Genomic DNA, 72089 nt, shown 5'->3' on the forward strand with positions numbered 1-72089 from the left:
AAAAAAATAAATACTGACATCTTGATCAAACTGCTGAATAAACACTACTGAAAATATTTGCACTTACTATGAGAATTTAACTGTTCCTACAGCTAAGAGAAATAGTATTTAAGACCAACCTATTGTGACTGACTCAAATTTTACATTTTCATGAGTTCAGGTTTTCCTCAGGTGCATATATACATATAAATAAACAACTGCCCCTTTAACAAAGGCTGTCATCTGACTGAACATCATTATTACTAGCAATGTTCCCGTTCCAGAGGATCCATTTAATCCCCCAGTGCACAGCATTCATGAATGTATTTTTTTCCTCCCTACCCCTCTATACCTTTATGGAATTCCCACAGGAGACATTCCAGCCCTATTGTGCTGCTGCACTCCAGCTGCAAAAGGGCCGGGAGTGGGGCCAGCCTACGTGAATGCTCCAGGGGTCACAGGGTCAGGAGGAACTGGCTGCTTCTGCTCCTTGCCTCTCCTCTGAGAAACTGCTCCACACCTCATCACTGAGAAATACACCTCCCACGGCTGCTCTTGCCTCATGTAACCAAAACACACCAGGACAGAGCGCGAGGTTCTGGGAGGCTGAGGTCACATTCCAATCAAACAGATGTTGAAAAGGAAAGAAAGTACCTTTAGCGAGACCTTGGAAGAGTAAAAACATTTTTATTCCTATTGTTCATATAGATGTGCTCTACTAGGCAGGGAAGAAAAGCCAGGACAGAAAAGCTCTCTGTGCTCAGACATTAAGTATTTTCTCTGTGTTAATGCTTTTCTGTTTGTTTGCTTCTAATTGTTTGGAAATAATGACCCCAGAAACGGTGTTCTTTGACTTGATCATACCTGACTCACAACAACAGTGAAAGTAAATGGATGTTTACTCAAATTCTCCTGTGTCTTCATTCCAGTCCTCTGCCTTCATTATGTATTTTCTGAGAGGTAAGTCATTAGTGTTTAAACTGGTGGCTTCTCCCTTGGGAAGTAGAACCCCATGGATCCCCATGTTTATTCCTGCCATTTCATAAAAGCAGTACCAATTAAGCTCAGCAGTAATCTGAGCAGGTTTATATCCAGAAATCAAGTACATGTGGGTCTATTTATTTTTTCTCATCAGTGAAGGATAATGAATCTGTACTAGATGAAGGAATGTGGCGCCTTTCATCTTGGAGGAATATTTGGATTATTTCCAGGGGCTCATTCTGTAGGACTTTGCCTAAAGCATTGAGATGGATGCATTTTAATCATACAGCCATATCCAAAAGACATTTTTCCCTATGTATTGGATCATGTATGATCCTCTCCATGAGTTCACTGGTTTTCAATTCTAGAAAGCTTTCTATATATATATGTATTGGAAATTTTCTTCTAGCTTGTTTAGATCTTCACCAGTACTTAGCATTCAATATATAATCTATTTTTTCTTGGACTTACATCCAGGAAGGACAAGATAACATTCACAGAAGTTTGTTAGTACTATTTCGTTTTTTCCCCAGTTTGATTTTCATTTTGGCAACAGTTTGTTTTATTGAAGACTAAAGTTGCCATGTTTGGGTCTTAATACAGCATGACATGAATCCTGCATATATTTGCAGCCACAGACAGAGAGAGTTCCTTGCTGAGAAAGCAGGGCTCTCTGCTAGGCTAAATGTTCACAAATGGTCAAAACAGAGTAGAAATTCTCCTGCTCACACATTTAAAAAGGAAAGGGGTTGGATAAAATAATGTAACTGCATTTATGAGTGCAAGGCAGGTTTTAAATTGTACAACAAAAGACAGACCCTTCCCTTCAAATTGTGCTTATTTCGGAGACTGCCACAGGAAAAAATGCATGAAGTAACAATACTACTGCAGTAATGAGATTAATGCATTAGTTTGTTAATGATGCAACTCATGAGCACAGCAATGGGACCAAAGCCTTGCTGTGGCTCAATGGGCAAATGCTTTTACAAGGCTGGTCACCCCTCAGCCTAACTGCAGAATAATTCTGCTAATCCTGAGCTACCTGGTTCCAGTCACCGTCCGGGTTTGCTCTCACAACCACTGCAGAAACCTCTGCCTTGAGTGCAGCCTGCACCATCTCTCAGATGGCTGTCCCCAGTTTCCAGCCAGAAGTTACCAAAGCCCAAAGTGCCAGTGCCAGTTCTTGTGGATTTTGGCACAAATACCCTTTTGACATTAACTGGAGCTGAAGCTGATTCACCCCACAGCCGATTTTTCAATGTGATAGGGAGAGGAGTCCCTGTGACATGAACTACTCCTCTTCAGACAGTGGCACAGTAACTTGCAGTTGAGAAACAGTGACAAAGTCCACTGTGAAGTGGCACTTTCAAACTGTCAGAGCTGTTTTCACCCACATGTGATCACACTGTTGGTGACAGAATAACGTCCCTAGCTGGACCATTAGACTGCCTCTAGTACGGTCATGTCAAATTTTAATGCCTAAATGACAGATCAAAAAGGAATTTGAGATTGTTTCTACTGGTTTGAAGGTATTGTTTTGAAAATATATTATAAAAATAGCATCCAAATGCAGATCCAGGTACATAATCTGAAAATAAAGTCCATTTAAATAAATTATGAAAAACAAGGCCTTCTTTCTACACTACCATGGTCAAAGTATATTGGCAACTGCTTGTTGACAGCAGATGATTTAAGCTTACTCAAATCAGGTCTCTATACAGTACTTTCAGAATGGCATAATTACACTTTTCCTCCTAGCTTTTAAAGCTATCTTCTGAAGATATATATTTTCAGCTGTAGAAAGCTTAGTTTAAATATTCCCTATAATTTTGAAATAATTCAGTGGAAAATAACAGCATAGAAAATATATAATTTTGAGCAGTTTAATTTTTTGCCACTTAAAAAGAGGGTTATGCAAGCTGCTATACTAAAAAATATAATTAGAAAAGCAGACATATCCTATCCTTCTCCCTGTATTTCAGGCAAGCTGGCAACTACTCAAGAGTGATCAGAGACTGGCCTATTTCTCAAGGACCTCAAGAGATTATAAGACTTTAAATCATAATCTTAGGAAAATGCCTGAAGCAATTTTCAAAATTATCTTTTACTATGGGGGAGATTGGGGGTGGGAAGAAAGGAAAAAAGAAAGCTTTCTGCTCTCCAAACTGGCAGAGAGATTATAAACAATGGTTTGAGGAAAGCTTGAGACACCCTACACTGACATGGACTGAGGCAAGTCTGAACATCTGCCAGAATAAACAGATTTTATCTGGAATAAAATATCTAAAACAATGTTTTTCATGAGCAAAAGTACAGCAGTTCAAGTGGTCATTAGTCCCAACCAGTCTTGGTCATTATGAACAGGTTGGAAATGAGGTGTTGAGCTTCCCAAATTCCACATGACTGTAGGAACACTGGAGAAAGCCAAGTGAAGGCTGGAGAGAGGAGCTCTCAGTGCTCTTCACATCACAATGAAAATGTTCTCTCAGGGGCAGAGGCTGGGGCAGGGCAGGATGGGAACACTGACAGCAGGAAACTCCACAGATTAGGGACTGGCCCTACATTTAAACATTATCTTTAAGGTTCTGCCCCCTTTAATTCAGCCCCTACACCCAATAAGAACCAAACTTTCTCTACAACTTTGCAGCAAAAAGGATTTTCTATCTGTCATGCAGTGCATGCCAAAAAGCATCCATTAACATTTTTTGCAGAGCCTACACCACTGAAGTATTTAGGAACCAAGCAGTTTATGAAATCAGGGTCTTAATTCCTCCGTGTTATGTTCTCTCTAAATAAAACAAAACAAAAAAAAGACTTGAAACCATTTATCCTCACAATAGCTTTGTGAGGTTTAATACTTTGAAGACCCTTTTAAGTCCTCAAATAAACCTCTAACATGTGGTCTTAAAATGTTGTTCTTTAATTTCTTTCTGGGTTTGTTGTTACTAATTCCTTTAGCACAGAAATTCTCAGCATGAGACACCCACATAATCCGTGGAATGTTAAAACAATTTCTTTTAACAGCTAGAAAGATCTAGTTTGGCCTTTCATGTAAATGTCTAATACTAAGTAGTTTTAATTAGATCAGGATTGATAAGCATGAATATTCATCACAGGCTTTCTGAATGCTAAAGTCATAATGTATGTACTTTTTCCAGTGGATATAAATGTACAGACTCTCCTAGTCTGGCTTTCACTATGTGTAGCAGTCAAGTATTGTAGAGTAGACAAACACAATTTTGGTATCTCAATGTCAGCATATATTTGCATGATAGGAAGACACAAGTAAACAGAAGGGGAGGACTAAATGCCTCTGTGGTGTTACATTTCAATGAGATTTAGTGATGGTAGATTTCAGATTGTCCATTGGGTTAAAAGTACAAAAAACCCCAAGGGACCTTTACATTATTTCAAAATTACTTAGTCTGTTCAAATCATCTGCATCCTCTCAGCAAACTTCAGATTTCTGGGGGGTGGGGAAATGATATTGAAGGGAGAATGTATCTATTGCATAGTAAACACTTTAATGTCTGTGTGCAAGCAGGGAGAGGAGGATGAATTTTCTTCTCATTAACCCAACTCACAAACACCTTCTTTTACAAATTCAGTCCAAATTAGAGTCATCAAAGGAACTGAGATATCCTTCAAAATAATTGGTTATATTCCTCTATAGCTGCCCAATTATATGCCATTTTAGTTTCTGAACATTTTTAAGAGAGTCTGATGCTGCAGCAATCAGTTTAAGATTATTTTTTTCCAGGGCAAACTTATGTAATTTGTTGAGATGACAAAAATAAAATATTCAACACATTTCCCTTCTTGTGTAATTTTTGATATTTAAAGTTTTTCAGAAACAGTAATAATGAAAGAAACTTGCAGAGGAGTTTGTTTTAGGCCTTACATTGTTGAAACAGAGGAAGTTTATTATTTTTGTTTCTGACTGTTATTGTCCAAGCTGATAAACCACGTGAGTGATGTTTTTCCTTGGTAAGTCTTATTTATTTTATGTTCACATATCATGTATTAGTATCAATATAGTTTAGGCAGTAACAATCAGAATTTAAGATAATAAATATTTTGCCAAGCAGTTTAAGATGAAGGTCTGAGGAGGTTAAAAATCCAGCAAAAAACACAAACAAAACCCTTTGCAAAGGTTCTGCCTTCCCCACCCTCACTTCACAGAGCATCACTAGGTCTGACTGAGGTTAATGGTTTCAATACTATTTTCCATAACACCCACATCTGCTTTTTGCTATTCCTGTGACATTAAACATTACATCTTCCTATACATCTGTGCACACAGTCCAGTCAAACCAGGCTGCTCAGTCCTCCAAAGGGAAATGATGTGGCTCTCACAGAATAATGTGCAGCCTCGTTCAAATACCTGAGCAAACTGCTCATGACTAACAGCCCTGTAGATCTTAATAAGCCTTTGAGGAACTATCTCAGGTTTATTTTATGCCCCCACTTCTGATAGTTCTGACCATGAGCAAAATATCAAGCCAGAAAAACAGACACATGAAGCATTTTTCTAGGTCAGTCTCACACATATAACTCCACAGCTCAGTCACAGACAAATATTTGCTTTCATTCTGCCATCAAGAAGGGATTGAACATATTCCTTAGCCAAAATATTATTATATATAAATCAATATTTTATGTAATCAGAAATCTCTTCTTATGAAAACAATGCTTTGTGTTTTGGGGCACTAAAGCACAGCAATACTAGAAAACTCATCAGAGAGGTGCTCATTTTAACCAACTCCAGTTTCCTTGCCAGACAGAATTCTGTTTAACTATATGAAAACTAGTTACTGTATCTGGCAAAGTGAGGTGTAATACAACAGATTTTTATAATAAGTGTACATTAAAATGAAGAAATAGTAGAAATCTATAAAAAATCTATAGTCTCCAAATATATAGGTTTTTTTCAATGACTTATTCAATAGTTGAACTTTTTGGTTTGTTCTTCTGTAAGCCAAAATTCATCACTGATTTTTCAGACACACTCCAAGAGAAACGTGTTTACCTTTCTTTTTCAAATATATTGCATGTTTGCTACCATGGCTGTCTCACTGTCCTTTACAAATTTACACAATGGAAGCTGGATGCAACTGTGCTACACCACCACTAGCACTGCAGAAAGCATCAAAGCAAATTGTTTCCAACCATGTTTTACTCCCCCAGTTGCTGAGAGTTTTGATCCACACATCTCCTTGGCCTTAGGCAAGATCCAAAGCAGCCTCATCAGTGTGCCTTGAACTCTCACAAGACTTCTCTTCAGCAAGGTAGAAGGTTTTGCTCTACCAGCTGCCCATGACAGAGAAGTTCTCCTCACCCACTGCAGCTGATCCACTGCAAACTGACTGGAAATGAGGGACCTCTGAACGAGTTCCAGTGAGATGGAAGAGCTGACCCACAGTAACAGTGGATTTATTGGATCCCAGAGGATTCATTCAAGCATCAGAAGACTCAGCTATTTTGGATTATGAAGTTTGGCAGGACTTGAAAGGTTTTTCCTCTGTGTGTTTCTGTGCAGCTGCAGTATCACAATGTGTATTAATGCTCTTCAATATTAACTCTTTATTATTATTTGAGAAGAAGGGACTGAGAGAGGATCTTATCAAGGCACATGCACATTTCCAAGGGGTGTAAAAGAGCCTGGTTCCAGAGTCTCTTCAGTGGTGCCCAGTGACACAATGAGGAGCAACAGCCATGAACTAAAACAGAATAAATTCCACTTCAACACAAGGAAGAACTTTACATTGAGAGTGGAGAGCCCTGGTGCAGCTGGCCAGGGAAGGCATGGAGTCTCCCTCTCTGGAGACATCCCAAACCCACCTGGACACGTTCCTGTGTCACCTGCTCTGGGTGACCCTGTCTGGGCAGGACTGGATGGATCTCCAGAGGTCCCTTCAACCCTAACAATTCTGTCACTCTGTAAACTCTGATACTGTGCCTTGATTTTAAAATGTAGAGGCAGCATCTGAATACAAACAAGCAGGAAAACCAAAAGAGGAGCAAAATTCATGTACTCTCTGTTAAAAAGTGTGAAAGAAAGGTAAAGTATCCCGAAGTTTGTTCAAATCTTGACATATATTGCTTAGAAGAAAGAAAAGTACACGACAAGAGAATTCTATGTGAATTAAAATTACTGAGCTAAAGTATCAATAAGTGGCCAGCTCAGGTCCTGGCTAAACCTAACATGCCAGAGTAAATCACAGAATTCCCTGTTCTTTAATCTCTGCTCTCAGACAATTAGACAAAGTACCCCTGGGAGACTGTGGCCCACTACAGAAGAAGTTGACATGAACTTACTATTATTTATAACTCAGGTAGGCAATATACTTTGAGATTTTTTTTGCTGACACATGAAGCATGACTAGAGTGGGCTTAAGGAAATAACTCCTGCCCTCAGCATTTAATTCATCTAGATTCTGTATGCAGCACAGACTATAGAGAAAGCACAGACAAACATGTTTTCTAAAGTATGATTTAGCCTCCTTTCAAATATAAAGAAAAAAAAAGATATATGGGGGAGGGAAGCAGCAGTCAGGTACAGTGCTTTTTCAATCAAAACAACACTGAAAATGATACATGTAAGAGAACACGTAAAACTTTTCATTACTTCATTTTCTATAAGTCAGGAGAAAGCCAAACACCAGTTATTGTGATTTGAAATTTATGATCCTGCAGTTATATGGAAGTATTGGTTAAATTGAATAGTTACCACAAAATAAATGGTAACTCCAAGGGTTGAATTGGCTCACTTAGGATGGACACTGCCAGAAATGCTTGCACTTGTGCTGGGCCCTTGTGCAACAGTGGTTTAATCAATAATCAAATTATTGACTTCAATGTGAAAAGGCAGTTCCCCTTCTATCTGATGAACTCTTGTGACTGAACCCCAAAGTCACTCAGTGAGACAGTTTCTAAGGAAAAGGCAGAAATTCATGTTATGCCCTTCCTCAGTAAAGATGCGCTGTGGTGCAGGGAGCACACGTGGCTTAAGGGATGCCTTTGCTCCTGTCTGATTTTCAGACAATGGCAGAATCTCCTCAAAATAAAGACCTGCTGATTAACAAAATTTTAAACCTTGGAAGCTAATAAACACCATTAAAACCAGACCACTTCTCTCCTCAGCTGGACCTGCAGTCAGTAATACCATACAGAGAACAGGATTTGAGAGTTCAGCTCTCAAAGTACAAACTTTGTAAATGATTTGACATGCCCTCCAAAATATGAACTGTGACAGTGGCAATCATTGCCTTGCACACCTATTGTATATCCCAAGTGTTTTTCTGAAGGCATAAATTCCCAGAAGTTCTTGTCCTTGAAAATCTGCTTATTAAATTTAGAGGAAAAGAAAAAAATTGAAAGCAACTGATAGTGAAATATTTTGTAAAGATTTTTCCAATTTTGCCATGTTGCAAGAAATGAAACACAGGTGAAGAGTTTGACTTAAAGAATGTACGTACTAATTTGTCTATGAAAATGAAGGCAGATTGAGCAGTATTTTTCCTTGAAATGACACAAATATATACTCTATTGTCATACATAGTCAATATCATTTGTGAAAGAGATTGGTAACACACCAAACAGAAATAGACCACAGTCTTAAAGTCAAATCATATGACAAATAAAATGCTTACATAATAAACTGAATGTACCCTAGATCTTATTAAAGAACAATTACATTTTAGTTAAGTAAAAAAATAATCAGTATTAGTTTTCATTTTTTTTTCTGGCTTTCCATATTTTTTGTAATAGAAGTGAGCTGCAGAAAGAGGAAGCCTTGAAAGACAGGAGCATGATGTCATTTTGGCAGTATTCTTAAAAATATTTTATCCTTTTCATTTTAAAGTACAATCTACAAAATTGCTTAGAGTGAAGAACAGAAAAAAAAAAGAGATTGTTCTTCATCAGGCTTGGTTCTTTTTAGTGCTCTAAAAGCTTTCATTGCATCTCTTTTCTGATCTTAGTTAGCATTAAAAACTACACAATAGAGAGTAACAAAAAGGATCAGCTCACCCACTCAAAGGGGATATACAGAAAAAAGCAGCAGCAATGTACATGTCCTTGAAGCCATGAGAATTTCTACTACACCCTCCAAAAACTGAGCAAACACTGATATGTGCAAGGTGAGGTGCCAGTGAGGTAATCACACAGTAAACCAAAGTTAAGACTTGTGATGTAGATGCTCTAAATCTCATCATTTTAATTTCAGGTGCATTCAGGAGTATGGTTTTTTAATTTACAGTTATTGAAATTCCATGACTGGTGTTGCACAAATGTAGATCTCAAAAGAGGGAAAAAGCAACACTACGTTCATTTTGAAAACATGAATTCAGATAATTTCCCCAAAGGCCTTGAATCATCACTAGTTCTAATGTTGTCGTTTGGGGTACACCTGTTGATTTTAACACAACAGATTCCTTTTGCCTGGAAAACCACTTTTGTCCTCACTTTTGAGTACTACTAAGAGGAAAGTCACATGTTAATCATTCAGTCCCTTCTTTTTAATTAATAATGTACACTTGATTTCTCCACTGGAATCAGTTAAGTTGAAACTTATTCCCCTCCTTGTCCTATCAAGATTCTATTCTTAGTATGTGCTGCCAGACCAGCCCCTCTCCCAGACATTTGGGAAGTGGAATAGATATTTATGTGTGGGATATGTTGGTGTCATTGATATTCTTATTTTGCCATTCAATTTGCCATTTTTTGCTGGAATTAAATTATGCCAACCACCCTCTCAGTAACTCTTATCAGCATCACTTATGGTACCTTCTCTAAGCAGTAAATTTCCAATTCATTTTTTCCTGTTATTGCCTAAAGTCTTTCCCCCACTACCTTTAGAGCAGATGGACTGCTGAGAACACCACCCAACTCTGGAACAGCTGTCTGTGGGGGTGGCAGAATGAACCCTGATCCCCTCCTGCAGAGGAAATCGGTGGTGCCTGCTTTCTCTCTTTAGTATCAGAGAACTGGTAATCAAATATTGATACCTGGTACAAAGTAGGAGAAAGGATTTTCTGAGTTTTCCCTCTTTCACAGCAGGAGCCCTGCACTAGGGAAAGCATGCCCAGCTCAAATCATCACTGCTAGAGGTTAGAGTGAATTTATTTTAAAAGTTGTTCCTACAGCCTACTGATAACTGTATATTTCATCCCATTTTCTCTGACCATTCTTAGCAGACTGACAAAATTTAAGGATATGAGGAAAAAGCCTCAGAAGTCAGATCAGCTTGAAGCAGAAAAGTAATTCCAGAACTCACACCAAAATTTTATTAGTAACCATATATTTTGTTGGAGTGGATTGCAGGGTTAATTAATAATGCTGTATAGCTAATAATTAACCTCTTTTAGGTTTGGCATTGCATCACTCAAACAAAGACATTGCTTTAGGGACCAAAAATGTAGGTCAGAGAAGTACTCTAAGGACATTCTTTAAGGAATTCTTGTAGGCTTTCCATTCTCTGAAGTGAACAGATCTATCACCTACACGATTCCCCCTCCCATCCCCTTTTACCTCTAGTGGGTATCTTCAAAAAGATAGGAAATCATTTGCTCCTTGTCTTTTTGGCCTTGAATCTTTTTCCACTGAAGCCATAGGCAAAATTCCTGCTGAAGAGAATAACAACGAGTGAGTTTTACATCTCCATTATTAGACTGTCACATTTAACATCACCTTTCCTGGCTCTCATCTGCCACTGATTATCTGGGCCAAAAAGTGCTCTTTTTCATAAAGGTGCTGCTTGCATGGGTCTATCTTTAGTGAAACAGATAATGCAGTAAACTACATGCAAGCCTCAGAAATATATTGTGTAAATAGATCTCCACTACATACAAGCTGAACTGGGAACTTTTGTTACATTTCACCACTGTGTCACTATCCTTCAGGACTGTTAATGTTCAAGCTAAGAATCAGGTAATAATCCTGAAGAAATCATTCCATTATAAGTTAATGGTTGGATTTTCAGTTAATGGACCAAGCTGAAGACAAGGGCAGTTAACACTATAACAAACTATAGCAATATAACCAATTTCAAGGGGATTATTGCTACCATAAACTGTATTAAATGGTTTATAAAAGGAATGGCATGGACTTTCTTCTTTTTTTTTTTTTTTGAGTTATGTCAAGAAGAATAAATGAGAGACTGCTTTGTTAGCTAAGTTGTTTCCAACCAATTTACAAAGCATTTTGGACAGTGGGAATGCTGCTGATAATGTCACAGAATGAATATTCTAAATGCACTAGAGGTTGTTCTTCACTCTAATAAGTGGGGGAAATCATGATCTCATTTTTGTGATGAGATTTCAGTGAAGCTGGTCTATAACTCAGCATAGAAAAGCACCAGATTCAGTCTATGTTCGGTTCCAGTGTCAGACCCCATTGCTTCACCATTTGAAAATTTCATCATCTGTCAGCCAATTACCTTACAAGGCCAAGAGAGAAGGAAAATGAATATATTGAGAGCTCTGTTTTACATTAAGTTCTACAAGTAAACACAATAAGTAACTGCCAGGGAAGATTCAAGTTTTATGTATATTTGTATTTTTACCCTTTGACCATACAGTGGAAATAGATTTTAGTGGGGTTTTTTTCAGGTATGATGCATTTTTTCTTCATGTATAAATTTCTGCTCTGGAGAATTAACACAAGATATAAGTCATTTATTCAGATAAAAGTGCTGGGAATTTCACTAATTCTTCTTCTAATTTCAGTGACCAGATGTATTCTCAACTCTCATTTCACCCAAACATATGAACAGCAAAGCTTACATGCAAGAGGATGGGGGGAAAGGGAAGAGATCCCTATGGGATGGTCAAGCAAAACAAAACAAAAGGATAAAGGGGAGGGAAATAGTATAGCCCTCTGCCCGTACCTCCTCCCCTGATGCCTGAGGCCTTGCTAGAATGTGATACAGCAGTACACACATGCAGAGCACTTAACTTCAGACTTCCACCCTTACATCACCACAGGTGTTGGGGAATTTTTCACAGGAATAACAAAATGTTCCTATCCTTTCTTTGACCTCAGCCCCTCCTCAACACCAGAAGCAATCAGAGTTGATGTACAGTCTGTGCCACTTCCCAAGTTTCCTGAAGTGCACTTTCTCCCTTCAATAGCTGGAATTTGCCATGGGCCTGCCTCTCTTTATTTCTCTAGTCCACCACAGATCATCCTCATTTAGATTACCATAATTTAAATATTATAAATTGCACATAATGATTTAAGTTAATATAGATTTAAACCTCTTTCCAATAAATAAATCAGAGGCAGCATCCAAAACACAAAAACACTTTATCATTAAGAGGCTAGAAATGAGAGAGTGGAATGATAATGTCTCAACTTATTTAGATAACTTACACATAAAAAACCTTGGAAAACTAAAGGTCCTGTGACCATAGACACTTTAATTGGAGTGCAGTTAATCATGTTCTTTTATATTATCAGCAGCCCAAATATTTTCTTGGAGTGTCTGTTTGAGTAGTTGCAATAGGGAATAGCAGCAAATGTCAGGCTGTTGCAAAAGGGCAGTGCCTGCAGTGGGCTGTACAAACACGAGCACAGCCTGACAGATGCACAATGGCTTTGGCTCCTCTCAGAGCTGATAAGGCTCCACTGGAATATTGCCTGCCAAAGGAGATGTGGCCCAACAGCAGAGTCCAGACCACAGAAATTAGAGTTTTCACTCACCCAGAAGATGCAACCAGCGAGGAAAAATAATCAGACTTATTTGACCTTTAACTTTCCTTAGGCTACATACTTCAAGTTCTACTCAAAATTTCTATCACTGTACCAAATCTATTTAATGGAAGTTCAACTCAAGAACAGGTTGGAATAATAAGCCAATTATACCAGACTCTCTGAGGCATAGGTGGAATTTATCACTGCAAAGGAGAATAAATACCCCAATGTTTCTGGGCCTCATCAAAAATTGTACAAAATGCTTTTAATGTGAAGGAAAAGCACTTCAGCAGGGAGTGATTAGAATGGAAACTCTATGAGCTTAAGGACCCTCTGTAACTTTCACTGTGATCTCTCACATGACCTTAGGCAGTTTTGAGGAGATGTTTAATCAACCAGCCTCAAAAAATCCCCCAGACTTATCCATAAGAGATACAATTTAAGATAGAGCTTACATAAACCAACACTGTCCATTGGAAATAAATTCTTATTTTAAGTAACAGCATCTTCTAATAGAGCAAATAACTGATCACTCAGGTATTGCTTCATCAACCAGCTTTCTCCACACCTACTTTACTTGACATAAGCCTGTTATCAAAAAAACACTGATTTATGAATTTGCCACTGCCACAGCAGGAGAGAAACATTTTTTCCTTCTTTTCACAGGCTAAATAAAGATATATGGACGGAAGACCATGTGCCTTGGTTTCCATGTTTTCATGTTCAGTAATAGATCAGGATAAATAGGGAGGAAAAATGAAAAAATGGTCACAGTATTGCATCTCATAAGTTCTTAATTTGTCAGATGGTAGTTTCTCATCTTCATAGGGAAGGTAAACATTACTAAAGAACTGATTTTAAATTAGGATGACAATTATCTACATATGCCACAGAAACTAAACATCAGTATTAAAGATTTTAGTCCTTCTATTGTCTTCCTCACACACAGATATATATTGAAATGGACTTTCTGCTAGTGTTATTTCATTTAAAAAGTCTTCAGAATAGGTTTCTTCCATCCTATTCCTCAAGCAGCTGGTCCATGTCCTTAGTAGGTTTCACATATTAACGTTCTGGTATCCATCTCAGATTTCCTTTTATCTTCAATTTCTGTCCCTTTGGCATTAAGATTTATACCTTCTAAATAGTTGTATAAAATTCATGTTCTCTCATATCTACAGTAGAAGTAACAGTTTTGAAGAGATTAGCTTAATCTGTTCTAGTTTTTTATCATCTTCATTAAGAGTTACAGTTAGTTTATTAAAAGCGAGGTCCCATGATGTCTCAATTTATGCTGGGATAAGCCGGGCATGAGGCAATCATTCCTCTTTCTCAGGGTTTGAGAAGGATAACGAGTGGTATTGACTGTACCAGCATTCCTCTCCTCAAAAACACGGGGAGCCACAGGGATGCTGTGCTTGTCCACATCCAGTGCGCTCAGCTGCAGGCTCTGGCACACTGCAGGATGAGATAGAAGGAATTGCTGCTCACATTGTGATGGTATTTCCTGCTGACAAAAGGTCTAGCACATATCACACACATTCACTAGCAGCCCTCATTTCAGCCTTGTTAGTAGTCAGCTTCCTTCTTCCCACAGAATAGCCATGCAAAAGATAATTTCCCCTCAAACAGAGGTCATCCTCCTCTTTCTCACAGATCCCATTTTGCTCTTTTGTGCTAGTGTTCATAATTTCACTGTATGAGTTTGCTCTGTCCAAAGGGCTATTTGCAATTTCTTCAATTGGAAGTGTCATTACTATGCTGGTTACTTCTTTTTAATCACTAAAATGGATTTAACCCCATTACCAGCAGTACCCCTTTGAAATACCTCATCCCCAGTGGAGGTGGCTTTCAATTATGGACTGTGAACAGGCACATCAAATTCCCTCTTTGTGTACCAGGATAGATCATTCACAATCAGAAAGCTCCTTTGACTTTCCAAGTATTGATTAGGGGAGATTTGGACTGGTTTGATGCAGCATTACATCCCATATATCTAACAGGCTCACAGGAATGCATCCATATTTCACTGCAATCTGATTACAGCAGACAACTGGCTTTTGAGTCTCCTGGCTATTATTTCAAGGCAACAAGCAGTGAGGACCATATGGCACCATTGCTACAGGACTAAGAGATTTAAGTCTTCTAAGGAACCAGCCGACCTCTGACTTGCAAATAGTAATTTTCTGATTTTTAAAATCTCAGCAGCCTATACTGCATAAAAGCTGTCAGTTAGCTTAACAACCTGTACACATAGAGCATAATGTCTTCCAATAACGCTGCCTGCCAGGACTCACCATCTGCACTTCCTCTGCTGGGAACAGCCAAACTGTTACACACAGTTGGGCTAACACAGGGAGAACATGCAAGATTCTTCAGCACAAATGTTGGGGAGCACAGGAAGGCTTCACCTTCCTTCATGGGGATGAGGGGCTGGAGAGCAGCTCCATGGAAAGGCGCCTGGTGTCCTGATGCATGGCAAGCTGAATGCCAGCCAGCAGTGCCCTGGCAGCCAGGAGGGATGTCCCTGTCCTGGGGGCATCAGGTACAGCATGGCCAGGTCAGGGAGGGGATTGTCCTGCTCTGCTCTGGGGCACTCAAATCGAGTGCTAGGGGCAGTTCTGGGTGCCAAAATAAAAGGAAGATATAAAGCTGTTAGAAGTTCTGTGAAGGTGCTGAAAGGCCTTGGGAGGAAGCCATTTAAGGAATGGTTGAGATCACTGAGTTTGTTCAGCCTGGAGAAGAGGACAATGAGAGAAAACCTCACCACAGTCTGCAGCTTACGCACGAAGGGAAGTGGAGGGGTGGTGCATATAGGTAAACCTTTACAAAAGAAAGGCCTTGTGAAGCATGGTTTAGGCCCTGCTACTCTGGCTAAGGTAGCCTGATAAGCCTCTCCATGAGAATGGAATCCCGTAACAGTGAGAATCAGTTAGCACAACAATCTATTCTTGTAAAATGGCAGTTTGCACCTGTGAAGATGAGGACTGCACCCCTGAGAATCCCTGAAGAAAATATGCAAACATCTGTGTAAAGAGAGAGCCTTTACACATACACACACACACCTTCTAAACAATGAGTTGAGTGGCAAGAAGGCTGCAGACCAATTGGATGACTGAGAACTCTATAAAAATGAGCTGTCACATTAAATTGGGGCTTTTGCCACTGAAGCTTTGAAAGTGTCGTGACCATCTTTTCCTGATTCTCATAGCAACAGAGGGGCAGGCTCTAATCTCTGCCCTCGGTGCCCAGTGACAGGACCTGAAGGAACAGCATGAGGCTGTGTCAGGGTCAGGTTGCAAATTGGGAAAAGGTGTCTCACCCAGGGGGTGGCTGGGCACTGAACAGGGCAGTGGTCACAACACTGACAGAGCTCAAGCAGCCTTTGGACAATCTCTCAGCCCCTGGTGTGACTCTTGGGGCTGCCCTGCGCTGGGCCACGAGTTGGACTTCAGCGATCCTTGTGGGCTCCTTCCAGCTCAGGATATTCTTTTGTATTTTGTAAGTGAATATAGATTCCAATTTTTATACTGTTTCCATCTTTAGGAGTGAAAAGCTCTTCAAGGCTGTGACAGGTGGCAATATCTTCATATGACATGTTCTGGGGGAGTGAAAAACAAGACTACCCTGTCCATCAGCCATGGAAAACTCAGGCCCTGATTTAGACAGTGGGGCAAGCATATGGAAATTTAAGTCTTCCTTTGACTAATGTAGGGTCAGCTCCTCAGCTGGTATAAACTGATTGGGTAGTGACAAAATACACAGCTGAGGATCTGCCCACATTCTGTTTTCTCTGCTTCTGTACATGAAACTGTCAATGCTCCCTGTGCATATGTTCCTCTACAGCAGCTATGCAACAGTAGCTAATAACAACATTGCTTGCCCAAAGCTGTCATTGGTCCTGCTCTGCTGTGAGTGGATCCCCAAATTCTTGCCATGCTGCCTGTCCTGCAGGCTGTTCCCTGAGCTGTGCAGCTGAGGGGGTCTCAGCTATGTCCCACTGAATACTAAGCACTCATAATGCTCTGCTTCAGTCTCTTGGACCGCTTTAACTCCCCCCCACAATCTTTGGTGCAAACAGATATCTCTTCTACCTTCTGCTGTCTCCAGGGAAGGATCCTATTGCACAGATTTTAGCTCAAGCTTTCTTCCTTGGATAAGCTAATGCTTTACATTGCCTCCCTGCTGCCCACTGAGTGAGTTATACAATTCCTACACACAGCACACAGCTCTTTCTGGCTCTCAGCATTCTGAGAATTTTCTAACACCAGCCAACAAAAGCATTATTACAAGACTTCAGATTGAACCCTAGAAGGAACAGAGCTGAAAAAAAAAATAATCCCTTGCTTCCTAAGCCTCACTATGGCTGTCCTAAAGAAGCATGGCAATCAAAAGGAGACAAGAATGATGGCTGAACTCACTCATGAATGTGCTATCCTCAGTCAACAACATCAGCTACTTTTTCTGGTGTGCATGGCTGCTTAGATAAAGGAACACGTAGGAACTTGCATCCTGCATTGCCACTGCTTTCTACTTCTCTGGAGAAGATAGTTTCCTCTAGGTGTGTTAAAACATCATCTCTGTGTCTGTGATAACATGTGCACAAAGTTTCTCTGATGCTATCTGTTTGTGAAGGAAGCTTGGAGGAAGAGAAAAAGCATAAAGGGATGGCTCCAAAGATGTTAGACTCATTTGAGAAATAATACTGGATACAGAGATATTAAGTAGAAGTATTGCAGAAGAATATTTTAATGCCTTTCCTGTACCTGCAGTGCTATATTTGCTCAGTGGATCAGGGCTCTGATCACTTACAGCAGTTACCTGTGCACCATGTTACAGTATTCAGCTAAATTAAGCTTCACTACAGCATTTAGGGGTTTTTGCAGCCCTGGGTTTCATCCGATTTTACACTTGGGTTGAATGAGGCACAAGTAGGTCATGCAACTTTTCTAAAGTCACAGACTAAATATATTATTTATTTATAAAATCAGAATTCCAGGACACTAGTACTTCCAGTTCTCTTGCATGAAAAGCTAAGACTTACTCAAAATATTTCAAAAAATAATGAGATAAAAAAAACAACAAACAAACAACCAACATCTCTGTGTTAGTGAATAAGTGTTTCTGTATAAAAACAGCTTTGCTAGAAAACACTATTGTTACCATACCTATTTGTTGCCTTTCCTACTTCATAAGTCCATGAGTAACACACACATAAGAAACATATGCAACAGAAGCTAGCAGCAGTTCAAAACTTGTATTTTAAGTTTTATTTGTGGTCAGTTATGTGGATTTCACACCCTCTGATCATTCACGTAATGGTTCCCAGAGCTGCATTCCGTGTAAGGAGCCACTCATTCCCCCTGCAAGATTCTTTCCCTGAAAGAGGGAATCTTTCAGAACCCTAAATTTCTGTATTCACAGAGCATGTCTGAAGTACTCCAAGTTACAACACAACCAAATTCAGATTTCTCTATCATATAAAGAAGACATTTTATTGTATTTCCTCATGTGAAGCTGCTTCTACAAACCAATGCACGCCTCTTATTACCCAGCCAACAGGTAGCAACATATGCTAAAATACTGTTTGCACCTGAATAGTGAAATTCCTAATCACATGTGGACAAATATATTATTTTCATGCATGTGTTTGGAATGATATCTTTGTGAAAGAAAAATCAGAAAGATTAAGAGGTTCTGAGGTAAACTTAAAATTTGAGAAAGTTAACATAAGCATTCAAATTGTAAGAGACATTCCCAAACATTCAGGCTTGGAGAACCAGAGTGGAATTAATTTACATGAAATAAATTATTCTAGAAAAAGCAAAATATTCTGGAGTACATCAGAGGGAACTCACAGAGGATTCAAAGAGATAATCAAGGAGACCAAAGAGGAAAGCAGTTCCTCTATTGTTTAATTCCATAATCTAGTTTAATCCTACTGAGTGATACTTACTCCGAGCAAACTGTAATCAAATCAGGTCTCCATCACCTACTTGCTAGACTATAAATGTTAAGATGAACCACTCTTACAATAATTTCAATATTTCCAGCCCTTAAAAACAGACACTGCTGGCTGACAGCATGAGCCACCACTTGCCTTGTTCCCCAGTTTATTCACACAGGCTCCCCCATCTGTGCTCACAGGCTGATTCCAACCTTTGAAGTGACTCTTTGTGAAAGCACTTTAAAGGAGAAAGTTCTGAAGGGTACCATAAATATGGAGATGAGATGGGAAGAATTGTCATGCATCAGAACAGGTTCATTTCCGGCCATTTTTCAAGGAATAGGATTCCTAAAGATAGGGACAGTATGAAGTCTGTATGAATGCTTAGATCCTTACTTGATTAAAAATAAAGAAGAAACTAAAATCTTACATGCAAACATGACCTGTCAAAAAGAATGCCAAACATGAAGATGGACAATTCACAGAATACTCATAAACCTCTCACCTTCTCCGGCATCTCTATAACTTTTACACTATTTAAAGAAAGATTTTAATTCCACACGTTAAATATAACAGAGTGTTAGGGAGAATAAGACAGCTGAGCTGATGTCCCTGCCCTATGAAAGTTTTGTACTCTTCTCATTTAAGTTCTTGCCCAGGACCACCCTACATGGAACTGCAGGGTCTTTCTGTCCCAGGGTGCCTTTTCCTTGTCATGGTTTGCCAGGGCTTCTTAGCTGACTTGGCTGCTGCCCTCAGCTCACTTTGGCTGATTCCACCTTTGCTGATTCCCTGTTTGCCAATTGCAGGGTTACTCTGAAACTTGCTAACTGGCACACACTGCCTCAGTCACTGCCCAGAAGCTCTAATTAGCAGCCACAACATCCACAGCAAAGAGAGAGGAAGTATCTTCTGCTGCTTGTTTAGATATCTTGTTTCATATACAGGATTTGTCTTCAGAAAAACTTGTGATGCCTGACCTTGATACATATGGAAAATTCTGCCTGGGCATTCTGCCAGACATTTTGTTTGATATCTATATTTTCTCCCCCTTGGCCATCTTCTTGTTGTATTTTTTTTTTTCCCTTCTGGCTCCTTGCCTTTTTTCATAACTTCTTTAGGGCTCATTATCTTTACCCAAACACATTGGTATTACATATCTTTCCAGTAATGGAAATTTAAATGCTGGTCCTAAGAATATTCTGTGAAAAGCAGAAAAACATTTCAGAGCCATCTAACTGGGGAATTTAAATTTCACTGACTTTCAGTCAGACACCTATGGCAGAGTTGTAGTCTCACAGAGACTGTGACAATAAGTCTTACACTTACAGTTCTGAAAGTACATATACCCACATTTAGTATAATATCAAGTTTGGCTCTTTAGGTGTATTTTTTCAATGTTTTAACAAAAATTCCTGCAGTGTGTAAAAAGAAAGAAATGCTCTCCCTGACCCTTTACCATTTTCCCTTGAGAATTAGGTTTAACCTTAGGAACCTTGCATAGTTTTAAAATATGTTCCTTTTTTTTTATCAACTTACTGCTTTTATCCCCATTTAAACATTGTGATCACATCTTTCTTAGATTGGTTGGTCCTGCCTTATCCTTAATTTTATGAGTTCTACTAATATCAATAACCTGTGGCACTGGTAGTTTTCTGTATAAATGACCAAAGAGACACATGAAGTACAAGGAAAAGAAAATCACAAATTAAAAAAGCAGGACCTTGAACTGTGAGGGACTCGGAAATATCTGTCATCATCTTGCAAACATTTTTGTGTTGATATGCTGAAGGTACTGTTTTATGCATCCCTAAGTCTGCCAAAAGGCAGACAGCATCCAAAGGAAGGCTGGAGGGAAAAAGGAGAGGGGGGCAGACAGACAGATTCTTAACCAGATTTGAAAGTTTGGCAGGAAAAAGTTTTTGTCATTCCTGTTCTGCAATTTACTTTGTGTAGGCAATTATATTAACAGAAATGCAAGGCACCTACTGAAGATCTTGTGGATAAGCCAAAAAACGTTTAATTACTTTTCAAAGAAAATACTTTGCATCAAGCTCTAGCCCAAAAACTTTCTCAATCCCATCCACAGGGAAATCAATGTCACCCAAGGTGATCTTGAACTCTGAGGGCAGGCACACACCCACACTGGGTGCTCAGAGGTCATCAGGGGAAACCCAAACTTCCCAAGCTTTCCACATGGTTGTTGGATTTCAAACAAGGTGGAGTGAAGATTTACTCTTGAAAAAAGGAGGAAGTCTGCCTGAAGCTAAAACAAATTAATATTGTTGACCTTGGCCCTGACTCTGCTCCTGTCTAAGTTAACAGAAATACTCCTGTTAATTCCACTGAGAGCTGGATCAAGCCTCCTGCTGATGTAAAATTGAAAGCTTTAGTTTGAGAACTTTCAGGCAATGCAGGAAGCTGTACTGAGGTACAACCTGATGTTCTAATATTGAAGATTTATTATCTCACCCAGGTTGGGTGTTTCTTTATTGATAAGTAAACTTGCATATTCATCCCAAAAAGACACTGAAATCTAGGGTTAGCCAGAAACTTCATCCAATGTCTCTGAGAAACCTTTTATGTTCTAGTGAAGTTTAAAGGTGTGGACTCTACTGCCATATTTCTGCTGAGTTGATTTGAACCACAGAAAGTTTTCTTGAGTCACTGTGTATAGAAGAACAGTCAGAACTGTGGTCATCTAGCGTCACTATTTAAAGTGAATTTAATTTTTCAAAGTAGTATTTACAGCATTTACCTTGCAGATTTTCATGCTAATAAAAAAATAACACAATCCCTGCATGTTTAAAAATCTTGCTTATGGACTTCAAATTATTATATATAATATTTAATATCTACCCATGTTGCCTGCTAAAACCTGGGTGTTTTTCACCATGTTCAAGACTAATCCTGTAAAGGGCCTTCTGCTTAGTGTGCTTCTGTATGAGGGACAAGGAGTACTCTGAATTCTTTTTTAATCTGAAGAATGATAGGTGTAAAGTTGTCCTGTGCCTGTGATCTGAGTGGAGGAAATGACCTATTGTGTGTAAAAATAAATCATCTCCCTTAGAAAGGCAGAACTGGTGCCAAACACTGAAGGTTCCTGAGGGAATAGATTCTTCAGCTTGTATATCTTGATTATCTCGTGACTATTGATTATCTAGTGACTCGAGGCACAAAGTACAGCTATGGTCAGGGAGTTTAGATAGAAAAAACCAAATTTCTTATTCAATTTTCAGCAGATTTGACTTCCTGTCTACAGAGTATGTGGCTTACAAATTTAATTAGATCACCTGAGTGGTTTACATTAACACAATTCCCTCCATGGTGGGGATATCATTTTAGGGATGTCATATTTCAAAGAAAGCAACTGTTTATTTAACTGCCATATTCAAAACAGGGAAGATCTATTTCCACAGAGAATTTTGTCTTAAGGACTAGTATTGATGTCAGTATTGGGAAATATGAATTGATGGAAAGCCATTAAAACACCCAACAGAGAAAGAGTCACTACAACTTGTGCAAGGAGGAACTCAATTCCAGTGACTCATTTCCCCCACAACACAAAAAATTGCAATTTTTTCCAAATCTGCATGGATGCAGTGACTTCAGTTTGTTTCTGTGAACACTTCAAAGCCTTCACAATAGGTAAGAAACAGGGACTAGAGTCATGAAACTTTTTTTCTTTCCAAAATAAAAAATAATTATGTGACATATATGAAAACATTTCATTATGCAAAAAATAAGAAGTTCTATATCTGATTAGTATTAGAAACTTATGACTGAAAAATGAGCATGTAACAGCTGAGAACACATCATCACTAAAAGCTACTTCTTGGAACCTAGAAAATGCAATGTTAAAGCCAAAAGTTCGATGTTAATTCTGCCACAACTGCATTGTACATTATAATATATCACATGGTATGAATTATTTTACATTTCATTATTTATTTAAATTATAAGAAAAATATGAACTAATATTTCTCAGAGTCTGACACATATACATGTGAGAGCAACATATTCTATATTTGGCTTAGAGTTTCAATCTCACTGAGATCTAATAAGGAAGTCCAGTTTGGAGCAAGTTGATTTAGTAACATTTGTCCTGTATACATTTGATATTAGCTGGTGGAAATTTAGTAGTGGCTCAACCTGACAGAGTTCAAACATTTTGGGCTGTTTTGAATGTCTGCACTCTGAGTAACACTTGAACAGAAAAATGCCAGGTGGTTCAAATGGGATAATGGTGGAGATGGAAGAAGTGAAGTGACTGGTACTTTGTTTTCTGTGTCCTTTGCCTCCTTCAGCCCATGCTAACTCCAGCACCCTCCACATCCCACAGCATTCCTGTGAGCAAGAGGAGCTCCTGGAGGCTGAAACTGCGCTATCAGCTGGGCCACACAGAGCATGGAAAGGCTGAGCCTTCCTGAGCATTTCCTCACATGCACTGCCTGAATCCTCCTCCTGCTCGCCAGGAACTGATTCCCATGAAATTACAGGAATTATAATATAGTATAATCCTTCTCCTCCTCCTCCTCACATTGGCTAAATGTGACTTTACAGATCAGAAACCCATACAAAAGACATGCGAACGGAACAGCTTACACTTGTTAATTTAGGAATCATTATGGTTGGAAAACCATCCTATAAATGATCTAATTAAAAAAGATGAAAGATACAATGTCTGGATTACATATAGATTGTCATGGTATTTTAGATGGGTAGTGTCATACACTACACATTTATGAGACAATTACATTTTCAGAAGTACTGTAGCAACCTGTTTCAGTAAAGTATTTCACCTACCAGAGAAGAAAAAAGCACATTGCTGTTTCCTAAGTCATCTGCTATTTTCCTAGCCCATATGAAAAACAAACAAGAAGTTTGAAACACTCATGGCTTCATTCAGCTTATATTTTTAAGAGGATTCTGAAGGTCAAGACTTAAACAGATGGAGTTGTAATTTCTATTTTGGTCTAGTTTTAATTTGGGTAATCCTTCCATTAAATATAGCTATTTATGACATTTGTTAAAAGCCTATGCTGCTAATTTAGCTTTAAAAAAATCTAATGGAGTTGTATTGGAACTTTTCCATAAAATTAATGTTCCAGACTTAATGGATGTCTAAGGTATCGTTATTAACGGGAATATTCCATAAACTAAAATCAGAGTCTTTGAATTGGTGATCTGATACAGTTAGATCAGAACTTATTGAAAGCTGGAGTGAGGCCAAAGTACCCAGGAATTCAATTTAAACACCTTATGGAGGTTAATGCTTTTATGGTATTTACTTTAATTAGTGTTTTATTAAATGCTCAATTTCACTCACATACTTGGGCAGGAGCAGTGGCCAGCCTGTGGGTAAAGCAGGAATGGCAGAGGTAAGATCACTTTCCTCTCTCTACATCTGTCAGAAATACCAGTCTTTTCCATGATTCCTAGGGTTATATTGCTGTTGGCTGTATTATCACATTGCTGAAAATGTCACAGAAATTCAAACTGAGTATCACAGGCTATGCCATGGCCAAGCAAAAATACATCACAAGCCACAAGTACCTTTACAAAGTTTTGCTTACAGATTCACCTCTATCAGTCCACGCTCCTTGATAGTGCAAATTTGGAGTATAATTATCTAAAATTCATGGGGTGTTTCCGTGCTTTGCCTTCCATTCCATGCTGAATTTAAAATACCCATTTTATCTGGTTAATCACATTATGTGTTTTTATCTGATGGGGAAGGAATGGATTGCCACTGAAGCTAACTCCTACCATAAAAGAGGTTATTCTTTTTCTTTGGGGCTGGTCCTAGGCCAAGAAAATCCTATTTTGTTCCTGTTGACTGCAATAGGCTTAGAAACAATTTCTCACTCCTTGTTTTGTCAACAGCAAAAGTACTGCAGTAAAAATTAAAATTTAAAAATGTACATAATTTATTTGTGTTGTCATTTAAAAAGCAATCAGGAAGAAAAATAAATTGCTGGTCTATGACAAATTCCACAACCATGGTACATGTCTGGTGACTATATTTACCGTACTCTCATGCTTGATCCCCAGGGAAAAACAAGCTCCATAAATATTTAACCTTCAAACTGATGTATCAACTTAACACAGCCACTGTATTTAATTTTTTAATGTGAAAAAGATACAAAATATTTCTGTTATTTCTTCCCCTCTGGAGTAGAATTTAATTAAAAATGCATCTACTTGTACCTAGTGACAGTAATGATTCCAATAAAAACCAAAGTCAAATTTTCTACACAGAGAGAACTCAATGGCTGAGTTCTCTCAAAAAAGGGCTCAAAAAAGAGGCATACCTTTGTATGGAAAGCAAATTCTGAGCTTTCAAATATCACCTAACACAGACAGGTGCCATTATATTCTATTCTGCAGAGCCTCTGAACTCAGTAAGCACTTCTGGCAAAACTTTGCACACAGGGAGGCAGAGGTTTTTGCTTGATTCCCTTTTTAGGTTCACTTTCTTGTGTCCAGCCTAGACCATCTGCACACACCAGCACAGGGTAGATGAGAGAAACATCATTTAAACCCTTGTTCTCAGCACTGGCTCAACAAACACATGCATGGGTCTCAGCACATGGACCTCAGCACATTTTCCATGCACTGGACACTTTTCCTGAGGGAAGCTTCTGAGTGACCTTCCAGTGTTCCTGCTATTCCACAGCAACAGCAAATGGTGAAAGAATGAAAAAGTATAAGCTCCCTGATATTTACAATGCAATTCTGAATCAGAAGAATAGGCACATAGGCAACAAAACTGAGTAGTTAATGAAATCAAGATAAAGTTCACACACTACCTGATCCCCTAGAAAATTATTCACATGCTAGACTCCACAGATATTAATTCCTGTCTTCACAAATAACTTTTCTAGTCATGATCAAAACACCCACTGTGCTGTCTGTACTCCTTTTATCCAAAGAATTAAGGCCATACCTTTTGGAGAGGAACTGGAATGGGTGCTTCATTCATGGTTATGAAGTGACTATTTACTGAGAAAATACTGTATAAATATTTATATGCCTGTCTGATTTTACCAAGAGATACCCACATACACTAGGACTGAAATGGAAGCAAAATTATAAAAAGGGATAAAAAAGGGATACAAAACTTAGAAAGGATACATCTACAAATTAAAAGCAAGAGAAAAGAAGGAAGCTTTTAAAAATAAAGAAGACATCAAGAAAACTGAACAGCACTTTTTACCTAAAAAACAAAATAATTAATAAATGGTATAATCAATAAGTAATAAGATCAGAAGAGTAAAATAGATTATTAGGAGGAGAAAATAATGAACAAAATAATTTCTATTGAGGAACTTTTACACAAAGTAGGACTTTTTTTCTTATCTGAAAGGCTGTAAAATTAATTCAATACTTAAAAAAATCCCCACCCAAAACTCAACCAATCAACCAAAGAAACCCTGATACAAACACTGAAATAAATCTCATGTTCAATTCCAGTCCACAAGAAGAACCTTCCAGTAACTGGGTTTTTTTTTTTTTTTTATTTTCCAAGATCTGAGCACAGTGAGTCAGAAATATTTCAAAGTCACTGAGAGAAGCTTCAGGCTCAGACCATTAGAGCAGGAATGCAATGATTTACATAATTCTGGGAGGAAAATGGCTAAGAAAATATGTTAACAATGAAAGGAACTAATCTGGATCAGATTTTTGGCTGCTGAAAATTAGCTTCTGGAAGCACATTGAAGTCTTATTTCTTGACTGGCTCTCTGGGGACCTCAGAAGGTAAACATGTTATCCTATGCTTCAGTTCAGAAAGGATGCAATAGTTCCCAGAAAATGTATTTGGAGGGGATGGAAACAGGAAAATGCATCAGGCATGCATTCACCCGAGTGTTTTGGGGTGTCCCTGCTGCCTTAGCCAGGGAGCTCCAGCTGTCCTTGATGAGGGACAGCAGAGCAGCAAGGCTGGCACAGCTCTGCCTCCTTTGTGCTGCCCATGGCCACAGCCCATTCCCAGCCATGCTGAGCCCCTGCAGGGGCCATAAATGGTGCGAGAAGAAGCAAGAATGGTTATGAGAAAAACTAGAAAACTCTGGGGTAAAAATCAGGCTCATCCAGCACCTGGCTCCTTGTAAAAGGTGTGCCACACCTACAGTGTAAGGTACCATTCCTTCAGCCTTTCCTATTGGTAATTTTTGATGCCTGAACAGCTCCCAGCCCAAGGATTTGACTGGAAGGATGTCAAGTACAATTTTGCTCTAAAGTCCATCAGGCTGCAAGGGGTACTAGATCTACAGCATGGTTTCAGCAGCAGGAGCTAATCCCACAATTTCTTAAGTGACCTGAAGGTCTGAGGATATTTTCTCCATTCGATATTTAAAAGTACTGTAACATTTGCATTTCAATCCTCATGTTCACCAGCCCTGTGCTCTTACAAGACAGAAAGATGCCTTACAGCCATGCACAGGATCTTCTGGCTATAAATAAACAGCAATGTGACAGCTCAGTGCCAGGATACAGAAATATTGCATTTATGAAGCAGGATACTGCACATAGCAGGCAATGGCCACATCAGGGCCTTTTATTACAATGAGAACTGTCCTTGCTTGAAATACCTCAGCTTTTATGGGACAGAGCAGCAGCTAAGTGCTTAGGCAAGGCTGTAATGTTTTCTTCTAGACACTGGCTGAGAGCCAAATGTTCTTATGGCAAAGAGCAGGAGTTTAGTGTGGTGTGCTTCTACCTATTGACCCAAAGACTGGCTGCTCCAGCCATAACTTGAACACAATTACATCCTTCCTGGTCTGTGAAAATTGGGAAGTATATAAAATTCTTACCAGGCTGAAAAAGTAAAGTGATATCCTTGGCAGGTTTCTTCAACCAGGATGAACAGACCAGTGCAGATGAGGTTGGTCCAGCTCAGGGGCTCACTGGAAGGGCTTGAAGCAAGCATGGATGTGAGCAGGTGTCCCAGATGGCATTGATACTGCTTGAGGCATGGCTGAGGAGGGCAATAGAGAAAATGGGAATGAGGCATCTCATACCTGTAAGGCCCTTCCTTCCAGGAAGGGCACAGGAATGTAACAGAGAGGCCAAGCAGGAATTGCACATAGCACAGCACACAGATGACACACAGTGAGGCAGAAAAGAGGATGAGTGTTAATGGCATGCCTGCTGTTCTGTAGCACTGTAGGGCTGCCAGCCCACACTCCAACTCTTGGCTTCTTGGGCAGATGATGTTTAAAACATTCGGCCCCCTAAAGCACACGAAGATTCATGACCTGCTGGTGGCCCTCTTGTAGGTTTTGTTATTAGCAATGGCCCTGGGCAGGGTGTATTAAAGCAACCCATGCAATCTGGATGCCAGGAAACAACGGAGACTGAAAAATCTTCCTCCAGTTAGACAAAATGTTTCTAATCCTATAATAGCTGGCATAAGGTGTTTGGCAGACATCCCAGAGTGAAGGACAGAGCTGATCAATATTAAACATCCACAAGAAAGTGAAGCAAGCCAGCAAGAACAGAAATAGGAGATAGATAGCCCCTATTTTGAGAGAAGAGGGAGTGCTCAAGCTAAGGGAAGCAGAGTTTCTATATAGACTAACTCAGTTAAATGCAATTTTTTCATTTGAATGGTAAGACATTCCAACATGATTAACTATAAGCACAGACTTCTACCTGTCTTAGGTCTCTCTGGAGTACAGCCTTTGCCAAAGCTCTTCAAATTCCACTGCTTAAATCTGGCATTCTTTGTAAGAAAACAGCCTTACAGATATTCTGTCAGTAAGGTTACTGTATAGATTTTCTTCTATATCCTTTGTGAAAAAGAGAAGGAAAAAAAAGAGGGAGGTAGAAACCTGCCCTATAGAACTTTAAAACTTGATAAGGGAAGGAAAATAAAATGAATCCATTAAAAAAATGCATCAAGTTAGCTTATACCAAAAATATGTAGCTTTCCAAATGCTACTTCAAGAATTCCATCCGGAATAGTATCATTTCTTAATTCATTCACACAAGGACACAATATGGCCCATGCCATTGTAAATCCCCAGGACTATGTATGACATCTGTCACAATTAAATTCATCTGTGCTTTGAATTTAATTCTCTATTCCTTAGAATTTTGAGCCTTTCAAGCAAGCCAATTTAGAACTGGTCTGTAGGTCTAATGCTAGAATTGCTTTGGCACGGAACTGTTTCAGACTATACACACGAGAGCTAAAAAGAGAGTGAATATAAATAAATATTATATCAGGTGCTACAAAGTTGGCTTGTGGATTCTTAATGTTCCACCTGATTTTCTACATTTCATTTTATATGCCCTTTACTTAGACTAGAATCTGAGGTTTTCTTACATGCTTCTAATCCCACTCTTTCTAGTGTTTTGGATGCCAGACTCACATATTTCAGATGTGTACCTTGCATGCAAAAGAAAGAATATTCAAATAACACTTCAGAATGTCAGCCAAGCATATTTCCCTTCAAACTCATCAGCTCATGCTGTTTCTTTTGTGCTCTTCCTGACTAAAATGTACTCTGAGTTTTTCAAAGAGTGGCTGGAAAACCTGGAGTCTCTCTTACCTTGTGAGGACAGGAATGAGAGGCAAACCTGCAGTCATGAATAAAAACCTGCCCCTGAATAAAAGAGGGGATTTCAACCCTGCAGCAGGAACGGGAGCAGTATTTCAAGTTGTTGTCATCTTATTGCAAAAGTTCCATACATTTCTTGGTGATTTCTCATGTCCATCTCCTTGTAGCACTGACTTCACAGCACAACCAACAAACTCCATCTCCCTTCACAACACAATCAACAAGCTCCAACTCCCTCCTCACCCAGCTCACCCACTCTTCTATAGCACTCATCATTATTGCCACAGCTGCGGCCTGTTAAGGGCAGGCCTGTTCCTAATCTTTGGTGATTAGTACAGCTGCAACTCCTCAGGGGTGAGACTGCCTTCTGCACTATCTTTATTCTCTTACATTCTACCCCTCCACATCAAGTGAAGTTTTTCTTGACCAACATGAAAAAACAGTGGATGGAGGTGATTCAGGAGTCTTGATGTGAGAAATGGGACAACACCTCTACACATTTGCTTTCACCAGCAAGAGATGAGAATTATCTGTTCAGCACATCAGAAAGCGCAATGGTATTGTGATGCTCATCTCCAGCTGTTGTTGCAAGGAACAATCTCACCATTTTCTCTCTATTAATGTTTTTTCTAAGCTTTTACATAATACCTTGTGCTTTCCTGCTCACACTTACCCAGTAAAGGGGACCAAATTAGAAGGCAGACAACAGACAACTTTGAATGTACCTGTTCTCTGTAAACATAATCCTGTTTCTGTTCACTCCACTTGAGCTAAAGCCCCCTCCAGGGCGTAATGACACTCTGTCCCTAATCATACAACTCCTGTGTTGAGGTAAGCTTCAGCAGAAGCTTAAAAACCCTTGGCCATCTACTTAGGTCACTTTAGAGGAGAGAAAGATTCTGTACTAACCAGCAACAAGTAAAAGACACATCTAGCTTTCCTCTGTGTTTCCTATCTACTTAATTTTATTATAGCAGGGAAAAAGTAGAAACCAATCAATAAGCCCTTTAATCACACTCCCTTCAAGGCAGGGAGACAAGTGAATGTAAATTAATAGATGTTGTACAATTCCAAAGAAAATTTAAAGAAACTAGGTTGAATCCTGATAAATTTTGTAGCTTTGTATCTTGGTGAATGATAGCTCTGAGAACAAAATTCCAGTAAGATTTGTCAGTTAGTCAAAATGGATGTTTGTAATTATGAAACAAAGTGAGTTTTAATTTGATTGTCTCAAAATAGAAAACAGAACATAAATACAAACTTTCATGGGAGATACTGGAGACAGAAAATAAATCATGGTTGTTTACAAAAACTCCAAAGAGAGCAGAGTATTTTAACATATGCTCATTTTCACGACTTAAGAGGCAAGAGATTTTTATTGGCATTACCTGTAAACATAATAGAGGGGATGTTGGACACTTTAATCAAAGACTATTCTAATCCCCACATTCTTGTTTTACCTGAACAGACAAAATTCATAGCCTGATATTATTGCATTCATAGTGCTAGTTGATGAAATAACTGTACAAATACCACATGGAATTTCAGAATTTAAAACAAAACAATTAACACTACCTAGAAACACCTTAAATAGCAGGAATATATCCTGCTCCTCCAAGATTTTTTCCTGTTCCAGTGCTATCACAGTTAATCAATTTGTTCTGTTGGGTTCCATGGCATTCTGTTCAGCTATGGAGCACTATCACAACTCACAGATAAATTGTACATGACCTCTGTAAAACAAAACATCTGCTCTGTCATTCAACAGTCCCTCCTTGTGTGGCATATCTAACACTGACTGTAGATAGCACCTGCACAGCCTATTTATTCTGCACCATTCCCAGGACTTGATGGGTCCTTAAGGCTTCTGAATATCTGAGAAAGATTCTCTATCTCTCTTAGAGGATCTCTAGCTCCCAGTCGTGACTATTGCCACAGTTCTGAGGGTTTGTCTCACTGTTAAGGGCCATTTCAGAAGCTGCTCAGCTTTCAGGTCCCAGCAAACAGCTCAAGCAGGACAAGGTACCCCCAGTCTCCTGAGCTCTTAGATAGATAAATCTCTCTTAGAAGGGATGAGTCTTTCTGTGGAAGTCAAAAAGAACCTTAAAACTTGCTATGAATATAGAAGAGCTTGATGAAGGTGTGGCTAAGGGATTTCCCAGCTCTTTTCATGTCTGTTCTCTCAAAGTAAGGTGGAATGTAGGTTCAAAAAGCACAAGGTAAGTATAGTATGTAAATAAGTAAAGTTGGTAGGATTTGGGAACCAGAACCTGGAGCATTGCTGTGGCAAATTCACACCCCAAGCATCCTGATATACCTTTGAACATAAAATGGGTAAAGTCACAGTCTGCTGAGATCAACAGTCGGTTCTCACCTCCTGGGATATTAATTGCAATCAAGGGGCCAAAAGTATCTTGATTGCTCTTGTAGGGCTGATAAGAGACCAGCAAGTGTTCTTCCCAGAGAGCTCCAGTTTTTATCAATCTGTCTCTTCAGCACTAAACAGTCCTTCTGGGAACAGTTTTAACCAGTTGTGCAGTTACACCTTTGCTTAGAAAGCAAAGAATTTTAGGCAGGAAACAGAAATTTGTGCATTTCTTCAGGAAACATAGTAATTAACAACAAAACCAAAACTTCAGAAACTGTATGGCTGAAGACTTAAGCTGCTTAGGCAAATTCTGCATTAAAAATATTTCACTGTTCTTAAATGGAAAAACTTCTGACAAACTCTGTCAGACCCTCAAACTTTGTGATGAACAGCAGGATGATCCATGCTTCATTTATCCTCTTGTCTTCATTCTCATTAGAACTCAGCATAGGAAAAATTATCTGCAATGGTAATGTCATATGCAAAACAAAAAAGTTTTGCAAACAGAAGGAGAATCCTACTCTTCTGAAAAGTTCTTTCAAGTAAGGAAATCAGCAGTGATTACTAATTTAGTTTTACAAAAAAGAAACACAAAAATGGATTTATGCTTCTCCCTGCCATGTATGAAAAATATCAGGCTGTTTTCTCCCCAGTGAAGCTCTCTTGAGACCCTAATCATTCTTGCAGAAAACATTGCTTTTCATGTGCCTAATAGACTTCCACTTTCCTAGGAACCTCTCTTCCACCTGCATTCCTGATATTGCACAGATTCCAGCTCCTGGAACTGAAAGGCAGAATTCCCTCCATTCCTGAGGGACCACTGACTGCAGCCCCATTAGCCACTATCTTGGGAAATATGTGCAGATCCCTTGGAGCACCTCAGAGCTGCATTTGGCAGCAGCACTTGAGGATCTTCATACACTTCTGGAATGCAATTTCTTCAATCACAAAGCCATACACTTTGCAGTGTCTCTCCACAGCACTAAATGTACTACTCCAGCTCCCAGGAGACCTGGGTAGATTATTGCAGAAAAGGTGAAACCTGTTCCCAGCTGATTACCAGGATGTTGGCCACTGGGCCATTCTGGGCTTTTTAATTCCCATGAAGAAGGTTGTGTGGTTTCTCAGAAATCAAATTGATTACATTAGGTGAAACACATGGAACATTCCTACAGCTGTGTTATCAGGAGAATCTCATCTCTATATTGCCCTTGAGAACTTGAAAGCAGTTATTTCTGAGATGTATTGTCTCAGCTGCTCATAACTAATTATTTAATTGACATCACAGAAAATGTGCAGCATGTGTCAGCTATGCACTAAATATACTCTACTTCTTAGGATATTTTGTTAATAAATTCATTTTTTCTTCTTAATGTAGCTGATCATGATAGATGGATTGATGGTGTATTTTTGGACCTATCAATATCAGGACTCCTTAGAAATTCTGCAAAATTTTACCCACTGGTGTCTGAGTACATCAATCTATCTCCTCATTTCTTGGGCTTCAATATGTTAATAAATGGAAGAAGTTCCTGGTTTACTCTGGGAACCACTTTTTCTTCTTTCCCAACAAAAAGGGAATGCAGATTTTGCTTGTTTGCCATTTTAAACTGAGCTACAACACTCAGGTGGTGTCTCTGGAGGGGGAAAAGTTAATTCTTGAAAGAGAGAGAGAAAGAGGGAAAAGAGGAAAATGCAAGAGTAGAGAGAGGACTCTGCTTTGCAAATGAGTGCACCATTGTGTGAAAGTGAAGTTACCAGTTTGTATGTGTTCTTAGATATATAGATACCTAAATACAATAAAAAAATAATTTTTCAAATATGAAATATAATTTGGGGATAATTTATTTTGCAGCATGTGACTAGAGGCATTGAAGAATGAACTAATAGGTTCTGAATTTCTGATTAAAATATTAGCTTATTAGCCAAGAACAGAAACCAGGAAAGAACCATATTTAACACATCTGTAAATCAGGGTGACACAGGCAATCATTGAATCCATTCCAGTTCATTGAATACCAGCTTGGTTCCAGCTATTCTGTGTACTAATTGCTTATTTACTTTCTGATCTAATGTAATTTCTTTCCCTGTCTAAAGCTCTGGAATGGTCAAACCACAGCAACTTATCCAGATTTTGAACAAAGTCCAAAATTATTATTGATCAAAAGGTTCTTAGAATACTTAATAATCTTCAGTAATTAAACAACAGAGCTACATTATTTTCCAGTGTATTACTTTGATGGATAAATCAAATTAAAAAACCCAAGGTGAAAGAGTACCACTTAGGCTAAATGTTACTGCATGATCACACAATTTATTTTAAAAACGATCTTTCATATTAGTCACCCTTCGTTCTGCAAACTCAGAAGCATCTGCTCTCCTACTCAGATGTGTCAAGCTATCTGAAGCAGTAAGATAATAACTATTTTTAGGCACTTTAGAAATGATTGAAAATTAATGGAAGTTACTATATACCAGATATTTTGTAAATATCCCAAATATTGTTGCAGAATAAAGAGACTTGTAGTTTATCCTACTTTAAACTAGTTTTTCAGAGTATTAGAAGGAGAGGAAACTGCATTCATTGCATCTTCTAGATTTTTATCTGAGTATTTCTAGTTGTTTTGGTCTGTGGTTAACCAGACAAAATTTGCTATATTTTGGATCAAAATAAAGAAGCATAACTTAGGCCAAGTTAACCTTTAGTGAGTCAGATCCTTAATATAGTTCACACAAGTAAATAAATTTAATTGATTTACACCTAGTAAGAATCTGACCAGAGGCTCTGAAATGGCAGCTCTGAATCAGCACAGGTGAATGGACAGGGGTATGAAATACCCACCTAAGGAGAAAAGGATGGTGATTTCCATCTGCCTGAACAAGTCTCCAACAAAGCTGGTTTTGCAGTATTAGTGTCATGTTTCCTTCTCACTGCAGGTAGTGCACTGATTATATGTTTCTTTCCAAATATTGAATGAACTGCTGGAATTTGTTCAGATGCTTGATTTATTTGCTGGTCCAGCAAAATGAGTTGAATATGATCAACACAGAACTCTGTTTTGCTTTACATTTTCATTGCTTGAAGGTCCTTCAGCTAGAAAGGTGGCTTGTCATCTATTTAGCTTTGATTTCTTTTCTTTAGGGTTGGACTGACATTTTTTTCTGCCTGAGTGGAAAAGGATGCATCGAGGCATATTTCTGAAATCAGAGGATATGTACATTACAGTAAAGCAGTAAGCACACAGCCAGCAAGAGCATTCCAGGTGCAGAATAAAGAGCACAGTGGGAAGCAGCTATAAGCGGATCTTACAGGATCATTTCTTTTCCTACACCATTCCCTGTCAGAAATTGTTCTCCTGGCAGTTTGTCAGAGGGCATGTTAGGATGATTTGTTCTCAAAAGAACCTAGAAAAATAAAAGGTCTGCTTCACAACAATTTTATTTGGCAGATGTAATTTTAAATATTTGCGTGTGAGAGGCTTGGTCTAAGGAAAAGAATGAAATGCTATCAATGTGCCTGGCAGACCATAACACTTCTCTGTTGCTTCTTCTTTTTGTTTAAATATATATATTATTCACAAGAATCCAAACCACAGAAATTAACTTTGATTTCTCAAGGACATACTGCATCATGCACAATGCATGCATGAATCCAGACCTGTCCCCTAAGCCAGAAGACATTGCCAGGAGCATTCTTAGTTTTTCATTTCTGGCTTTTCTATGAGTAGGACATAGTAGGGGATCCAATTTACAAGCAAGGAAAACGTGGTTCTACAGTACCTGAGGCCAAGCCAAGAGTCAGCCCTCCTTACAGCAAACTGTGTTTTATTTGTGAGATGCATGAAACTCATGGAAGTCTCCAGAGAAAAGAAAAGTGCTCAATTTGTTGTTGTGGTTTAGCCCTACTTGACAAGTAAGCACCACAAGGTCTCTCAGTCCCCCACTCTTCCCCACAGCAAGATGGGGGAAAGAATCAGAAGAGCAAAAGCAGTGAGGTCTTTGCAACATCATTATGCATGAAATCAAAGTGGGTAAGGTGTTTACAGAGGTTGTGGCATCCATTGCAGCAAAGTAAAGTAATGGCCAATTCAGGAAACAATATTTTGAGCAAATGAAATTACAGTATCTTAGCAGCTAAGGACAATTACCAAGTGTTATGTTTTATTCATGTAATTTACTGATGCCTTTGACCAGTCTGACATTATGAAGATTGAGTCAGTCAGAATTTATAGACAACAAGCAGAGTCAATGACAACTTGCCTCGTTAAGAAGAAATGTTGGATCACTAAAGAAATATGTTTAGTCATTTGCCTGTCAAATCCTGGTTTTAAAAAATGCTCTGAGCTGATTTCTCCTCCTGAGTGAACGGGCTTGACATTTATTGCCACTGTCTTCCACCTCTGGCTTGAATTGGTGGCATGATGGAAATACCAGGTACTGTGCTTTGGTATGGGGCCAGGATGGTCTCAAAGATGTGCAACCACATGCAAGCACACAGACTCAGCTCTGACCTAAAGCATCACACCCTGATAGAGTAATTCACTGAAACTCAGTGACTGAAATTAAATACCCTTGTGAGTTTCCTTTATACCCATTATTATAGAGAGGCTTTCAGGTCAAGAAAGGAATCAGGGATTCAGATATTTTAGATATAAGAGGTCAGAGAAATGCCATCATGCCTTGAATATATTTGGAGATGTTGCACAGGATCCATTTTCAGTCAATACACAGATGTCAGAATAATTTTGTTTTCTAGAACAGATACCTTATCCATAAGAACTGTAAAGAACAGGATCATCTCCTCTCACTGATTTCATACCTTCCTAACTGCCTAAATTGCGGGGGTTTGGTGCCAGGAGAGAATTTTATGACATCACAAATCATTAGATAATATCAGTTCAGTGTATGGCTTATATTGGAAAACATTACAGATGGCATGCAAAAAAAAAGAAAAAAAAAAAAGGTTGCCAACACAAGCATCTCCAGATCTTGAGATAAGATAAATCTATAAACAAGAGATAATAGGTCAAATATACTGACTACAAATAAAGCAGCTTCTGCAGAGTAATAACAACCATACCATAGCTCTCTGTGTCATGTCCTATATCAGAACACCTCATCTGATAAATTTATCTTTACACTTTAGCTCCAGCTAAAATTGGAGATAAAGAAAACAAATTATACAAGAGAGCCATACAACAGAATGTCTTGTCTACCCATGTGGGAGGCTTTTGATAGAATCAGGCTTCATTTTCCTTCACTACTGTAATAAGTGACATTTAAAGGCATATCCAGCATATAACTAATATAGAATAGATTTTTTTCTGTACATATACATATATATTATGTGTGCTCATATGCAATGAGCTATAATAATCAAGCACATATCTATACACTGGGTATTTTAATGGCTAAGAAACCCTGTTGTAGTCAACAGCCAGTTTAGCTATGTGGATAATTTTAATAGACACATTACTTTAGAACAAGCCTTTACCATCTGTTCTGCCCTCTAATTACAAATGCAACAGGAATATAATTCACAATTGCATCATTAAAAAGACATAAGGAATTTAATGTATGTCTCTGATACCCTTTAATGTAGCTTGTGTCTGTTGTGTTTTCCTTTTGCTTTGTAGAACCCCTGAACCAAGGAAAACTTCTTTCTCTTGAATTCTCTCCATTTGCATTTGTTCCATAAAAGGCATTATTCATATAAGTAAGGTTACTGAACATACGTGGAATGCATCTGAACACAAATGCCTGCCTGTTGCCTATAAGCTATTCTTATATATCCATTTACAGAAAATTATAAACAATCCCTCTAGGTGTCTGGCCCTATGGACAATATGCTGTCAGACATCACAAATCCAGAGCAATTGTATTTTGAAATCTGACCCAGCTTCCATGTACTCTAATAAAAGTACCCTTATCTGCTTCAAGATAATTAATTGATTCAGGAGAATGAAAGCAAAAACAAGCAAGAAAGTGCAAAATAAGGAGATATAATCCAGGTATGGCAACTCAAAATAAACATGCAAAATGTACTCTGTACAGCGTATGCAATGGAAAAAGTCAAAAAATCAAGCACACAGTATAGGGAATTCTAAAGATAATTGGTGCTACAGCAGCTCACCCACATCAGAAATTCAGTGTTCTTATTATGCTGCTTTGAAAACATAAATATTAATTTGATAAGGAAGAGATGTAACAAAGAAATCAGAGGAGAGGGCAAATACAAGGTCTGTAATTTACAGCTTGTATAGATCCCCTAAATTGCAGTTTTAATCTTAGAACAACATTCAAAAATTTTTCAACCAAACTGTTCAGTTGATAAGTCCTAGTAATGTTGGTTTATTTTTCCCTTCAATTATTCTTGAATATTCCACTGAGGCAGAGTATCAAGCTGTGTTCCCTTACTTTTCCCCTCTTTTACCTGTTTTTCATTCCTTCATACAGCAGCAAGGCCCATCCAGCAGAGAATAGTTTCAATTTCTTGTGCACCATCTTGTATACCTGTGGGGAAAAAGTCATTATTTTCGTTGTAGAAATTAATAATTAATTTTATGAAAGGCTATTAATCCAGGTCTATTCCTTTTAAGAATATTTCTTAAGTAATAAGATGATTTGTCTTAAGCTTCTGCATTTATTCTATGGAGCTTCAGTTTTCTTCCTTAATGTTTTACTGAGAAATTTTTACCATGAGAAAGAGGCTAAATAAGCATTTCATATCAATATTGAATTTATAAGAGTATGGAGGATCCTTCTTAGCTATACTTTTGCAGTGGAACTAGTTTGGACCATATGCAACTTTATGGGACATTGAAACAGATGTTTCTGGTAAAATTTTAAAAGGAACTGCAATGCATAGTGCACAGAACTGTTTTCAAAATTGGGCTGATTAACTAGATGACTAAAAAGTAAAGCCAAAGAAAGTATTGAGAGCAACATCTATAATTTTCCTACTGATAGTAGTTTATGGCATGCAATGCCACAGAGGTAAAGAACAGAATATTTCTACATGTCTCTGGTGCAACCAGTTTCCTTTTAAAGTTATGTGCTAAAATGCTTCAATGCAGTCAGAGAAAAAGAAAAGTAATAAAAGGGGAAAAAAATACAAACGAAAAACAAAAGCACACCTAGATTAAACAAAAGCTTAGACATTACAGGAAAGCCAAAATACCAGCAGGTGTTCCTCCTCACTTTGTACTCCAGCCCAGGAAAATAAACTACCACACTACATGGAGAAAGTGTGAGTCACTGAACATTGTAAATTTTCCTAATGCATCACAGCTACAGAAACACCTGTGCTAAACACAGTAACATTGTGCTAATCCTCTGTGAATATTTCAACAGCCCTGCAGTGTTTTCTTTCCTTTCCAGCATGCTGGGGTGGTCAGTGTTTTTCTTTCTCCTCCTCTCCACATGGCTCCAGGTTTGAACTCAGCCGGGGTGCCTGGTCAGGGTCCTGGGGCCAGCAGTGTCCCCAGGCATGGGGGCCAGCCTCAACCACCCTTCCTGGGGAGCACCAGGCCACCAGGAGCACTCTGCTGCTTCTGCTTCAGCCCAGCCAGGCACAGGGCTACTCTGCTGGCATCATTTTCTGTTGCTCTTTTCTTTCACAGTGTGAAAAGATGCTGCAGCTTGTCTGGGTGACAGTTCTGTGCTTTAAAATGGCTGCATGTTCACAGCAGTGTTTTCATGCCATCCCTTGTGCTGATAATGGCCAAAGAAGGTGGAGGATGATCCCATCCAATATGGTTCAAGTGCACCAAGTGAATCACAGGGAAAATCTAGTTTAAAACTCAGAGGACAGTGCCTCACTACCTGTCCCAGAGAGCAGCCACCCTGAACAGTCCTGCTTCACCCATCCCCGCCATGGGGTCCCCCAAGTGTCCCTACTGCCTCTGGGCCTCTCCAGGGGCTGCCCCATGGCAGGGGGAGGGAGGAAGGCTCAGGGAGCCCTGAAAACTTGCTGGAGCACCTGACCCCACAGATTTTCCTTCATCCACAGAGCTGAGGTCCAGGGAGGGTGACTAAACGTCATCTGTGTGTCACCATCCCTACCAGGGAAAGCTGAGGGGGAAAAGCCCAGCAGGGAGGAGACAGCCCTTTGGGGCCCCACAGCTTCCCCAACCTATCCACCATCAACTCTTTTCTATTTGATAATGAGCACAGGCTGAGAATGTCATGAGAGGTCATTTAAACCTTATAGTCAGGATTTAAGCTAATTGCTAGTACTGGAGATTAGGCCGGGCTTTGGAGGGAAAGGCTCAGCTTTGGCCCCAGGGAGGCTGCACAGGCCGCAGCAGGCCCACAGGGAAGCACAGCTCACCCCAGGGCAATGAAGTGATGGAGGCTGAGGATCCTCACATCCCACTGCATCTGAGGGGAGGCAGAAACTAAAAGGACACCCAGACCAAGGGCTGTGATGCTGCTGTTTGAACAGCATGCAGCTCAAGCGCTGCTATTGCACTGCTGATGGACTGAGAGGGAGCCAGAGAGCCAGAAGTAGTTTTCCTGTAGCTCACAAACTTCACAATTTACATGGCAGCTCTCTTTTAAAGTCAGGCTTTTCATCACAGATCACCATGGTTTTCATCAATTAAAAAAAAAAAAAGAAAAAAAAAACAAGCTCAAATCCCCCAAAAGTTCAGCACTTGCAGAACTGGTTATCCCTCACTCTTATTCAGGTTTAATTAAAGACCATGGAGCACCACTGTCTTGTCTCCCTGCCTGGAGCTCCTAGGATCCATTCCCCACCTTGCAAGCCCAGCCCTGCACACTGTGCCCACACAACAGGAAGAGAATTCTGAGGTTCAATCCATTTCCTTTGCAAGTCCACAGCTCAAATACATCATGAACACTAACTTAGGAATTATTGAGTTAAAAGAAAAAAACATGTACCACAATCTAGTCAGAAACCACGCCCTTAATATTTTTTTCAGTTAATTTCTTAATAAAGTGGGACACTTGGAAGACATTCACAGAACTAAGATAAAAATTCCAGTTGAAAAGAATATTCCACACAGAAAAATGTTTTCCTTTTGGCAGAACTGCTAAATTTTGGTTTATAATGACCTCTATGTAGATAATAAATGGTAGTTTTTACCAGTGAACTGAGAGAGAGGTCAAGACCTACCAAGGATAAGACTAAATGAATGAGTCACAAATGTCCCATTTACAATTGCCAAGTGTGTGAATTCCACTTCCTCATTAATAAGTTGTCTATAAATAGTAGATATAATGAGAAAGTAAATCTTATCTAATCAGTTAAGTACACTTCTTCACACAGAAAATTTTATTTTTGTGGGGAAAATTGTCCTGTTGTTTTCTGTAAAATATACTTTCCAAAACCCCAACTTGACAGACGACACAGACAAGGAACATGAACACGATTCTATGGCAGCATTTACAGAGTTGTCTTTATGATTTTTGAGCTTACCTGCATTGCATTCCAGGGTCTGCAGCCACTCTGAGCTCACCACAGACACTTGGGGAATGGATTGAGGGTTGTAACACTGGTCTTGTCACCTTACTGGACTGGGAGCATCCCACCTTCCACCAAAGCTGACAACTTAGAACCCCTAGAAGTGCACTGATCTCATTTTCCCAGTCAATAGGCACAAGCTGATTCCGTCATGTTCTGACAGACAGAAAAAGCAGCTACAATGCCAAGAGTGGATTCTGATTAAATAGGTAATTCTTTTATCTTCCATTGTAACTCTTAATAGGGCAAAGTGAACCTTTAAAAAGATGTTAATATGTGCCATAAATTAGGAAAAAATCCATTTTAACCTCTACCATGGTTGATATTTTAGTGGATTTACAAGGCTCCATGATGTTACTCCTGAGAATTCTTTATTCCAAGTGGAATTCAACTATGTCCCAAAACCAGAGGTGAAATCTGGTTTATCACCCATAGGTGTTTAATAATTCTGCTTCATTGTCTGCTTTCTATTCTTATCATGTCAACAGCACCAAAAATTACTTGTTAATGGCAAAACCAGTTGAGAATTCAACTTTCTGCTGTCATCAGTGGCTTGATTTATCTTCTATCATGTCAGAGAAATCACCAGTTAAATCCACATTTTTATTCTTGTCTTCCAGCCTATTCAGGTTCATGAAATAAGTCTTGCAGGCAGTTTTCTCACTGGAGATTGAGTTAATCAGCTCTTCAGAAAACCATTGCCTGAGTAGAAACACCCCTGGTCTGTATGCAGCTCTAGAAAAAGGCAGGATGGTAGAGTTATATTTTACTTGATCAGGTTTTTCTAATTCCTCAAGAATTTGGTGCAGTTGTATGAGTAGACACATGACTGAGGAAATGCCAAATTCTTCTGCTTCTGGATGTTTCCAATGCTTCAAAAGTTGTTTTGTAAGAGCGCTCCATATTCAAAAATTTCTTTCAAAGGGCTCAGCTTCAGAATTTCTCCATAGATTCATGTTTCAGGCTGCAAGGTAAGAGTGGCAAATAATCAATCACACGATTGTCATTTGCAAAGACTTTGTTTTCTAAGATAATTAGAGTTCTTCAGGACTTGTCCAAAGATATTGATAAAAAGCATCAATAAATCTACTGCTGCTGTTGATTCAGATTTTACTCACAACTTACTTTTCCGGGGTTATATCTCAATGAACTAGAATCAGAAAAAATATGACAAGGTCAGGCTGTTTTATCAAAACCTGTTAAGTTTAACTAGCATGCCAATAATTTTTTGTGCCATGTACCTTTAATTACCTCGTCTGAAAAAAAAGTAAAAATACCCAAGGAAATTATTACAATGATTCAAACTTGGTTTTGTCAAATCTCACTCCCTCTTCTCCATTAACAACTTTATAGCAGACGCTCCAGCAAGACACCCAGGAACCTGGGCTAGCAACAGTCAAAGCTTAGGAGCTGCTTAACCTCCTCAGCAGTGCACAAAAATACATTCTGTAAATGGACTGGAGCCCTGGAGGACGAACATCATTTATTTTCCTTTGCATTGCTACTTTATGTAACCCTTTGATATAATAAGGAGAATGAAAAAATAGTTTTTAAGACTGTAATACCACAATGAAAATAGAAATTTTTTTCTAAGTAATACACATTGATCAAATCTGCAGTAAATTTATTGGAAAGACATTAAATTATTTTTGTTGTCATGTAATGATTTTCCACAAAAAATGTAGAAAACAACATGTTAAACAAAGCTCTCTTCCTTTATGGACTTGCGCCAGTCTCAACATGGATGACTCTATTTGAGGTCTTAATAAATGCCAAATATCAAGGCAACTTAGGACCTTGAACTACAGCCACAGGTTGAAGTTCAGCATCCACAGGATGTAAGCTTCAATGAGATTGTTGCAAGACAGGTATAAGCCTTCTGCAAGATCTTTGTAGCACCTTGTGGATCTCTTTCCCTGGCAGGTGTCCCCACTCTGCATGTGGAGCACAGCTCCTCCCTGGTTTGTCCCTTCACTCTCAGTGACTACCAACAATGGACTCATTAAAGCCCACTCTCATTTTCACAAAGCACACTGGTGAATGTGACTGTTTCCAGCATTTTTCCAGCCAGCCAGCACATTTGACACTATTGCCATATTGCACAGTGGTAAAATGCTGCTCCCCACTTTTGGGAACACCTGAAATACCTGTACATGTATGTGACTGAACTGGTTTCAAGATCAACCACATGCCACTAGATAAATAAATCATTCAAATCACCCAGCATCAAAGTAATGTACACATTGAGCTCACAGGACAGTTTATTATGTCACTTTCAGTGACACACAGAGCATCATTTCTCACCTTTGGCACTTAGCTCATAAATTCTCCAATATCTTGTAATTGAGTAACTGAAGCTGTCAAGTGCACACTTTATATTTCAGTTTATGCTAATATCAGTGTCCAGAGTCTGAACCTGATTTTGCTCCAGCCTGCTCCAGAGTTCAGTCAGGATCATAGCCTGACCACTCCAGCTTTGGCTTGCATGGAAACTCACAAGAGGAAAGTTTGAGCACATGCAAATGCTCTCGTTCACCTTTATTAGAGAACTTTTCTTAGGTACCCAACTTCCTTGTCAGTCTGAGGCTGTGTGTGCACCACCTGTACTCACACTTAGAGAGACAGATATTTCCAAGCTCCTCTAAGTCAGCACAAACACCAGAGTCAAGGATGTTGTGGAGTGGAACTGCTGGGAATCATCACCCAGCTGCCCACAAGGAACAGCAAGCTCTCCTCAAGGCAGTGACATAAAAAGCTGTAGTGGAACTCTACACAGCAAACAGGTCAAAGAAAAAAAGGAAATGCTAAATAGATCATGACAGTAAACTCCATTATTATTTAAGATATTTTAGACAAATAATTTAAATGAAATAAAACCCAACGCTATGCTTAAGAGAATTATGGGGACTACTCTGTATTTATTATACAAAGCATTATTTCCCCATGCTTTAATAATGTTTAAGAAACTGAATTTTATCACGTTTTGGCAATGGAAGGCATATTTTGCTCTGTTTTATTATTCTTTAAGGGTGTTTTTTTGGACCACCTTATATATTACTTATGCAAATTTTATATCCCCCTTTAAACATTGGAAGAAATTTAATGGTGCTAAGACACAGTAGGGCATTTTAGTGACACTATTCCAATTGGGGTTTTTTTCAGTCTTTACTGTTAAAATTCAGAGAGTATTTATTTCCTCTTTCTTCCCTCTATGGAGACACTGATGATTTATCCTGGTTTTGGCAGTAACGACAGCAGAATTATAGAACCCTTTCACCACTTCAGTTTCCCCAGGATTAAGGAATGTGATAGTATTGCAGCATTCCCAAAGTGGGTCAGGACTGAGGAGTTGAGTTTTTTGGCTGTCACCAATTCAGAGATAAATCACAATGATGCCACCATAAAGAGGCTGTATTTTCAACAACACTGACTGCCACATAAATGAGTTTTTAAATTGTGCTATGATATCTTTCAAGTCATCATTATCAGTGCCAAAAATCTTCTGGATGTAAATTGCATGTCACGTATTTAATCTACATAGCATGTGGAAATAAAAAACCATCTCAGATACCTTGATTTTTCCCGGGGGAAAAGCACAGAAATTTTACCATGGTAAAACTGCAGGTGGCCATATGGTGAACATTAGATTTCCAGAGCCGGAAAAGCTGAATCCACATTCCAGAATGCACTGAGAATCCATATACATATTAAAATTTTAGAAAGAACTGTTGCATTCTTATTCTCAATGGATGTGTTAGTAGAACTTGTGACTTTAAGTACCCTTCTGGTAAAAAGATTGCTTTGTAATTTGAAAGCACTGCAGACATGACACATGTTGTGGATGTCAAGCCTGGCTTTTTTGATATATGGTACCATTGTTTTTATAAAAACTGCCCTCTCACTGAAGTTCTATACATTTAATACTCCTTATATATCACAGTAAATTTTAATGTAGAAAAGTAATGCAAATAGGAGCTTTGTGTGCAAGACTGCTTGCAGAATTAGAGCCTATTTTTATTCTTTATATTTTGCAACTCATGGTGAGATGTGCATCATGATAAATCATGCTATGAGCATTTTATACTGCAAAAAGAGGAACTTAAACTTTAGCACACTGAAGCAGGGATAAATGGGAAATTATTTCCATGTTCTTGTGTTTCTCCTTTTGATTCTCTGGTCCCACAGAGTATTTTAAGGGCAGATCATGAAGTACTCATTTCTTGGAACATTTAAATGTTTTAAGAAAACCAGTGTTTCTTTGCAAAAATAACACAGAACATCAGCATCACTAATTCCTTATTTCTCTTCAGTTTAAAGTATACCACTATTTTATGTTAATTCCAACACAAATTCCAGATTAAATCTTAGCTGTCTCACACCTGTCCAAAGTTAATAGATATATATGTTCTTGTTCCACCTGTTTATGAGTTTTTCACACATTTTTCTCACCTTTTTGTCACAGAGTGATAATGGATTTTTGAGACACTTTAAATCCTTAAATATGCAAAAAGTGAGGCAGGGGGGCAGTTAATGTGGCTCATTTACATCAACTACAGTACAAAAGAACAGAAATGAATCATGGAGTCACAGTGAAACAAGGCATGTTATTTAGTGGAAATGATGCACTCCTGCCAACAGAGATAATGATAATTATAATATAACTTAAAACATTTTCTGTCTACATAACTCCTGCCACTACTCTATGTCCTACAAATCACACTAAGATTTATGACAAGATAAAACCTTAATTATATCAAGCATATGAAGATGAATTAATTTTAATATGCTTGGCTTCCTTTATATGATTTTAAAAAATAGCCAAATGTTACACTATTACATATAGCATGAGAGCCGCTTTGAATTTATCCACAACCAGTTTTTTGCCATGCAACATAAGTTTGATTTTGCTCAGTTATACTCCTGCATTGCAAATCTCAATGTAGTAAAATTGCATAACATTAAGACTTTTGAATGGAGTACATCAGGTAATGATTTACAAATGGGATCAAAACAGAAAAATTCTGTGTTGATAACCTTAGTCATGTTTCTAGTCATGTTTAAAATCCAAGTATGCTTCCATTTTCAATTCTAGGCTTGCCACAACAAATCAGAATGATATGTCCTGGAAAAATCATCTCCTCAGGTTGAACACATGCAGTATAATAGTAGAAATAAAAATTTTTGCAATCCAACTCAATATATGATATTCCATTAAATTAAGAGACTTCCTGATAAAATCAGCAAACAGACAACAAAGATTGATTAATCAATAAGTAGGCATGGCCTTATTAGAGTGTACAAATTAGACACTCAGGATATATTGCTTTATAGGCAAGATTTCTCTTCTACAAATATTCTCCATAATTGACTGTAGTGACCTTTTGGCAATGCTGAAAAACATCCTCAATTAATAGGCTTCTTTTGCAAAACAGATCACAGTGGGGGGAACTACATGTCTTGCACAGTAAGAGTTCAGAGAAAAGAAGGAAAATGGTTTTTAAACTCCTTCAGTGGGAAGCAGATGAGAGCTTTACTTTCCAAAGCAGTATTTGTTTAATAAAAGCAATGCAAAGACACTTTAGCACTGATACAATATTTCTAGAACCACATCACCAGCTGAGTTCAAATCTCTTGATCCCTCTGTTACTGAGAAATAAACTACAACTTGTGAATTGTTGCTAAATGCAGATCAGAAGTCCTTTTGTTACAAACAAAGAAAACTGCTTCTCTTCTCTGTCCTGGTCACCTGTTTGCTGCAGAAGATACCCAGCACAACATTTAATGATGTTTTCACTGGTAACTGCAGATAATTCTACAACAAACTCACTAATCACATTAATAGAGCTTCTGTTCCAAAGCTTCTTGTTACTCCTCCAAACCTTGGCTTCCCAGATTATAAAAATTTTCAGAGTAAATTTTAAGAAAGACACAATCATATCAAGTTTGTGCCAGGACTTGGGGGCATCAGCTGAGGTGATTTGCTTGCAGGAAATGGATGCAAAAGTACTCATATTTTGTGTGTCACATTTTTTCTGGAAACGGTAAGAGATAGTACTTTTGGTCAAAGGAAAAGTATGGGAATGAAGATCATGTAAAGATTCCTGCTTTGGACTGGGAAAAGGGAAAAGGAAAACAAGAACCGTGCTGTAGTTTTTGGGAAGCAGAATAACATTCACCCTCTGAATACCAGACCATCCTGGAAAGAACTGCATCTTCCTTTCCCTACCTTCCAAAATATGTTTTCTCTCCCTTTAAAGGAGCAAATTCTTGCTCTGTGTTAGCACTGGAAAAGCTGGTTTGGGGGCATAGAGGAGGTTTTGTTGTCATCATTTTTCCACCTCAAGCTGACTAGACGGAGCAGCATTTTTAGATGAAGTCAGAGTAAGGAAAGATCATCTCCTTGGAAGATGCTGTTTTCAGCTAACCCGGGAAATTTCAAATAAATTTGCAGACCAGTTAAAGACAAACGATAAATTATGATTTAAGACAATAGTCCATCCCACATGCAACCCATATGAGCCTTGTCTGAGAGCTGAACATAACTATTTTCTCTCCAGGACAAACAAATAAATTCAACAAAAAGGTTCAATTCACTTCAGAGAGAGCTTTTCCCTTCTTACTCAACAAGGCTTATATTGATAGCCTTGTGTGTAGCTGTCTATTTTTGTTAATTTACAGGCTGTAAACATTTCAATGTGGAATGTCCTGAAGGAGAGTGTGTCTGTAAACTTCTCTTTGTTTCTTTCCCTCTTTTTAAATGAAAGCTAATTAGACTTGATTTTAGTCCTCTGTTTCATCAGATTCAAGTCTGCTGGTTTTGTGTTGTAGCTTCTGGCTATACTGATCAAGTGTCACAAAAATACCATAAAGTCCAGAAGTTGTTAATTTAAACAACTTCCTATTTCCTGCCCAGCCCCACCGCCACCACTTTTCCATGCCAGTTTTGCACGGATTTGCAGGAACAGCATTTGTGAAAAGAGGGATGGAGGGAGGGAGGGAGGGAGGAACCAACCAACCAACCAAGGAACAAACCATGAAACCAAGGAACCCATTCCATTCTTTACATTAATAGAGAACATTCCTCACTGGGCACGGAGAGAAATCAAATTGTGCTGCAATGGCGATTTACAGTTACAGATTTACAGTTACAGAACCCATCGCACACTGCTTTGAGCCCTTGTCACATTCCATAGACACACCTGAGATCCCTTTGGAAGTTAAAGGCTAACATGAAAGAAGCCCTTCTCACCATTTTTTCCTCAGCCCCATCCACCTCAGGATTGCTAAGATTCTGCTGAGTGAGCACTTCAAGCCAGGCTGATGCAGCAGCACCATCCATCACCTTCTAAAGCTGACATACTGAATCCATTGTTACTTCCCTTTCCCATGAACACAGTAAACTGGGCAATGACCAAACGAGCAACGAGCCATCACAGCCCATATCACTGCCTGAAATGTTTGTAAATCAAGCTGGAGGTGCAGAGAAACAACTCCTAAAATTTCAGTCAATTTCATAAAAATACAAGAGTACCTTCAGCTCATGCAGCACAGTGACTGTTGCAGGATACAATGTGCACTGCAGAAAACACTCAGCTCCATGGCTGGGATTAATAAAATAACCCTCTGAGGTTGTGGATAATTGTCACTCTGCACATAATCCATGCCTCCAATTTTAACAGCTCAGCACCAAGGGAACTGAGATTGTATTCAACCCAACAATCCATGATGACTGGCATACACCAGAGCTTTTTGGAAGCACAGATGTACACATCTTCCTCTGCTAGACACACACAGAAACCTCACACTAAATGTCAACTCTAGTCAAGTTATTCACAGAAATATCACCAGTTATATTCAGTTACCTTTAAGGCAATCTGTGCTTCCAAGCAAATCAGAAGACATTTTGAGAAATCAAGGCTAATTTTGAATTCTGGTGACACAAATATACCTGGTTATACCATGTCTCAGTTATTTTTTTCTACCTTTTGTGGTGGTAATTGCTTGTCTAAGATTATTGATTCAGAAAGGCCTTCTCTGACCCTCAACATAGAGTTTTTGCCAGCACAACTATTTTGTTAAATAGCCCGATTTATTCCCTTTTAGGTTTGGAAATGGAGATTTGGCTCCAATTTCAATATCTCATCTTTACATATGGTGATAAACAGGAAAAAAGAGGACCTGAAAATTTCTATCTTTGGTTCTTTGGTTTCACCTCATCTCTCAAGGATGTGACAAACACTAAATACAAGCAGATATTCAGTTCATGTGTTCAGTGGAAAGGTTACTTGAGCTTAGTACATTGACTTTCATGAAGTACTGCCAGCACATCCTGTCATATCTTGATTCATTGTACTAAGTACCACCCTGGAATTGTACTGAAATACAGCATTTCTAGAAAGTTGCCTTCAACATGAAGGTAAACATTATTTGATAAGGCTGCTTGTTTTCCTTCATACACCAATTCACAGATATCCTGTCAGATCAGTCATTCTGTGTGGCTGCCTCTGCTCTCTTTGCCTTGATATCTGAGCATCTACCAACATTACGGGAATTCTATTTAGAGTATAAATGTAGATTTTGTGAAATTACGGACACCAGGCAGATCCAGAACAATTATTAATGACAAAAGTTGTGGTAAAGCTGCAAATTGAACTTTTCATCCTCAGGGAAAGATTTCCTTACTAGTAATTTATTAGTAATATACCACCAGAGGAAATAGGTTAAATTGAAGAAAAATATGTACAATATCTTAATGGATCACACCTCATACATATTATCTAATATGATAAATAAAGATCCCTTTCTCAAGACTAATTCTAAAAAACGTTTAAACCAAGCTAAAGAGGGTATTTGGACATGGACTCCCAAAGTTTTAATTTTTTTTTTTTCCATCAGGGCTTGCGTGATGCCAGATAGTACAGAATTACAATTATCTGTCTTGCTTTATTGGATGTGTTTCTTCAAGGTGAAGTCTGGATACTTTTTGCAAGGCCATCATTTTCATGGCAGCTCATGCACATCATAAATACACAGGTCACCATGGCTGCATCTGCACAGACAGGAAAAGCCACCTTGTAACTGCTACAGAAAAATTATTTTTAGCAGCTGCTGGTGAGCAGGTTTTGAGTTTCTGTAAGAAAATGAGGAAGACTTGTGAGCAAGTATTTGCATGATAAAGACAGTCTCCAGAATCAGACTGATGGAAAGCTCTGGGAAGCCCCTTGTTCTGAAGAGTTCTCTGCCTCCTATCACAAACACACCAAGATCTGCATCAGGGCATCTGCTCCCAGCTTCTTTTAAATTAAAACTACAAGCCCAGAATTCAGTCCAAATACAGAAAATTTCACTGACATTTTTTACAATGTTGTAAACTTCTAAATTCTTTTTTGATGCCTCATTGGATGAAAACAAAGCAATCCCCCCAGTCACTCACTTTTAAAAACCTCTTTAAAAGTGTGGGTTAAGTGTAGTAGATTAAATTAATCTACTGCTATTACTGACATGTTTTCAGCTTATTATAACATGGCTAATTTCCCTACTGACAGACTGGAATGTTCTCTCTCATTCAGATGTTTCCTTTCACAGAACATTCTGAGGCATCAGTTTGGTTCTGACTCCAAAGGAAGAGTACCACCCACTGAATCAGCTCCTGTGGTATCCTGCATTTTCCTTAGAGAGTCTCCTCAGCCTAAGTTCTGGCCATTCAATGTGAATATAACCCAAAACTAAATGTAAAAAAAAAAGTACACATACATCACATAGACATACACAGTAAACATATGGAGAATGCATTGCTGCCACATGCAACTGGAGGTTATTACAGCTCTCTTTAGGAAAAATCCACATAATTTATAAAACATACGTGCTGCTTTCATGCTATTCCCTTTCCTTACCTCTAACAGAAAACCCCAGAGAAAGCAATTTATACTTACAAAAAGCAGCAGCATCTCTTGTAAAAGATAAATGTCAAATTATATAGTGAGTAGGAAAACACAGCACTGGTTGTTAGCCCACTGGAAATGTATTTTTTTTTTTCTCTCTAGTTTTCCTTTTTCTTTCTTTCTTTTTTTTTCTTTCCTTTTTTTTTTTAATACTCTTATCTCTTCCCATACCAGGAAAACCCTGGAACTGACTATGAAAAAAATCCTTACACGTAGACAGGAAGAAGAGATTTCAATTTGATGAAAATGTAAAACTCATGTTAAAACTCATGCTTAATGGAACGCCCCAAGAAGATATCTGCCAATGTCTTCTGTTGCCATTTTAGAGGAATAAAATGAATATCAGGTATCTTGTTTAAATATCTAATAGCAGTTTTGTTGTGACAATTCAGTATTGAATGAAGCAACTTGTATCTTTAAACTGTCACCAGATTAACAGGGCAAACAGGTTTTCAGTGGAGGTCGCACCAGAAATTCAATAAAAAATACTTACAGGAAATATAATAGCTTTGAAAAGCCAAGTCCTATGTCAGTTCTAATAATCTTTTTTTCTTCTTAGCAGATGAGCAGCTTTTTAAGGTGACATTGATACTAGAAGAAATAAGGCTTCTCATAATAAAGCTACACAGCAATATTGTCTCCATCCCTAAATATTTGTATAGAATTAAATAACATTCTCCTTCATTATTATACTCCTGAGGAGTCATTCATGATATACATAACAAATCAATAAATCAGTAGGAATGCCTGGCAGTGATAATAGGCTTTTAAAAAGAACAAATACAAGGATTAAAATCCTAATTATAGGGGAAATAATGAAGGTGTATGATGGAACACTAAATTATATATTGCTAAAGGTGTCCCATTTAGTTACTAGACCTGCACTTTCATTCTCAGGAAGGAAATTTACCTTTAAAGCATCGTATTTATCTGACAGTAGTGAATGCATTATAATCCCAGCTCCCAGCTAGTGCATTTAATGGTTTATACTCTGCTGACGTTAAATTTGTTGCAGATTTACCTCTTCCTGGTGTAACCATCTCACATGTTTGAGACACAAAGCAGCCAAACTTGGCTTTTCTTGCCAGAAAAGTGTCTCCCAGGTTCAGAGAGGGTCAAGTTTTCTTGTCCAAGCTCTTATTCCAACTGCTCCTGGCTACAGAGGTTCCCAAATGCAGTTTGCCAGGGAATTTGCAGCCTCTGGTGAGGCACTGTGCTGTGTCTGCTGGCACTCCAGTGGGCAGGATGGGCTGGGCATCCTGCAAGAGAGACAGTGGGGAACAGGAGTGGGCTCAGGCAGCTTAAAGAGATGGTTTACCTAAGAGATTCCCTTCATTTCTGATCCCTCTTCATTCGAAACCTTGGATCTTACTGACACAAAATACATGGGGAAGAGTTTGGTCAGATTGAAGAAAGATAGAGCACAAACCAACCCAACCACCACAAACCTGTAAAACCAAACCAACTAAACAAAAAAGAGATGGATAAAAATTATATAACCTAATATCTAATCTCACTAATTTATGTCCAACCTTTAAAAACAGTTTGTCAAGCTGTTGGGAATGCTAAGAGTTCCAAATAAATGTGAAGCTCAGGACACAGCTAGATTGTACCTCTCTAGGGGATATGTGACATACTAGAGGTATTCTGGTGGTTTGGAGGGCTCATTTCTTTCTGGAAAGTCAAATTAAATGAGGAGGAAGACTTTTCATCTAATACTGAGGGATGATCTTATTATTATTTTTTTTAATCCAGTAGTACATCCAAGGAGGTGGTACTGCATTTTAGCACCTCCACTTCCATGTCCTTAAAATAAGCAGATCAATTGAAAAAGGCAGAGAGAATTTTAGAAGAATTGACAACTGCATACAAACATTGATCGTACACTGCAACTGAGCTGAAGCTTGGAAAAGGAATTGAAGACCACAGCAGTTTAAAAAAAACCTATTTCCCTCCTACTTTATATAAAAAAGTTTCCTTTCAGCCTTTGCATTTTATTAAGGGGGTGGGGAGGAGCAGAGATTATTTCATTTATTAAACTGCAACAATTATTTTAATATTATTTTTAGGAGAACTATAACATTTTTATGTTTCATTCAGGAAACTAAAATATATTTTAAAATATCACAGCCTCTCAAACAAAATTTTAATTTCTGGTCTGGAATGATGAACAAGAAACAAACACTACTGCATTTTTACACATAAGATTCTTAACCTCAGAAGTTTTGGGGGTTTTTTTAGCTCATTTCCATTTATATGTACATATATTTATAACACATATATTTATTTGTACATATTGCATGGTAATGCTACTATTAAATATTTAGTTTTAGGCTTTCATTTCCACAGACTTTTGAATAATCCTTGTACTTTAAGTGAAATCTTATTAAACCTTAAGCTCACTAGTTGGTAAAGTATTCATACAGTTTAAATAATGACATAGGGAGAAAGAAATTTGGAGGCAGAGATCAAGGAGAGGAAAAAAAAACTGCTACAGTGGAAAAGTGATGGCAACTGAATGAGGCAAGTGAATGAGGCATGGAAAGTGTTTTAGACAAAGCAGCAGTATGAACAAAATTCTGTTAGACTCTGGACAGAGACAGCAGGAATGAATGAGAAACAGTAGGTAGGTGCTAAATGGAGCTGGTTACAAATTCCCATCCTGCCAAAATGGATTTGCTGTACACAGTATTTTTCATTGATGTATGTTCTATTTTTGTTTTCCCAGTTACTTATTTCAGGATATTATTAAATGAAAAGACAAACAACAGACTGAATTTGACCTTGAGAAGAAAGAAAGTTACTAAAGCAGGGGTTTTTTTTATTTTGCTTTTCTTTTAAAAAGCCCCGGGTTTGTTTTTTTCCATGACTGAAAAAGCATGTGATACCATATGAAATGTACTTGTTTAGCTCAAGATGATCTCACTAGTAGGGTTTTCAGCCATTCCCCTGAATTGAGGCCTTCAAATTTTCCCTTATGTAAACCAGCAGCATTTATTCCTTTTCTGTCCAGGTCCAGTGAAAATGAAAAATGGTTTTATTCAGCCTTCACTCCTCCCCACTTCAATTAGTAAATGTCTCATCAAAGTAATACAGTGCCTACAGTCACAGCTCTTCCCCACAACTAGGCAAAGCTCATTAGGGTGCTTTGTTTGTTGTGGGTTTTTTTAAAGAAAAGCATAAGTTCCTAAACCTGTTTCCTGTATGGAAACCCCACATCAGGGATGCCCTGATACACCAAGTTCTCCAAGCCTGATTACCTCAATCTACCACAGCTTTGATGGAAAGAGCTCCTGATGTTCCCCAATATTGCCCATTGGAGAGGAAAGAAAAATGGTTCACTGTCTTTGGATAAAAGTTGACACATAAGGTGAAAATGCTTTGGTTTCAAAGTGAACTCCAAACTGTGCCTTCCCAAAGCTGGGCCTGGACCCAAATCCATCCAGCTGGAGTCCAGGAGCTGCATGTGCAGCTGGTGCCTGATGCCTGCAGCAGAGCCCTGTGCAAGTTCTCAACATTGCTCACAGGGAACCCTCCCTATCTTGTGCTTCACATGGCCTGGCTATGAACCACATCTTCATTGCCAAACCAACTCTGATTGTTTGGGTTTTCTAACAGAAACTGGTATTCAGGAGGATTTGAGCTGTAGATTCCACAGAATGTGGCTCACTGTGAGCATTCCCTGAGCAGCTAACTCCCCACTGTCACAGCAACTTCTCAAAATCCCTCACAGCTCCTTGGAAGACATAACAAAAGACGTCCCACTCCTAGCAGTTTTTTTTCTTCAGTACCTCTGTCAAAGCTTTTATAAAACAAAAATTACCTGAAAATATTTAGGAAGTGAGGTTTTACATCTCAGTTCCTGTGATTAGTTTCTAGGATCTCTTATTTACATCAACTCCTACTGTCCAAAGCTGGTAAGCCCAATAAGGATCAACTGATAAATATATAGATATGGATATATATATATGCACTATAAAATGTGCTTATAGACCCACAGACATCCTGGCAAATAAAGTTACCCCCTCCCACCTCTCCCCAGTAGTAAGTCTCTGCCTCAAGAGTGGTAAACCCTTCGGGCTGGTGAGTGATTTTTGGCTCTTGACATGAGTGGGTGGAAGCAGAGGGACCTATATGTTCCTCAAAGGTTCCTTTATCTCCCACTTAATGCATCCCAGGACATACACAGGTGTCTCCTGCTTTGGGGGATAAGCAATCACCTGAGCCAGCAAATTGCACAGTGAGAATCCCAGGTTGCCTCTCCTTTATTTTGAGGAGGGACCAGTGCAGCTCTGCACACTGCTTGCCTCAGGAAATTATGCATTGTATTGTGCTTGTTCAGAATCAAGAGATATCTAAGAAACTGTTCACCAAATGCAGTTATTATTTCTCCATTTAACAATATTTTCATTGGTGTTTTTGTAATTTGCTCTGATATATTTCAGTCATCACATTTTATTGCAATGCTCAGCACATCATACTCATGGAGAATCTCAATATGGATAGAATCTGTTATTTAGCTGGTGCTGCCTGCTCTCTCCCACTGTCACAGCTGCAGAAAATGTTATTCCTGAAGGCTGCTGGGCTCCAGGCACACACATAGGAAGTAGCTAACTTTTCCTTTTAGAACTACATGAAGAGTTACAGACCATTCAACAACATTTAAAACTCCAGTTGCATTCATTCTTCCATTTGTTCTACATTTTAAAGGATAACTCAAATTCCTTTTCATTTAAAGGACAAAATATTTCCTTTTTAGTTTGTTTTGGATCATTTTTGTGAAGCCAACATGCCCCTCAGGGTGGTTATGTATCCCCAAACTATCCTGCTATTGAAGTTGACCACATTTTGATGGAAAGCATTCTTTGACTGCAAATTCCTTGTGGTGATATTTCAGAGCATTCAGCCTAAATCTCCTTAGCTTCTTTCTTCCGGAAGAAAATATTATCAATGAGAAATTATTGAGGCTCAGTTATTCCAATTAGTTCAATCCTTATCAGTGTTATTAATTCAACAGTCAATGTAATTCAGTCAATAACCTGAAGAAGCAGGTGTTAAAAAACTTGACAGATTACATTCAAATGGCATATTTAAATTCAGTTTTTTGTTACAAAATTGGATTTTTTTTTGAATAACAGGATCCTGAAATAACAGTAATACTTCCAGAGAATAAAATTATTCTAATTTATAATGGACTCTAACCTTATTATGGTTACAGGCTCAATAAGCTGTTTATTTGATCAAGTAATCCTTTAGGCAGAACTATTAAAACTTTTAAGTTTGTTTTTAATAGCTTCTCTTGTGGTAACATTTATGTTCACCCAGCATTTCTGAGGTTTTCTATTTACTCTACAGCTTTGACCAAATTATCCTGCTTCTCCTTGTTACAGTACATCAGAGCACATTTGTCTCTCTGTTTAATAAAGGTGCCTCTTGCATTTGCTGACTTGAAAAAACATGAAAATATTCACTGGGTGGGTGTGGATCCCATTTTATCATTATCTGCAGAGCATATCTCCAATAGCTGCAAATTAATAAACTATTTTCAGCTGAGGAGGGATATACAGGTCTTCATCCTAAACAACTGGCACATCTTTTCTTTTTAAGAAAAACAATCTAATTCCCAGTCACATTCTACCCCTTTGGGTCTTTTAATAACGTAATAACCATGTTCCATTTATGTAACCATATTCCATTCCATATACAATTCCATCACTACAGAGCCAGTCTTTGTCAACAATACCTGGATCTTTCTGCCCTTAACACAAGAGGAGACAATCTACAGTTTCCCTATAAAGAATGCGGTCAAAAGTTCTCACTGCTGAGGCTGACTGATCATTTTAGTATTATAAACTGGCTCTGTAAACTTTGTAAGGACTTTTGCAAAGAGGTATTCAGTGCTAAAGTCAATTCTGAAAGAATATCCAGACTTAACTGGGAGTCTTTCTGCATGAATTGGGATGGAGAATCTTTAGTAAATTTGAGTTTTTATGGAAAGTTTTTGAGTTGGGAGATAGGAACAAGAACTGCAGAGGAATCACTGAGGCTGTTCTGTACAGGTTTATCAGTATAGAAAAGTCTAGTGTACAACTTAGAGAACATAGATGAGAACTGTATTACCGCCTGTTCTTTTTCCCTCATCTACTTCAGGTAAGCACTGGTTGTTAGCCAAGAAATAAAAAGGCACCCAACACTTGTGTGCCAGATGTGCCTTGGTATGGCAGGGCAATCTACCTGCAGAGTGTGCTTCATACCTTCTGCTTTACAGAGCATGGATGGAATTAAATTATACAATGCTCTTGGTCTGATCTCAGAAAGCCATTAGTGTGAATAAATTTTTTTGCACAACATCAACACTTCAGAGTGGACCCTTGAGCCTCCTAACACAGGCATGAGTAAAAACTTCACAATGCCTTTAGTTTTTTGCCAGAGCATTGTGATAGAAAGGGAAATGTCTATATCTAAAACACAGCTGGACCCCAAAGGCCTCTCAAACACTACTGGTTTGTAAGATTCCTAGGTAATCAATTAGACAATCCTGTGTTTTTCTTGGAAGCTGTTTGGCCAGGAGGAATCAGGTGAGAGGAATTGTTTCACCTTTCCTGATGAAGGTCATTGACTATTGTCTGACAAGTCAGCAGTAATTAGCCAAAAGTGCATAGCAAGCCTTAATAAATAAAGCTGTTGCTCTGCTCTGCACAATTGTGTCTGGCACCCACAAGAAAACTGAGCTGAAATTAAGCCTCTATTCATTACAAAAATAGTCTAACAGTAATTCAGAGCTATGGACTGTCTGTTATTTGTCAATGGTATTGAATGGTTTCTATCTACTATAACAAATCACTCAACAGTAAAATAAATGGTGGTTGATTGTATGCCAATGGTATATTTAACAGTACTCTATTGTATTGAATGCTGCTGGAAATGTAACAGGTCTTGATAGGGGGAAAATACATGCTATTTTTAAAAATAAAATATTTATGTAATTGGCTTTCCCACCCACAGTGCTTCACAAGCCTAGAAGGAAAATTAGTTTTAATAGTTTGTTAGAAAAGTTAGGGAGACTGGAGAAAAAAAATCTTGTGGACTCCAAGGCATTTTAAAAGTATGTAATTAAAAAGAACAACTATCCCAGACCTCTTTACAATGAATTCTCAGATTTGCCTCTGCCTCCCCAAGAGTTATAAAAAAATCAAGTAGCATCCTACAGTGCTAAAAGAAAGAATGGAATAGTAATGTTCCTCCTAATGAACACTCTCCAGCAAAGAGGAGCAATCACAGAACTAAAGCTGTAATCATTCCTCACTGGCAGCCAGTTTTCCTGCCTGACTGGCAGCAGGCAGGACCAAACAATGGTGGATGGTTTGCACTTAGTGCAGACTTACCCTCAGAGGGTGGAATTTTCCCTGCTGTCTTCTCTGTTTGCTGTTCTGCATTTAGGTCTCATTAGGTCACAAGAATACTTTCTCCTCCCTCACTTTTCTTTCCTTTAATCACAGCATTCATTTTTGTGAGCAGACAGGTTCATAGTTGCTGGAAGGTCCCATCTAGTTCAGTCTGGACCAACAAAGGGAACCTGAAACTGCTTTTAATTTTATGTCTGTTAGAAGAGTAAGACCATCAGTTTTTTCATTGTTACAGCAGATGAGCAACACAGCTCCAAGACCATGATAAAAACTTTCCTTTGGGGATTCCCACCCACAATATTCTTCGGCAAAGAAGAAATTTGTATTTTCCTTGTAACTTTCCTTGCTGTCCCATGAAGACACATGTATTCCTCTCTCCAAGGGATACCTGGATGGTGATCCAAAAATAAGAAAACCATTGGCATGGACTACCATGCAACATTTAGAGGAATAAAGGAGAGCAAACCTTCCTTCTCTGAAATGTACTAACCAGTGTTAGCTACCATGCATCATAAAAACCTCAAGCAGGAGAAAATGTTTTTCTCCCAGCAGGAAAAATAATAAAACCAAGCAGGTTCAGCAACAATGGGAAGATCACCTATTGAAACAGAATTGGCAGCCAGCTGATAAGCACTGCCCTTTCACCTGGCCCAGCTGGAAAATAGGGGAGCATTTAAAAGGTTTGTCTCTTCCCATAGTTTGCATTAATGAGATTTTCAGGACTAAAGTATCTAGGTAATTTTGACCTAGAAAAACATAATTAAATGAACAAACAAATGACAAATAAGCAAACACATATGTTTTCCTTTGTGTTTCCTTTTCAGGTGTGAAATAACTGAAATATTTCCAATATACTATTTGCAGGATCCAATATACTATTGCAGAGAAGAGGGAAGAAAAGAAGCCAAATTCTTACAGCCCACTAGGATCAGTGCCCTGGTTATACATATGAACACTTTAAATCACACTCTACTTTCAAATCCCCATCTGACATATCAAGTAACTGCCCAATGTCTACATTTTACTCACACCACTAAAAAACAGCGAAAACACAGAAAACACAGCACTGTGCAAAATACATGGGAACACATGCACACACAAAATATTCCCTTCCCTCCTTTATCTTTTCCATGTCTTTTACCATAATTTAAAACCAGTCCAACCATTACAAGTAATCAGCAACCATCATCTTTCTTCTCCTTTCTCTATAAAGTGACTTTTTCCAATAGTTATTATGGTTTAAGAAACTTTTAAGAGCAGGTTTAGCTCAGAACTGTTATGCTCAGGAGAAGGGGCACATTCCATGATATCAAAAATGGTAGCGAGACCAAGATGTTTAGAAATGAAGTGATAGAATGTACAAAAGGTATGCATGCCACAGGCCAAATCTGATTAATTGATTATACTGACAAAGCAAAATATACTCAAATATATACAAAATATATTCTTTCCCCCATACTCTCCTTTTGATCTGTCTATGTGAATGGATCCAAGATATAGAAGACTGCATAAGCACAAGTTTGTGGAACTAATCCTACATTCTTTGCATACATACCTGGTGAAGGATGCAATTTTCACTAAGGACTCATCTTCATTTTACCATTTTGTCTGATTAAAAATAATGCAAGTTAATATATATTTTTATTTAGACTCAGGTACATGGCATAGTAATTCATATATTCTCTCAGCAGATTCCTTTTTGCACTGCAAGGACTATTTCTATCAAAATTTTTTTTAGATTCAGCTTGAGTCATGCAGATGCCAACAACATAATTAGAATAGAATTGATACAATAACAACCCACATAGTGTCTGATTATATTTCAATAGCCTTCTTTTTCCTCTTAAACAAGCTTCTATCAGTAACATGAAACTGGAACATGCCAGGGAAACAGGCACAGTGCTCTGCAGATGAGCTGGGGATTCTCAAAGAAATGCTGAAGTTTATAAACTGCAGAATGGAGAATCAATTTTGCTGCATGGAGAATACTTAATTACGGGAACATTTATGCCAAGAAAATGACATTCTGAAGACTCCATGAAAAACTGACACTGGCATCCCACTGAGAGGCTTTTTTTGCTTTCCATAAATAGACTGCTGGGCCCAGCTATTTATTGCCTGTGATACTATGAGAGGAGGAGCAGAGTGAAGGTTTGTGAGGGTATTCTGTAGGCTGCATTCATTGAGAAAGTAGAAAACACATGTACAACACTTAAAACTGCTCAGAGACAGCAAAAAAGGCCTGGAGCATTTGCCAAGTACACAGATCTGTGAGCTGGAGGAACAGGTGAAAAGAAGGTGAGAGGATGAAAACAAACAAAAATATTCAAGCTATTTTATAAACCTCCTTATCAAAACTGGGGATCATGGAAGGCAATTGCAAAGGCAGGGGGTTTTTTTGAGGTGATGGCAGGAATGAACAGCTGTAAAGCAAGTCCTTGACAGGATGGATGAAAATGGATGCAAATTCATTTTTAAAGCTCAATCCCTGGTAGCCCAAAGAGCCCCTCAAACAGCCTGGCTGTGAAAGGGTGCGTGGCTACTACAGAGAAACTGCTCCTTGCCCAAAGCCAGCTAAGGAGGCACATTCCCTCTCTTATTCCTTCTCTGTAAAGAAATTTGGGAAGTCTGGAGCCATCAGGCTGTCAGAGGTGGCATGACAAGGATGCCAGATGATTTAATTACTATAGTTTCTATGTCAGCTTCTGGTATATATAAGTCAATACTTATATATTGTATAAGGAGGGAGGGAGATGACAGAATATGGAATTAAAAAAAACAATTCAAGTGACTCCCAAAATCAAGGAAGAGGGAAGGAGAATCAAAAGGGAGACCACAGAGTGGAACCACATCCATCCAAGAACAAGCACTAAAAGTAACAATAAATAACAGTAAATAGAATTTTCCTATACTTTCAAAGAATTTAATTTTTTTTTCAAGTTTTTGTAATAAACTTCTGCAAAATTCTTCATAATGCACTATGGTAAAACCCAATACCAGAACAAAAATAGATGTTTTGAGAAATTTTATCTGTGACACCTTCACATATACAAATTAGTCAAAGACTCATGGAAGTAAGCAAATATAAGCATTATATCAAGTACACCTAACAGGTTAAAAATAATATGCAAGGGCAGACTTCACAATCAAAGAGTATTAGCCTAACTCAGCAGTTGAAAGATTTAGAGCAATTTTTCTGTATGATTGTACTTTGCAAAAATATAAGCAAAGGGAAAATATGATCAGCCTCAGGGGTTTAAGGAAACAGTTAATAAAAATCTAGTTAATTTTTTTTTAATGATGAAAACAAACTTATCTTTCTTAATGGTAAAGACACAGTACTCATTGTAATCAATTTTTATATAGCTTCTTTAAAGGAAAACTTATTGATGAAGATAAAATTTCATGCTTCTTAGCGGGCTGAAATTGGCTGATGATGGAAGCTCCAGAATTCATTGCTTCAATTAATAAGCAATAAGTTAAGAGCAAAACTCTGCAAAAATTATTTCTAATCAGATTTTTGCTTTGCTTGGTGGATAATTTTCAGATCACATTTCAAAGGAGGCATTGTAATAAAAACCAGGTTAAATTGAATATTGTACAACTATTTAAACGTGCAGAGCTCTAGCTCCTCTTAAATAATACTGACATGATGAATGCTGATGCCAGTGAGTGCTAATGTCAGCATTGAAACATAAACTCAGCCCTACCATTGGAACACCACAGCTGTCAATCCCCAGCGTATGAAATGCCCTGCCAGAAGAAAGAGCAAATCCTGCTCTGGGTACCAACTGTGTAAAGGTTTTCAGGGGAACACAACAACCTCAGGGTCACCTCTGAGTGCTGCCACGCTGCAAAAAGGAAATAATACAAAAGCACTTTCATTTACAAAGCACAACCCAACTGGAAAAGTTGAAAAGATTAAAAGAACTCTTACTTTGTTAAGAAATTCATCTGAGAAAGATGAATCCAGAAGTTTCTTTGACAGTAATTAATCCCTTTTCAGCTTTGCATGCAAAAGGAATTAACTGGAATTTCATTACAATGCCTGTTATTTAATCTATTACGTTGGTAGGGAGGTTAAATTTACTATCAAGTGAGAATTAAAAAGAACTTAAAAGGTGTAGGAGGAACCACAATAATGAGATATTACAGAGCCCTTTATGCAAGCCTGAATTTGAAGAAACCATTCATGAAAACATTTTAGATTGCTACTAATTAATCAGATTGATACATATAGTCTCAAAACCACATCTGACAGCTAATGGCACTTCTCAAATAGCCTGATCCAAAGCCTATTGAAATCAAGAGAAAGATTGTCATTGACTTTGATTATGCCACACAAATGTAATTCCCATAAGTATAGAGTGCCCAGTAAATGATCTGCATTACAACAATCATATTGTTACAACAATATTATTGCATGTTTCTAATGACTGGTCTATTATTTACAAGATGCCAAGCATTTGTTGAGCAGTCTATACATTAAGAGCCCCATTTTTAGGGCACAATGCAAAGCTAGTGAGAGCCTTTACACAGATTTTAATAGCTAATTTCACAGGACTAATTTCAGCACAGAATGCCAAGCATGAGTGAGAATGACAGAAGGCATTCCTCTGAAGCAGAAATTATTTTTCCCATATTTTTATGAATGGTATTTAATTTTGTAGAAATATTAATTTCTTCCTCAAAGTAACACCCTTCCAGTTGCTTTTCCTAATTTTTCCAAACACAGCCCCATGAAATCAATACAGACAGAGAGAAAATAAAGTGCTGGTAAAGGTGCAGGGTTCTAAGACACCCTTTGCTTTCTTTTCCTTTCCTTCACTCACCCTCCTTTTTCTTAATTTTGCACATGGAAACTTTTCATTTCCTTATCTATAAATAATGATGTTTCTCAGAAAAAGTCATTATCTTACATTAACCTATTGAGAAAATGTATATTAAAATTTCTTTGTGTAAGAGCAAATTAGGGAACATTTATGGAAGCAGAAATGCAATTTGGATCAGCAGCAAAACCAAACCAACATACAATACCCCTATTTAGTTCTATATTGGATATTTTTGGAAATATCTGTATGTTTTTTGATGGTATGGTAATTGGTAATAATGATAAATTTGGTAATAACGATAAATTATTATAGGTCTTGGCAGATACTTTTAATCAATAAGACACTCAGAAGTTACAGAGGATCTCACACTGACAGGATTTCAGTAAGAAAATGTACTCAAATTTACCTGTAAGTAGAGAGGACATTTACTGACATTTCTGTAAGATGGATATTGAGTAAAGTTTAAAATTACAGAGAGCAATTAAAAAGCTGTAAAAATTGACCATTCCTATGGCACAACAGGATTTTCAGGAGTTTGTTGCATTCCAGAATCTCCTTTATTCTAGCACCATACAGAAGATCCTATCCACCTCCAAAAACAATAAGAAGGTAACTACAATATGTTTACATAACACTAACAATGTTAGTGTCATCATCTGTAAATGAACAAAATGAAAGGGACATTAAAAAGACAGTTAAACCTCAGAACAGAATCAGTTAACAGACATACACTTGGAACACTGAATCAACAATAAAATTATGGCTTAATATTTCATTCTTCTGCCATTTCAATTTATTGCAGGCTCAGGTAGTTTTGCATATCTATAGACAAAATGTTTTAAAAGTGTCAGTCAGGCAGAAAGGTTGTCACAAGGATGGGGGAAGAACTTTTTTTTTTTAGTTTTTAATAATCAACAACCTCCCCAATGACCCAACACAATGGGTTACTTCATTTACATATGCAGCCTATAACTGTGGGACTGTCTCCTTCCTTTGTGTGCTCTTGCTGTTAGCAGTGGTTAACTGAAATTAAACTGTCATGGGCTTAACAGAAAATGTCATCTGACATGAAAAGAAATGTGCTGTTTTACTGGGGTATGAAGCAGGAAACGCAGTAGTGGTTGTCTGGTATTATTTTCCTAAGAAAAAAAGGAAAAACAAGCAAACCTCTACCAATTTCATTTTTTTCCTAGGCTGACATCATCTCCCTAATCCCTTGGGCTTTTTTCTGCTGAGAAGGTTTCTTCAAACCTATCACTAGAAAACAATTTGAAATGAAGCCATAATTCAGTAACTTGTTCTCTGTTTCCATTCTGTTGCCAAATGGTTCATGACTTTCCCAAATATCTCTGTTGTAAGCAATTTTTAATACAGCTTACCTAGTCAAACACTGCCAACTCCCAGCCACACACTGTGAAACAGTAGCAATTAAGCTGCCTCCTGAAGGCTATTCCTACCTGGAAGTTCGAGATGGAGCTGATTTGACATGCATGCTGACATCCCCTAATTGAAGTGGTTTTGCTGCAGCAGCTTAGACTTAACCAAAAAAAAAAAAAAAAAGAAAAAAAAAACACCCAAAAAACAAAAACAAAAAAAAAAAAACCACCAACTTTTATCTCTATTTCTCAACAATTTGTCAAAAAGAAGAACAGCAATTTTCTCATAAAATACGTTTTGTCCAGAGTAAAGGAAAATGGACCTGTCTGAGCAGCAGTATCTGAACAAAGCTCTACATTCAAACAGCATTTAAAAATTTGATGTATGTTGCATCATCCACTATCATCTCCCACAGTTTTGTATGTTCCATAAAACAGGATCCTTTGGAACATTATATACTAAATACTATAGGTGGAGTGAAAGCTCTTTCTGCATGTGTAAGACTGAGTCTCCTGAAACATTAACATTTAAAGAAAATCAAGCAGTAGTTCTGCCAGTCTTGAGGAAACATATGGTACAGGAAAATTCAATGAAAGCACAAGAATTTTTTTTCTGTACATAACTGACCTCAAAATACAATAAAATAAATAAAAAAGCACACACCTTCATAGGGGAAGTTTATAGTGGAGGGGCTGAGGGCATCATTTCTCACATCGTTATTAAAGAGTTCTGGCTTTCAGCCTCATTACCAGAGACCGAGGCAGCTGAAATGCTGTGCTTCAGAATGGAAGAATTATAGAATTATACAGGAGGCTTTGGTTGAACATTGCCATAATGTTAGTTTATTCTGTTGAGCCCTTACCCCCTTACTTCATTTTGTTATTTCTCTTTGTTTCTTTCATTCTTTTTTCCATGAGAATTTCTTTACTGTGTGCGCTCCTTTTGTTCTCATCACTGCTCTTTTCATTCTGTGTCTTACAGTGCTCAACACAATTAAGATAGCTAAATCAACATTACCAACCTACTCAAATTTTCTTGGCACAGTAACTATCATTTAAGATGTGTGTGTCCTACACAGCTTTGAGCTTTTTTTTATTCTGGAAGGTCACTTCAAAGTCATCTCAGAATTACAGGAGTGTTTATTGATCTCCTAATCATTCTCTGTTTGCAATTCTTCAGCTGCCTCTCTTTGTGCTATTTTGTTATATTAGCTTAGCTATTTAATAAACAAAATAATATTAATGAAAAGAGAAGATTATAGAATGCCAAAGTTGTTCAAATGAAGAAAACAGTTAATTTCCACTGAAATATGAGGATGGAGATAAAAGTAAGAAGCTGAAGTTTGATCTACATGGTTCTGCTCTCCTGAACAAAAACAACAAAAAAGCAATAACAGCTTTTGGGTTTGACTAACGTGGCTGCAAAGCCATGATCATAGTGTAGAAATCTCAAATCTTTTTTGCTGACTATATTATGAAGAACCATTTCAGACTTGGGTTTGTTTTGCTTTTGGGGTTTTTCTATGTAATCCATGTTCCCCATAAAAATCCTCCTGATCATGAATTTAGAGGCACCAAGAAAGAGAATATTTCTTTAGAGAAGCAATTTGATATTGATCCTTAAAGGTATTTCTGCTGTGATAAAATACATTCAACAAATTAAGTGAGACATGAATTAGATTCACAATGCAAATATTTAAAGTTTTTTAACTACAATTTACCATGTGGTTCAGACAGATCAACCCTGCATTTTAAGAAGCCAAGATTCTGTGCTGTAATACAGACAAGGTCTGGAGAGTAGTTGTTATTTTAAAGATGCACTCAGTGACCCCACAAGTTAAAGTTAAAATAAATGTCTCTGACCTCATTTGTAGTCTCTGGCACACTGCTAGCTATAACTTTTGCCAGCTCAGCAATCAATAAATATCATCCAGATTTTCAATATTCCTCTAAAGGGAAGGAACACACCTTTCTGGTCCACCAGGGCACCTTTACTTCATGAGAAAGACAAGATATTTTACCTTATGTTTGGTAACCATAGTTCACTGCTGGCTTTGACTTCATTTGTACACCCATTATTCAATACAAACCTCACAGGAGGGCATGACCTAAAATTGCATCCAGACCTTTTTTCCTCAAAGGGCAATCAAAGAATCCAAAAGGACCTAAACAATCCATGGTGCATTTTCTCTGAACCAACACAGCAAATTGCACTCCCTGCCTGCTTGCTGTCTATACAGATTTAGCAAACATAACCCATATATCTCTATTTGATCTACATCTTTACTGCAACTATCAAATAATTTTATAGGCAGAACAGCTACCCATTGAAATGCTTCTCAGCACCTCCTTCTGTTTTAACATTGAAAAATTATGATTTTCTAAGCAATTTTGCATGACCCCATGCTGGTTTAATCTTGATAATTTTCCCAAACTTGCTTCAAATGTTACTGATCTCTTTGTGGTCTCAGATGTTTAGCTTGGTTATTTGCAGCATTTTCAATTTCTGTGGGTTATAAACTAACAGGCAGTCTTACAGAGCAGATTATGGGAAAAGGAAAAAGCTGAAGAATATGATCCTGAGACATCCAGAAAAGCTGCAAAGAACTCCTTTGGGAAGAGCAAGGCAATCATTTGAGGTAGGAAAATTAAAAGCCTCCACATTTGTTTTGGTAATGATTGGGAAAACCAATGGAAGTGTTTAATTATTAATGGCACCAGCTAAATATAATTGTCTTCCCAATAAATCAGGATAACTTTGTTGTAAAAGTTAAACATTTGCAGTTATCTTGTATTGAGTAACTGTTGCCACACTGCAATATTAAGTAACAAACTGGAAGGTGTTGGTGTGGTATATAAAAAGCTGTGATTTTTTAATTTTTATTTTCCCACCCTATGAGAAGAACATGGGTTTCACACACTGGCTTTGGCTTAGGGAACACTTGCTGGAGTCCCTGGAGAATATAATTTCCATCATGATCAAACAAAACCATTTTATTTTTCTAATGACCTCACTGAGCCAAGATGACTACCATGTGCAGACAGCAAAAGCATAGGCCATTTTTTGGTGTTTTCAGGGTTTTTTTAAAGTTCATAATAATTACTAATGGTCTTTCCTGTAGGTTTCATAGTAGTTATGTGCACAGCCATACATTTTATAGTACAGTTGTTCATTATTACTGGTAAAAAAACACTACAGAGTTACATGAAACAACCACCTGGGCTGCAGGGTAGTATAAAAATTTCTGCATTAGTGTTTTATTTCTCCTTACTCTGTTATTCACTGCTTATTTCCATTCTCCCTCCTATTCAATATTTTTATCTTCATAATATTGTGCTCAGTTTATTTATTTGTTTCCATTCTTAATTGCTTTAATAGTCATTAGCTCTTTGAATGACCCAAAATTTGACTGATATTTCCCTTTGAAATGACGTAAGAATTTATGGAAAAATTATTTCCTTGCTCTGTTATTTTTCTTAGCATTAGAGGGAACTGAATCTGCTTCAGGTTGCACAAATACCTTGTTTATCCAGACTCCTCCCCTGTCAAACTGGCTCAGGGCAGGAAATCCTCCTTCCTCAGCAAGGATCTGATTCCTTTAAGTCTAACTGAGAGCATCAACTCAGATTACTCAAAGATCAGCATTAAAGATCAGCTTAAAGATCAGCATCCATTTATTTTCTTCTGGATCTGAAGTAAGAGGTTCTGTATATACAGCCAAGAGCATCCATAGAAGGGGTAAAAACCCCAAACTCTGGGTCTGAATTTGGCAGAATGAGCCAAAGTCTTGGGAAAGAGTGACTGAAAGTTTACTGCAGTCACTGGAGACACATTCTCTGTGATGGCCTTGGGATCACAGCACAAATACTGAAACAATAACACTGGATGTGAAGGAAACAAAATATCTCAACAGTGCAAGAGGAACTGTAAACTGCTCTAAGTCATACAGCCTTTTGAAAGGCTGCCTAATTCTCACTGACAAAAGGCAGTGATACAAGTAAGTGGCTGTACAGAAACACATCTTATTTAAATCAAAGCAGATGAGTCATCTGACAATCTAGCTGTTGTGAAACAAAAAGAGAAATGAGAAAATTGTGTCAGTTCATCACTTGATGAGATTTTGTTTCATGTATTTTATTTTCAATATCTGATTACCTCTGTTATTTATGTTTTTATAGACTGCTTTCATTGGCTCACTTGCTGATTTTTAAAGATAAAAGTCTAAATTACAATTAAGCTGAAACTGGATTTGCTTAAAAACAAACAAGAGAAAGAGGAAGAATTTCCTGTGTAATGGCTGACGGCAAAATTGTTTGAAGTAATGGGGTCCCATTTAAATACCAAGAACTTGGCAGACCTGGGAGAACTGAATTTGCATAGGCTGTAAAATCTTAGGCGTACACTGGAAGCTTGCTGGAGAGCTCCACAGAATATAAAGCTTTTTGGCACCGCTACAAATCTTGATAAATTAATAGGAGAAAGCAGAACACTGCTCACAACTAATTTTCTTTTCCTGGTATGAGGTCTTCTTCTTTCTCCACCTCCCTCTGCTCCACATTTGTGTGCCAAATCTTCCCTCTGTGCCCCACAGCGGGCAATTCCCACTGATTCAGGAGATGCCTGCTGGTGAAGGCACAGCTGATCAACGTGGCTTTTTCTGCTGCCAAACTCCAGCCAATGAGCTATTCATGGCTCCAGTCCCTGTTTCTGTTCATTAGGCCACTGGGAATTGCATGAATCATTTTCATTCCCTGCCGGGAAGCAATGCCAGTGTTTACTATTACTTATGCAAAATAATTTTCCAGAATCACTTTACAAATGCTGAATGCTCGGTTGACTTATAAAAACTGAAATGAATTAATAAGAAATAAATAAGCAGTCCCAACTACATGGGATATCAGTTTTATGCACAAGATGAGTAAAAGGCTAATGTATTTCCACTAAGCTGGAATTACAATAACCCCCTTTCTCTAGGGAGAAACAAAGCTGAAGTACAAAATTAAGATATGTGTTATTTTTCTTTCATAAATACATTGAGTGGACTTGGTTGATTTGAATTTTACAGGGTATGAAAATGATGCTAAGCTATAGGTTGTCTTTACCCTTCTCTTTTTTTCCTTCCTCCTGAATGGTTTCTCATTCCTTTTTCCTCACACAGGACACAGCAGGGAAATAATACCCTCAAACTGTACAACTGCATCCACCCTGAGATGGGGAAAGGAAATGCTCCTGCAAGCATCAGATTAGGCAGCAAAAGAACAAAATTAATATTGACATAACTGAGATATATAAATATATATATACATTTAAAGAAATAAATGTGTAAATATATGAATCTGAACAATAAGTGTTCTCAATAATTTGTGTGTCAGTTAACTTGACTACATTTGATCAGCTATAAAGACATTACTGTTAACCCAATAGAAAGGAAATTCTATTGAAAAACAGAAAGAAGCCTTTGTTGGAAAATCAGCAGAAAATTGTGCATAAAACCTGATGGGAGCCTCAAAATAATCTCATTAAAGTGGAACACACTTATTCAAGACAGACAAAAAGGGTTCACAGCAGTCTTAAAATCTGTTTTAAGAATTCCGTTTTATCTCTTCCTTGAGTAGGGTTCTCTCCAATTACTCTATATTAAACTCTCTGACATTTTAATGTTCTAAGAGAAGTAAGGATTTGTCCAGAGCAAGTCATTTTAATACTCAAGCTGCAAACCAGATCAACGTGATAAGGACAGACCCAACCCATAAATCTGCCTTTCTGTAACTCAGAAGGGTACACTGGCCCTAACTTTTCCTTGGTGCTCACCCACTCCTCACAGCAGGATTGCTGCAGACTTGTCAGGAAAGCCACTCTTAGTCAGGCTAAAAATATAGACAAAGAAAGGAGGGGTTTGTTCTGATTTCCTCACTATATTACTACTCATTTCCAATTGCATTATTGATGGAGATTTTTCTATGAAAAAGGTGTTACTATTTTTCACTCTCTACAGCAACAAATCAGTTTTAGCTTCAGGACTTAAAGGCCAATGGAACAGGTCCATATTCAAGCACAGGACTGTTGTTTCTGTGTTTATGCAAGAATGTATTTCTATTTAACTTGTGAGACCTCACTTCTGTGGATTTGTGCCTGAAATCCCCACAACTCTCTACTCTAGCAGTAACTTCTATTTTCACCTAGAAATCCACCTTTCTTCCTTTTCAACAGGATCTCAATACATCCTCCACAGCATCCCCACATCCTCAGTTTTTTCCTGTTTGTCCCTCTGCCTGCTCTGACAAGCAGGCCATGAGGAGCACCTGACTTGAGCTCACATCATTGTGAGATTTTAGCCTTTACTGTCTCTTTGTCCTCAACAGAAGTATTAATTTAAAATATTATACTGCTGTCAAACTTAGTTGTAAGAAGAAGCCCAGGATGGACAAAAATTCACTATACTGATCTCTTTTATTAGGAAAATAGGGCTAAAATAAATTGCAAATATTTTCATTTAGTCTAAAACATTTGAAACATGATTCGAACTGTATTTTATAAATCCTTTAAGCTCCCTAAAACTAAAAAAAATATCTAGCAATTTTTATAAAATCTGGAAATACATTGATATGTATCTCTCTGTTTAGTAAGGCAGCTAGAGATTTAAGAGCTTCTAATCCTTGATTTTGTGCCCTCAGTGCAACATTTTCTATGATCCAATTGTAATTTGCAGACTTTAAGCAAATTTTCCAATTATATAAATGCTGTCTTTCAATAGATACTGATGGTAATGCATTATTTTCTGTTCTGCAATAAATCAGTGCTGCCAGCCTTATCACTGCCAAATTGACCTCTGGTACACAGCAAAGAACAAGGAGCCACCTCCACCCTCCCTTGCCACCCACAGGTGTGAGGGCTCTGAAGGCAAGACCCAATTTTTGGTGTCTCAGCAATTGTTTCTAAGGTCATCCATCACAGATTATCCTCCCTTTAGCAATGGAAACAGCTGGAAACATTTTCCTCTTGTCTCTATGGACATCTTGCTTTCTACATTCTACATCTTCAGTCTTCCCCTCCACATTTTGTCTCCCACTGATCAATTCAGGGATTAGCTCAGCAGAGCCCTTAACAAAGCAGGTACCTGTTTTACTGGCAACTATCTGAGACAAAAGCATGGAGCCCAAGACTGCTGTGCCATTTAGAGGAACATGAATGCACTCCACAACACTGCAAATTAAGGTTGGAGAGAAGAAAAAGAGAGAAAATCAATTCTAAACTCTTCAGTCAGATTACCGAAGTTTTAAGGAGGACTGGCTTTGAGAGTGCGCCCAATGCATCAAGACAATATTTCCTGCTTTTACACTTCAAGTGACATTTTCTACATGGCTGCAGACAATTGTAATGGGGCAGAAAAATAATCCCATAAGCCCTTTGTGAAGTTGTATTTGAGGGATGCCCTTCTGTTTGAAGGGTTAAAGCTTCTGAAATACTAAGTAGAGTCAAAAATAATATGATGGCATCTGTCTCTCTGAG

The sequence above is a fragment of the Melospiza georgiana genome, chromosome 10 (assembly GCF_028018845.1).
Source record: "Melospiza georgiana isolate bMelGeo1 chromosome 10, bMelGeo1.pri, whole genome shotgun sequence".
NCBI lineage: Eukaryota > Metazoa > Chordata > Aves > Passeriformes > Passerellidae > Melospiza > Melospiza georgiana.